The sequence below is a fragment of the Arvicanthis niloticus genome, chromosome 5, assembly GCF_011762505.2.
Source record: "Arvicanthis niloticus isolate mArvNil1 chromosome 5, mArvNil1.pat.X, whole genome shotgun sequence".
Taxonomy (NCBI): Eukaryota; Metazoa; Chordata; class Mammalia; order Rodentia; family Muridae; genus Arvicanthis; species Arvicanthis niloticus.
In genome coordinates, this window is record NC_047662.1 from 34,182,025 (window position 1) to 34,247,010 (window position 64,986).

The 64,986-nt window shown below is 46.5% G+C and overlaps 1 long non-coding RNA gene across 1 annotated transcript; it reads left to right on the top strand.

The window, feature by feature from the left end:
* Nucleotides 1–10,349: 10,349 nt before the first annotated feature.
* On the top strand, nucleotides 10,350–40,402 carry LOC143442367 (uncharacterized). The gene is made up of 5 exons (XR_013110487.1): nucleotides 10,350–10,448; nucleotides 17,528–17,802; nucleotides 34,016–34,442; nucleotides 37,796–37,926; nucleotides 38,339–40,402. It is a non-coding gene; the product is annotated as an uncharacterized LOC143442367 (long non-coding RNA).
* The last annotated feature ends 24,584 nt before the right edge of the window (nucleotides 40,403–64,986 follow it).

The window sequence follows — 64,986 nt, forward strand, 5'->3', positions numbered from 1 at the left end:
GTGGCTCACAACCATCTGTAATGGGCATCCAATGCCACCTTCTGGTGTGTCTGAAGACAGTGACAGTATACCTACATACATGAAATAAATCTTTAAAAAAAAAAAAAGTGCTCGCCCTGCAAGCATGAGGATCTGGGTTCAAATCCCCAGCACCCACAGGAAAGCCAGGGATTTTAGAACACAAATCCCAATACTGCTACTGCGAGATGGGAAGTAGAGAAAGAAGAATCCATGGAAATTTGTGGGCTAGCCTTGCACACACAGCTGTGAGCAACAAAGAGCCCCTGCCTCACATAAGGTAGAATGCAAAGGCACATGGGTTTGTCCTCTGACCACTAGACATTCAGGCAGGTGCTAGTACTCTTATACACAAGCATGCCCACATCACTCACACACACACACACACACACACACACACACACACACACAGTCAACATGAAATATTTAGGGATAAATCTGATAAAATATGCCTAAGACCTATATATCAAGCTGACAGGCATGCTGTGACAGTGTAGCATATTCACAAAAGAGAGAAACTGATAAGTTTGATTATCTAAAAATTAAAGCTTGTTGCTCTAAGGAACACATTGCTAAGACTGAGAAAAAGATAAATCACAAATAGAAAATAGAGTCACCTGGGAAAAGATTTGTTTCAAAATATAAAGAGTCATTACAAGTCAGTACTAAGAAAACAAACAATGTAATTAAAATATGGGCAACGATTTGAACATATACTTCGTGGAGAAACCAGTGGCTGCTGAGCCAGACTGGGAGAACTATGACCTCAGCATTTGGAAAGACTAAGAGTTCAAAGTTCAAAATTGTCCTTGACTTCATAGTTAGTTCAACACCCACCTGGCCTACAAAAGACAACATCTTTAAAAAATCAATTAATTAATTAATTAATTAATAATAAATAAGTCAATGCTGGAGGTGGCTCAGAGGATAAGAGCACTTGTTGCTCTTGCAGAGGACCTGGGTTTGATTCCTGATACCGGCATAAAAGCTTATACCATGTGTAACTCCAGTTCCAGCGGATCTTTCACCCTCTTCTAGTCTCCAAGAATATGTGTGGTGCCCAGATATACATACAAGCAGAATGTTTGTACACATGAAATAAAAGGGACTGGAAAGATGGCTCTCTGACTGCTCTTCCCAGAGGACCTAGGTTTGATTCCCAGCACCCACATGGTGGCTTACAACTCAGTGACTCCAGTTCCAGGAGATTGGATGCTCCTGGCCTCCACAGATATCAGAGACACACAAGGTATATAGCTTACATGGAAACAAAATACGTAACACATTAAACAAACAAACAAAAACAAAAAAAGCTAGGTTAATTGTGCACATTTCTAATCCCTGCACTCAGAGTCAGAGACTGATGAGTTTCTATGAGTTTGAAATCGGCCTGGTGTCTATATTGAGTTCTAGGCCAGCCAAGACTACATAGTGGGAATTAGTCGTAAAAAAATAAAAAACAGCTGGGTGGTGGTGATACACACTTTTAATCCCAGTACTCTGGAGACAAAGGTAGGAGGATCTTTGTGAGTTTGAAGTCACCCTGGTCTACAGAACAAGTTCCAGGACACCCAGAGCTGTTACACAAAGAAACTCTGTCTCAAAACAAAACAAACAAAAACCCAATAATTAACTAATTAATTAAAATAAAAAAGAAAGAAATGTTAATAAGATATAAAACGAAGCCCAATATTGCAGTCCTTAAGAAAACATAATTTAAAGTAAAATTTGGGCCTGGAAATGTCTCTTTGGGACACAGCATTTGCTATGGAAACATGATGGTCTAAGTTCGGATCGCTTCATCAATGGGAATACATATTGAATGTAATCCCAGCTCCGAGGGATGGGATTTCTGGAGCTTGCTGGCCAGCCAGCTTATCTGAAACAGCTCCAGGCTCAGCATTTCAGTGACTCAAAAAGTGTCAGTGTCTCGGTCTCAAAAAATGGAAGCAGGGTGATTGGGGATGGCAATGATGACAACCTCAGGATTCTATACATATGGGCACATGTACCTACATGCATGTACACATACAGCACACATATGCTTGCACACATATGGGCACACACACACACACACACATACACACACACTAGCATGTGATGGCATTGCAACTCTATTAAAATGTTCAAAACTAAAAGACTGATCATGTCAAATGCCAAAGAAGATGTGATGTGAAGTAACCAGAGTTTTCATGGATGCTGGTATTTACAATCTGACACATGTACTTTCAAAGTCTGACAGTTCCTTTAAAAATTAAATATACAGGGCTGGAGAGTTGGCTGTTTGCATTTCAGAGGACTGGGGTTTAATTACAACACCTACATAGTGGCCCACAACCATCTGTAACCCCAGTTCCAGGTGATCTGATACTTTCTTCTGGCTTTTGTGGGCATTAGGCAGGCATGTGGTGTACAGATAAACATATAGGCAAGATATTCTCTATTTATCTATCTATTTATCTGCGTATCTATCTATCTATCTATCTATCTACCTATCTATCTACCTATTTATTGAGTATATATACATGTATATATGTACACACACACACACACATATATATATATGAAACATACATCTATTACACGACGCAGCCATTCCACCTATAGTTGTTAATTCAAGAGAAGTTGAAGCATTACACAAGCTCCTGTATGAATATTTATAGTACCTTCATTTTTAATAGCTAAAAGCTGGAAGCAACTCAGATCCTAAGGCCATGGAAACAGGAGACTGGCTTGACTGTGGGAGTGTGCAACCCTGAAGTCAGAGGCTTCTGCAAACTGTGTAAATCAGGAGAATGGCGAGTTCTCATGGACAAGGACTTTGTAACAGAGCCAAGACCATTGCGAGGTGCGGTGGGCCAGGAAGAGGCAACGTCTCCCTGGATGTGTCCCCCACCATCATCATTACTTTCCACTGGTTATCGCCACCTTCAGCATCATCATCAGCATGACCGTTATCCTTGCTGTCCACTACCTCCATGCTTCTGCAAAGACGTACACAAAGCAGTAAATGGATGTGAGCTTGTGAAATGTTTGTAGGCAGCATGGCAGGTGCCGGGAGACTCACAGCAAAGTGTTGAATTTGGTTCAGTGGGAAGATGATGGGGAGAGAGGCTGCACAGAGGAAGCAGCGTTTAAGTTGGGCCTTGCCAGATGAGTAGAAGTTCTCTGTGTAGGGGAGGGAGAAGCTATAGAAGGATGAGCTTTTGCTTAGACTTGCTTAGCTTTGCTAAGACTTGAGTGTGCCTGAAGACATGGAGTCAGCTAACAAGGCCATGTGTCTGGGGTCAGCAGTAAGGCTACACAGGGGCCTGAAGCCAGATCACAGGAGCTAGGAATTCCTTATTGGGGGCTTGAGCTGGTGTGTGTGTGTTCTAGTAAGTGTAGAGTTCCCTCTTATCAATATGGCATAATCATTTGGGACTATATACATACAATGTATTGTGTGTATCTGCATGCACTAGAGTGTGCATGTGGAAGTCAGAGGATCTCTGGAAGTTGACACTTTTTCTACCATGTGGATCCCAGGGATTGAACTCAACATGAATTGACTGATTGGATTTTTGACGCAGGGTCTCACTGGCTGTCCTGGAACTCACTATGTAGTCCAGGCTGGCCTAGATAGAACTCACAGTGATCATTTGTCTCTGCCTCTCTAATGCTGTTATTAAATGTGTGTGCCACTGTGCCGGGCTGCTTATTTTTATGTGTATGAATGTTTTGCCTGCATGTATGTCTATTTACCACATGTATGCCTGGAGCCCACAGAGGCCAGAAGAGGACATTGGGTCCCCAGAAAATGGGGGTTATACATGGTTGAGGGCCATCATGTGGATGCTGAGAATAGAACCCGGCTCCTCTACAAAGAACAAGTGCTCTTAACCACCAAGCCATCTCTCCAGTCCCCATGTTTTTTTTAGTTTTAATCATGTATATGCATTTGAAATATTTTAAAACAATACCATTCCATGGTCCCACCAGTAATATTCTGAGCCAGTGTGTCTGAAACATTCCTATAGAAAGTAGTCTACTCTACAGAACCAGGAAGAGTTGATGGATTTCAGCCAATCAAAATTTTGGCCCTGAATCAAATTGGAGCCAGGGAAAAGGAAGAAGTTATAGCATTTGAGAGAAAGAGAAGTGGGCTCTTGTTTTCTGTGGCTGTTACTAGGGAGACCCCTGTGGAATGGTACGGACGAGGAAAGAAAGTCCTTGTCTGATGGGTGGCTGGAAGCCTGCGTATGACCCTACAAAGGTCAGAGCAAATCCAGGAGAGACCCACTTCCCCATTCCTGATAACATCTGCTGAGACACCAGAAGCCAAAAAACGGTCTTCTCTTGTTTAAGCCAGTTTTTATTCATTTCTTTATTTGACAGCATATCCTGATCACTTACCCATGAGTATCACACATAATCCAAGTAGTAGTTTGAGTTACATCTTTCATGGCCAGAATCCTAAGTCCTATTTTAGCCTTAGTCATGAACTAGAACTCTGACTGACAGTTTCTAGTAAAGAGAAGCTAGTTGGTAAGAAACAAGTGGCCAGTCATTCAGGCTGACTCAGTCAGAGGGGTATTAGTGTAAGCATATGCATGGGGCACCAACAGAAAGCCCAGAGGTATTATGGAGAACATAGTCACAATGGACCAGCCTCATGGATGAGGGGAGGCTAAGGTTGAGAAATTCATTCCCTCCCTAACCAGGAAGTTGGACATGTCTGGGACTTAATATGTCAGTTTCTAAATATCCGAAGTCCCAACTCACAGTGGTTTAATCCAGGACAAGACATGTGACCATGTTCACAGATGGTTGATAGGTAATTTTCAGCTGGATAGATGTGCTAACTTTATATGCTTCCTAGGGGTTTCATCAGGTGAGCACAGTAAACACTTTTAAATGTGTAATGGGACTTTAGAATCATTGCCGGGGCTGAGCATTCTTTCCACTTCCTGGTTGAACTCAAGGGCAGTCTTTGTTTTGTGGCCATTCCGACAGAGACGTGGTATGGTGGTATTTCTTTTTTTTTTTTTTTTTTTAATTAATTTATTTATTTTGTGTAAGTACACTGTAGCTGTCTTCAGACACCCATATGAGGGAATCAAATCTCATTACAGATGGTTATGAGCCACCATGTGGTTGCTGGGATTTGAACTCATGACCTCTGGAAGAGCAGTCAGTGCTCTTAACCACTGAGCCATCTCACCAGCCCCTATGGTGGTATTTCATTGTGGCTAAAGTCTACACTTTACTAATGATTAGTAATGTTATGAATCTTTTCTTTTTTTAAATTATTTTTTAGGGACTGGAGTGATGGCTCTGTAGTCAAGAACACTCATTGATCTTACAGAGGACCCTGGTTCAGTTCCCATCATCCACATGGAGTGTCCGGCATCCTCTTCTGACCTCTGTGACAATGCACACATGGCAGAGACACATACTCATACATATAAAATAAATATGCCTAACAAAAATAAAATTTCAAGAGATACATATTTTCTGTAAAATTTATTTATTTTTATTTTATATGTATGAGTGTTTTGCCTGCTTGGTCTACATAATAAGTTCCAGGATAGCCAGGGCTATGTAGAAGGAGACACTGTCTATATTTTATAGGATAATTATAAAATGTAATTTAAAAAAAGGGATTTGAACACAAGTGCCTGCATAGGTGGGCAGTGCCTCCCCTAGAAGACATGGTTCTTAAATTAAAATCTCAGTGTCAGGATTGGAATACTGTGGTGGTTTCAATATGTTTGGTCCAGGGAGTGGCACTAATTGGATGTGTGGTCTTGTTGGAGTGAGTGTGGCCTTGTTGCCAGTTTTCTCCTAGCTGCCCTCGGAACAAGAGGTAGAACTCTCAGCTCCTCCAGTGCCATGCCTGCCTGGATGCTGCCATGCTTCCTGCCATAATGATAATGGACCAAACCTCTGAACCTGTAAGCCAGCCCCAATTAAGTATTGTCCTTATAAGAGTTGTCTTAGTCATGGTGTCTGTTCACAGCAGTAAAACCCTAAGACAAATACATTGCTTGGGAGGGAGTTATTGGTCAGTGAGGATCCAGAGGACACCAAAACAACACAAGCTATTGTCATTGTTTTGGTTATATTGCTTAAGACAATATGGTAAGATCCATTGCTAAAGATACAGCACACTTTGCTTGCAGGATTGAAAAATCAAACTGGAAAGGACCTGAAAACACCATCCCTGCTGGGTAGCTATCATAGTGCTGGAAGGTGCTTTATGGATCCTGGGAGTAGAAAAGGCATCAGTAACATTACCCGATGGTGAAACCTTCATGCTACAGTCATGACCTGACCGGCAGGATGAGCCCCCACTGATGTAATAGCAGCATAAAAGTCATAGGGGCAACCAATTGCTTTTGCCTTGGATTTAAGACCTTACTCCATAGGAGGGATTTCATGCCTGGTACTTTAAACCCATAGCTAAGGAGGTCGTAGGTGTGGAATGGGGAGAAAGAAAACATGACTTACTTCTGCTGTCTTACTAAATGGTGCTGTCAAACTACCTTTTTTTTTTTTGTTGTTGTTTTTGTTTTTGGTTTTTGGAGACAGGGTTTCTCTGTGTAGTCCTGGCTGTCCTGGAACTCACTCTGTAGACCAAGCTGGCCTTGAACTCAGAAATCTGCCTGCCTCTGCCTCCCGAGTGCTGGGATTAAAGGCGTGCACCACCACCGCCCGGCTAATGTAGAGACTTATAACTAAGTCAAAGCACTGAGAATACGTGACTATTGAATGCCCTGGGACATCTATATCACCCTACTGCCCAAGGCTCATGGAACATTAGGGTGAGTTATGTGGAGAGAATGTAAGACCAAGAGAATGAGGAGGTGTGCGGTGAAATTGTGTCTTCTGAATATTGAGTGACTATTGCACCCATGACCTCATTGTAGCTATGGTTACTCGCACAAGGTCAAGCCAACAACATCAATCAACATTTCAACATTCCAATGAACAGTGCTAATTAGATTCAGGGAGAAAAAAAAAAAAGGAAAAAAGAAGCTGGTATTGTGGCACAGGCCTTTAATCCCAGCACTCAGGAGGCAGAGGCAGGTGGATTTCTGTGAGTTTGAGGCTAGCCTGGTCTACAAATGAGTTCCAGGACAGCCAGGGCTACACAGAGAAACCATGTCTCGAAAAACAACAGCAACAACAACAATAACAAAACAAAGAAAAAGAAGGAGGAGGAGAGGAAGAGAGAGAGAGAAAGAAGGAGGAGGAGGAAGAGGAAGAAAAGGAGAGAACCTGAGTGGAAGAGGGGGTCTTCATGGTCTTCATGCTTAGGGAGTGAATATGGCCAAAGTACACTGATTACATATATGAAGTTGACACAGACTAGATAAAAGATATTTTAGTAAACATTTTATATTTCGCCTATGACAACATATGTGTACATAATATTTTGATCATATGTACCCATTACCCTCTCTTATACCCCCAATTCCACAGGACCCCTTGTTTCCAACGAGTTTCCCCTTCCCCTCCTACTTTCTTTTCTTTTGTTTTCTTCTCTTTGAGAGGTTTCAAGGCAAGATTTCACTCTGAAGCTCTGGCTATCTTGGAACTCTATGTAGACTAGGTTGACCGTGAATTCACAGAGATCCACCTGCTTCTGTCTCTGAAGTGCTGGGACTAAGGTGTGCACCACCAGGCCTGACTTCGCATTTCTTTTTGTGTGTGTGAGACCTACTGAGTTTAATTAGGGCTGGCTCTATGGGCATACTTTTAACTTTATTTACTTACTGAAGCATGGGCAACTGACCAGTGGTTATATCGCCAGGGAAGATAGCTTCCCTACAGCACTACCATTACCTGACCATTACCTGAAATAGTGAGTCTCCCTAAGAGTTTTTCTGCATACTCATTGACCATCCAGACATCTTCCCTGATGTGGTATCTGTTCAAATATTTTAGTTGCTTCTTGTTATTAAATTGCAAGAGCTCTTTACATATGAAAGCCCTATATCTGATATGTCTTTACCACTATCATCATACCCCTGTTTTCTTCACTGAACTCATGGATGCTAACTCTTCCTTTGGCTTTTCTGTTCAGCTGTCCCCCACACAGGCCCAATCTCTGGACTCTTCCATGTCATGGCTTCTCTACCTCCATCTCCCTATCCTATTTCCCCAGTTCAAGCCCCCATCCAATTAAGCCCATCTCTCCTTTCCTTCTATCAATGACTGTTGAACAGTCCTTGGGTAGTCCTGTGGGTCCACAGAAGATACTTAAATAGAAGAACTATTTAACTAAATGGCTCATATACAACAGAAATTCCTTGTAGTTCTGGAGGCTGGGATGTTTGTGATGGAGCAGAGAATGTCCAGTTCAGGCTCCTTCATCAGTCATAGATAACATCATCTTGGCATTATCCTCACATGGTGGCCCAAGCTGACTAGAACCACAGAGTCTCTCAATGTTTGGATCCCAGTCATGTCTTTGTGACCCCATGGTCCTCAGCTAATGTCACCCCCTGGGGCCAGTGTTTCAATGTATGAATTTTAGACATAAACACTCAGACCAAAGCAAGGGTCCATGGATTAAATGAACGATGTGGGCAGTTGCAGTTGTGGACAGACCTCTCTCTCTTTTTAAAAATTAATTTACTTATCTTATGTATATGAATACTCTGTCTTCATGCATACCAAAAGAGGGCATCAGATCCTATTACGGATGGTTGTGAGCCATCATGTGGTTGCTGGGAATTGAACACAGGACCTCTGGAAGAGCAGCCAGTGCTCTTAACTGCTGAGTTGTCCCGTCTCTCTCTTGCTAGTACCCAACTATCTCTCCTAGTGACACTGGCTCCATGATGAACACTTCTAACTGCAGTCTCACCTGGAGCCCCCACTCTTCCCAAACTTTAAGGTTTGCTATTTCTTCATCCAGTCTGTGAAAGAGAGTCAAACCTGCTTTTAGGACTGAACTTTTTTTCTTTTTTTTTTCTTTTCTTTTCTTTTTTTTTTTTTTTACCATTTGGCACTAATTATATTCATTTTCTTTTCTAAATTCCCCCCTCTCCCTGTTCATTCACAGTTAGAAGTAAATCATGCTGGACAGTCTGGGCCTTTGGCAGTGGTGAAGACAAATCTCAAGAGGCTAAGTGGCTTGGCTGAGTTGATTAGCAGAACAAGTCAATGCAGAAGCAAAATTAAACCTGAGCCTCCTGGTTTCCTCATGAGTGGTTTTTTTCCCCACTAGCCAGGACTCGGTGCCAGTTGGCATGGCCTGCTCTTACCTCCCACTGGGGTCTGTGGGCCAGGGAAATTGCTGTTTCATTCCAGAGGAGGAAGGCAGGGCACAGAGCAGATGGCAACTCTGATCCTGAGTAAGTAGCCTGTGGGCAGAAAAGATGCCCCAAAGTCTGGCACTTTGACCTGATGAGAGATCTCAGAGTATAACTCAAGACATGGCTCTTTTCTCTCTCAGCTCAGGGAGAGGCTGTCTGTAAAATTCCCTTATCTAACTGGCCAGATCCACCCAAAGGGAAACACAGTTGCCTTCAGTCTTCTGAGTTTGACTAGCTAGAGCAGGGCCATAAACGCCTATCTGCCGGAAGAACGCCTATGGTCTTTCAACATTGTACGGTGGACTTTAGTCATATACCATTGTCCTCTATTTTTGGTCCCAAATAGAATAATTTACAATCCATCACCTGTTCTCTTGTCATGGGCTCTTAAGAACTCTATGTTCTTACTCCTGTGAGCCCTTCCCAAATTCACTCACTTACCGGTCCTCTGAAAAACTGTCTTTCTCGATCCCCAACACACTCCTGCGATTTCCCTGATCCTGGAATGGTTCCCTCCGTGCATGTTAATAAGCTTGTATACCTTGTCTCCCGTTTCCATCTGTCTTTGACAGTGTATTCCAGCCAAACTCTGGAGGGTAGAGGAGAACACTCCCTTTACCCTAATGCTGACACCCCATCCCATCAGGATCTGCCTTCAGAGCTTAGCTGCTGGCTGAGTGCCCGCAGAGGTCCAGGTTTGGCTAGGCAGGGGCAGGAAACTACTGGCTGAATGCTGCTGGGTTCTCTAAACCTAGCTTAGTGTCCCTTGGCTGCTGGAACCAGTTGCCTCTCTGGGTGCCTGGCAATCGAAGGAATGTGCTTTCCACACAGAGGAGGAAGTCTCAAAGCAAGTGGCAGCAGGCTTCCCCGCCCTTCCACGCCTCTGTGGGAGAAACTGGTCTTTGTCTCTTCCAGCTTCTGGTGGCCACAGATGTTCCGTGGCCTGTGGGCACATCGCTCCAATCTCAGCCTGTCTTCACATCACCCACCTCTGCATGTATTTGTTTTCTTCTCCTTCTTTCTTTCAAAGATGCTTGCGATGGCCTTTGGGGCTTGCTCAGACAAATGAGGAAAAGATAACTTTGTCCTGGAAGGTGGTGATGTTCAGAGGATTCAGATTTGGTATGAGCACTTTCAGCTTACTCTCCTTCCCATGGTATTTCACAACAGCCGATGGACTGTGGGAGAAGAACAGCGGACTACAGTTCTGGTTTTATTTTTTGGTAGTTTTTTTTTTTTTTTTTTTTTTTTTGTTGTTGTTTCTTTGTTTGTTTTTTTAAATTTTTGCTCTGTATTGATTTTTAGGTAGGGTCTTACCATGTAGCCCTGGCTGTCCTGGAGCTTGTTGTGTAGACCAGGCTGGCCTCGGGACTCAGAGAGATCTACCTGTCTCTGCTTCTTCCCGAATGCTGGGATTAAAGAAGACCTGTGTCTCTAACCCTAGCCCACAATTCTTTCTTTCATTTTGGAAGTACAGGGGAAATGGGGTGAGCATGGGGATGAAGGAGGGCAGGGAGGGAGAAGAGAGGAAAGGAAGGACAGATGGAGGTTAAGAAGACACATCTTTGCCCCCCCTGCTCTGGATTCAGACACTTGCTGCTGTTCTCATTGTATCAGCTTGATTGGTCTGTTGAGGAGGAATTAGTATTCCCATACTACAGGTAAGGAAACTGAGGCTCACAGAGAGGCAGTTTGCCTAAGCAACTCATCTGACTAGTCAGATGTCTGGCTTTGAAGGCTATGCTCCCTGGGCTCTGCTAGGAAGTTCACAGCCACAGGCCAGTGTGGGCCTGCACGTGCTGATGCCACATCTCTGCCTTCCAAAGCTTATTCCCAGCGCCTGTACTGCAGCACCTGACTCCAGCCCTCAGTAACCTCTGTGTACTCTAGGCTCTCAGGTCCCCGCTGGAGGGGGGAGGAGGCGGAGGGACAAAGAGGGCATCCAAGTGCTGGTCTTCCGATGCTTTGCAAGGGCTGGAGCCATAGGAGGAAAAGGTAGGCAAGACTGATGGGAATGTCAGGTTGATGGTGGGGATGTGTGTGCTTGGCCTGGGTTATAGTGAGACCACACACACACACACACACACACACACACACACACACACACCTACCTCAATAAACAAACAAAACAAGAATGTCCTCAAGGAAGGTTATGGGAGGTATTAAGAGAAATCAGCAGGAGTCTCATCTGGGCATCTCTGTCACATGTTGGACCTCACTTCCCTGTCTGCCAAACAAGCAATTTACTGAGTTTGTGAGGTGACAGACAAGTCCTGAACCTCTGTGATAGAAAATAGGTTTTTTTTTTTTTGGGGGGGGGGTGATAAAATAAAATCTGGAGTGTAAAAAAAAAAAGAAAGAAAGAAAAGAAAATGTCCTAATGAAAAATAGCCTTCAGATTTGTCCTCTGGTTAAGAAAATATTTCGCTCGTCACTTAGCATTCAGTGAATACTGCCTTCTATCACTGACTCTGAGTTAGATAATCCTGGGTGACCATGGTCACAGGGACCAAGGAAAAGCAACCCCTGTGGTCTGGGACCTGTTGGTGCAAGTACACAGGCTTAGAAACAGGGAAGGAGGGAAGAGGATGCAGAAGGAGCTGAGGGGGAGGGGGCGAGGTGCTGCACACGACCCCAGTCTTCCTCTGAAGCAACCTAGATGTATTTGTATGTCTTTTAAAGATAACACAACTAAAGCTCAGAGAGACAGAAATGGCGTCCAAGGTAGCCAGGCTTGCCTTCAAGCAGGCTTTTGTCATATGGCTCCAGTTGCCATCCACCGGTAGGATGGAGAGGGGCCTGAGTCTAGGGAAACCCTGTAGTAACTGTGCTGAGCACTGACTGCTCAAGAAGCACACAGCATGGCTATCTGCGTGTGTCCTGGCTTGGGCCAGGAGCTGAACTCTGGGGCTTCCTGATTCTAGGGAAGATGCTACCTGACCACCCCAGGGTCAGAACAGTGACATTCTGCTGCAAGCCACAGCTTTCTCTGCAGATGCCTTCCTGGGCTGACACATTTATTCATTCATCTACACTTGTATTTTCTTTACTGTGTGGTGGAGCTTCCCTCTTTTTTTTTTTTTTTAATTTTTTAAATTTTTAAATTTTATTTATTTATTTATTTATTTATTTATTTTGGTTTTTTGAAACAGGGTTTCTCTGTGTCTTGGCTGTCCTGGAACTCACTCTGTAGACCAGGCTGGCCTCAAACTCAGAAATCCGCCTGCCTCTGCCTCCCAAGTGCTGGGATTAAAGGCGTGTGCCACCACTGCCCTGCTGAGCTTCTTAAATCCTGGTCTTGAGCCCGGAGCATCAGAGTCTGTGGTCCCAGTCTTCATCTGTGCAGAGGCTGCAGCATTCCTGGGACCTGAGTGTGGTCTAGTGCCTCTCCAGAACACCCAGAGACAACTTCTCCAGGCTGTGGGGTACCTCAGAACTTCTCTCCTGCTCTCTGTGCTCCCCTCTTAAGAATCAAGCCAGGTTACTAGAATCAGGGCACCTGGGCACCTCTCCCCAGGGGACTGAAAGGAGCCCCCTCACATCACAGCCACAGGAGTCACCCACTGTACTGATGAGGAAAACTGAGGCGGGCACAATCTCCTGGGACTCTCCTATCTAGTAGGGACTCAGTCTGAGGGGGATAAGCTTCCTTTTCTCTTATGCCCTCAACCCCTATCCTGGGTGGTCCTCTGACCTACATTTCATTGGCTTTGGTGGGGGATGGGAGGTCACTCTACAATGAGTTGAGCTGTGAGGCCCTAGGAGAGGGCAGCTGCTTGGAAGCAAAAGACTTCCTTCCCAAATTACCTTTGTTCCCCTCCATCAGCCCTGGGTTGCCCACCCCCTTTCCAAACAACAAAAAGCTAGAAGTTGGGCAGGAAGGGGGAGGGATATGACCCCTAAAAGGTCATTCTGAGTTCATCCTCCAGCTCTGCTTGTGTGGGTCACCTGCTTGTGTGTGTTATCAGGTGTGGACAAAGCCTGAAAATCTAATCATGTCCTGTGTGAGCACCTATAATTGAGGCATCCTAAGGAGCCGGAGACCTGCGGTGGTGATGTAGGTAGTTTGAGATGGCTCGAGTCTCCTCTTAAACTCATCAGCTCCATCCCTCCCCCATCCTGTTTGGGGCGAGGTTTCAGAATCTTGTGCTACTTAAAACCCGTTCATCCAGGTAGACGAATGGCCTCTCCGATAAGGCATTCCACAGCCAGCACCAGAATGTACACATTAGTCCAATCCCACCCAGGGGCCTGAGGCGGTCCCTGTAATCGCACCAAAGTAGGAGTGTTGACAAGACCACCACGAGTTCGCCTCTTCCCTAGCTGGCCTAACCTAGGGCTGTGCGTTGTGGGGCTGGGCTCCCCTAGAGACCCGAGCCCAGTCCATTTCTGCACCTGGGCCTGAGCCATCCCGCCAGAATGCAAAGATCGTGGCGCCTTCCTCAGGTGGAGGACAGATTCCCTCCTGGGCCCCTGCTCTCTACCCCCACCCCCTGCCTCCTCCTCCAGGCCCAGCCCTGGCGCCCGCCCCACACTAGCGGCTTTGTTACCTGCCCCGGCGCGCGCGGAGCCTACGAGCGCTACGTGCGGTCCGAGCCAGGGCGGAGACACAGCACAGAGGACAAGGGGGGGCGCGGGCCTCGGTTGGTTCCTCCGCTTCCCTGCCCCCTCCTCACACAGCCCAGCCCCAGCCTGCCGCCACCCCTAGTAGGATCTTAGTGACATTGGGTTCTGACATGCTTTGCCTAGCTTCAAGTTTGGAGGTTCAGGCCTTGGGGCTCCTCGTTTCTTTCCCTGTGCGCCACCCTCCTGAACAGCCCCTCAGGTTCAAAGCGCCCATACTTAATTTTCCACTCTGAGTTTAGGCAACATATGTGATGCTCCCCCACCCCCACCCCCGTCAGTCTGTCTAAGTCTGCGCCCCAGGCCCAGCTGCTTCTGGGACGCGCCCTTGGGTTATCAGCTTCGGTCAGTCTCTGAGCGCCCTTTGCTTAGATCTCTCTGGTTCACAAGTGTCTCCCCAAGATCTAGGCTACTCAGTAGCACTGGCGCAGGCTGACCTGCCAAACGGATGACTTCAATAGGCGACCGAGTGGAATGGAGCCCCAAAATCCTGTCCACTGCATGGATAGTGGGGCATTTCCCGTCTCCCCCAAGTCACGCTCAGCTGTGCTGTCCACCAGGACCTCTGGCCTTCTAGCCTCACCCGGACTGTTCTTCCTGCCTCTTCTCGAAACAAGTGAAAACCTCCGTTTCCAGGACCCACCTCCCTTGGAGAAGTCAGGTCTGACCTGACCTAGGAGGTTTGTGGTAGTGAGCGGTGCACCTTTTGCGCCAGATCATCTACTGGAAACGTTGCCTTTCTGTCTCCTAACAACCCAGTAAGGTGATCCGAGAGCCTGTACCAGGAGGATTTGGGTTGTGAGTTCTATTCTAGAAAGATTTCAAAGGTGGAAAGACAGTGGGAACGTTCTTTTCTCTACACACTCTCTCGTTCCTCTTTCTCCCAGGTTATTCCCCGGGGACCACGCTGCTCCTTTGAACCTCTCCCCACTTTTCTTCTTTCTCTTTTCAGCCCGGAACGGGGTGGGGTGGGATTCCCGCTCTAGATTAATTCGGGTCCCCTGTGGCTTACAGCCTCCGAGAAGAATTTCGAGGGAGGATGTGCAGGGCGTGGAGAGAGGTGGGGAGGGCTGTAAGAATGTGGGGTTCCGGAGGCAAAGGAGAAAAAGGTGGCGAGGACGGTGAGAGATGACTTTCCCAGGGCCCTGGGAAGCAGTGGCCAGTTTGAATGACAAAGGTTCCCTGGAGAGCAAAGGAAAGCTCTGGAGGATGGGAAAGGAGGAGGAGGAGGGTCAGAAGGGCGGGGAGGAAGCTGCAGTGGGCGCCCATCTGCAGCTGCCCTTTCAAGTCCGCTAAATCCTTAACAATGAGAGGAACTGACCAGTGGACAAAAACGGGTAGAGGATGATTAACGTAGCTCACTGAAGAAATACAAAAACCTTGTAAAAACATTAGAAGTCCAAAGTGCAAATGAAAAGGGGATTCTGGGGTTTCCTCTCTATACAACTGGTCAAAACAATGGCAGGCAAAACAGCAGATGTTGGGGAGGTGTGGGGAAGTGAGCCCCTGTCTGGCTGCAGGAGGAGGTAAACTGCAGTCTCTCAGCGGGGTCACTGTAGCCGGTAGCGTAGCTTCACACCGGCTTCGCTTTGATTTGGACGCGCAGGTTTAACAACTCTATTTAGTAAACCCAAATCAATCAAAGATCTATTCTGGCCTTATGGGTAACTGGGCAAAGCTAGTGGTTTTTGTAAATGTTTAATGGAAGGGCACTAGGTAAGTGGATTTATGCCAGGTTCACAGACGGAGGTCTATACAGGATTGAAAAAAAGCACGATGTGGAAGAATATTAGATATAGGAGGAAATACTCAAGATAAGCCAGGGGAAAGCGGAAGTTATCAAGCAGCATGGCTCATTTTATACAATGTCTACATAAATCTGTGTAGTATCCACTCAGCACAGGGTTGCATCGGGCCTGAGAACTGCGCCCAGGCTCTCTCATCCAAGTCTGGAGACAGCCCTTTGAGAAAGATTCTAGCAACTGTACAGGGGAAAGATAACAACCCACATCCAAACTGCAAGGAGATTCAAAATATTGACCATGACTGGAAGAGCACACACGCTTTTAGTCTCCTTTTTACTTTTTAATCGTTTCCCAGGTTCTTTGATAAAAATGTGATAAAACATATGGAAATTGAGATAACAAAATCCATTTATTCCCACGTATCTTCAGTACACAGTTTCTGGTTGGGTAGAGGACAGGTTTCTCATCATGCTGCTGGTCTACTGGGGACCAAGAACCACATACCTGGTGGTTTAAGCCACAGACAGTGCTTCTCAGGGCTGTGGAAGCTGGAGGCTAGCTAGCCCCATATGCTGGCAGGATTGTTCCTCTGGGCTGAAAGAGGATGTGCCCAGGCTTCTCCTAGCTGCTGGCAGCCCCCGGGCTTCTTTGTCTTGTGGCTTCTTGTGAGTCTTCACATCTTCCCTCTCTGCCTGTCTCTTTCTGCATATAAACTCTGGAAAACAGTTTTATCCTCTGTAGATGGGGGCTGCTACTCTTGGACCCTCCAGACTTGTACAGAGGGAGGGGATAGGTGGGAAGGGCTCAGCCAAGGGTCTTAGGAACCTTCTTGCTCCTTTGTATCTTAGCACCATCAGGGGTAGAACTGCTACAGGGACAGACACACAGACCTGGTTCTTTGTTGTGTGATCCCTGTGAGGCCCATGGTCCCTACACACAGCAGATGAATGAAGATTGGCTAGAAGGTTGAGACAGAAGATTGGGAAAGCTGTGGCCAGTAAGATGCTCAGAAGGCAGGAGGGAGGGAACTGGGGATGTCAACCTGATGGGTCTGAGGTTTTCTCACAGTTCAGATTAGCCTCTCCCATCCTAGGTTTCTCCTCTACCAACTTCTACTGTGGCATTTACACCCCAGACAGAACAAGGGTCACATACTTCCTAAGAGCAGGAAAGACTCCCTGCAGGAAGACTAACTCTCTGCATGACTTCTTTTTTTGTTTTTGTTTTTGTTTTTCGAGACAGGGTTTCTCTGTGTAGCCCTAGCTGTCTTGGAACTTACTCTGTAGACCAGGCTGGCCTCGAACTCAGAAATCTGCCTGCCTCTGCCTCCCAAGTGCTGGGATTAAAGGCATATGCCACCACCGCCCGGCTCTGCATGACTTCTAAAGCAGACTCCATGAACAAAAGTGATAAAGCTGGCAGGGCTGCACTGGACCATGCACACCAGTGGTACTGCTTAGAAGTAGTATGACTTAAACATATGATTTATACAATATATGATTTAAACAAACAAACAAACAAACAAACAAAACCCACACATAGTTAACTGGGCATGATGGTTCAAGCCTGTAATCCCAGCAGTTCACCTCTGTTCACCAGAGGCTGAGATAGGAAGAGTGCTGTAAGTTTGAGGCCCGCCTGGTGTACATTGAATGCCAGGACTACCAGGACTATATGAAACAAAACAAAACAAAAAATCCAAACAAACAAACAAACAAAAAACCCAAAAAGACAACAAAAATAGTCACATATTTTGGTCACATATAGACTGTATTTTGAAAGTGTATCCCAAGCAAATTAAAGAGTGGTAACCCAAAATCTTATTTGTTTAAGATGTCTGAGGTGACTATGTGTCCCGAAGAAGAGCGAAAAGCATAGAGAGATGGAAAAGTAGAGCCCAAGCTGTGGCAGACCAACAGACCTCCTGAGACCTGAGCACATGCAGCTCAAGCAGAGGCCGAAGCTCAGTGTGCTCCAGTCACACCAACAGGTACCACTGGGGGAACAGTGACAGAGGAGAGGGAAGCGTCCACGAAGACCAACTCCAGAGGAAGATCTCCAGAGAAAGTCTTACTGGAGCAGAGACCGTGCTGGCTCCACGATGACAGGTGGGTAAGGGAGGGTGCTGTGTAGAGACAGAGGTGAGATTTGCCTGGGAAATGGTAAGATTTAAGTGTGGCCACAGGGTGGGAGGCATGTGGGTCGGTCTAAAGCCAGAGACTAGGAGGCCAGCTCAGCAAAGACCTGGAATGCTGATGCTGCTTTACCCAGCACAGACAGAGAAGAGATACAAGAGAGGTGAACAAAGCCATTTTTGTGACTTAAGACCAGAATTGGGCTGAGGGAATGTTCAGGGGCTGAAAGTGCTTGTCACCAAGCTTGACTTGAGTTTAGTCTCCAGGCCCAGTATGGTGAAAAGAGAGAACTGACTGTTTTTGAAGGTTGTCTTTGGACATTTCCACATGGGCCATTGCACGTGTGTGCATGCACACAAAGAAATAAGTCAATGAAGAGGAGGAGGAAGAGAAAGAGGAGGAGGAGGAAGAAGAGGAAGAGAAGGAAGAAGAGGAGGAAGAGGAGGAGGAGGAGAAGGAGGAAGAGGAAATGAGAACCAGTTGCATTGCAAAAGATAGTCACCAGCAAGACCTGGTGGGATCCTGTTTTCAGGGGTTTTAGTAAGATATGCCTACAAAGGTTGGGACAGATGGATGGAGGCAGAGGATCATGAGGGACTGATAACTCTTGGCAATTGGTGGACACTTGTGAGGAGACATAGACAGATTTTGTGTTACCAGTCTCCCATCAGGGAGCCTTGGAGGAAGACCAGTGTGGGAAGGACTGAGGTAAAGCCAGTCTTGGATCTGCTGGGGTCTAATTGCATGGAATGGACAGAAGAACAATGTAGTAGCTGGTGACATGTGGATCCAGAGCTCAGGAGAGATACTTGGGCAGGCCAGGTTTGGAAGTCTCCGCAGGTTGGAGGAATGGACTGGAGGCTGGGGCTGCTGGTCCCCACACTGCAAGAGAGTTCACTGTGGAAAGGGTCTGGAGAAAGCTCCACAGATGGCGTATCAGGCAGGGCTCATGTCACAGAAGCCCAGGAGGAGAGTACAAACTAGAAGAGTATAAGATGTGCTCATTTCTGGGGCACCCTTGGTGACTCGGTGAGCTAACTCCCTACTAACTTGTGTGAGGCCTGTGAGAAACACTCCAGCTTCTGGTATGTCCTTCTGTAATCCTAAAGAATTCCTGGGTCTCATCTTGGTATTCTACCTATTCTCCAGCAATCTTCGATGCTTCAAGAAATGAAGGAGAAGGAGAGAGAGAGAGAGAGGGAGAGAGAGAGAGAGAGAGAGAGAGAGAGAGAGAGAGAGAGAGAGCCAGATCTTGTCAGTAGGAGCCATTAATCCCAGCACACAGAGAGGCAGGCAGATCTCTGAGTTCCAGGACAGCCAGGGATACACAGAGAAATCCTGTCTAGAAAAACCAAAAGCCAGAAAAAAGAAAAGAAAAAGAAAGAGAAGGAAAAAGATGGAAGAGAGCTTTGCTCACACCTCTGTGAATATAATCTCTCTGATTTGGTCTTTTAAATGTCAGGTGTTTTCATCAGAGACTCTGGTGTCTATGCTTTCTCTTGCCTTTGGTGGTTCTTTGGCTCACACACCCTTTCTGTCTATCTTCCATCCATGTCTCTGTTCTGACTTGTTCTGTGGCCTGCTGTTGATCTGTGGCTGGCCTAGCCTGGGGTTTGTTGAATCATCTGCTCAGCTCAGATTTATTGATGGTGATTGTTCTGAAGCCAACTCTTCAATTCAGTTTTTATAACCCTATCCCTACCCTCTTTGGAGACCAAGTTTCCTTATGTAGTCCAGGCTGACCTGGAATTTGCAGTGATCCTCCTGTCTCAGCCACCCAAGTGCTGGGATTACAGCTTTATGCCCCCACATCTGTACTTTATTAAGCTCTTGAAGGTTTTCCTTTAAGGTCTTTAAGGACTCTACTACCTCGTTTTCCCTCAGGAGACCCAAACTCTCCCATCATTGTTTTGTTTTTGTGTGAGGGGCAGAGATGTTCTCTACCTGTGGAGGTCTTCCTATGTAACTTGCTAGAGTCAGCTCTCTCCTTTACTGTGTGAGATCTAGAGATGGAACTCAGGCCATTGAGCTCCATCCATGCCAAGCATCTCCACACGCTGAGCCATTTTGCTATCTCCCCTTCTTACTGGTGTGTGTGTGTGTGTGTGTGTGTGTGTATGGGTTGAACTCAGGACCTTGAGCATGGTTTAAAAATCTCTCTACTACTAGACTGTATCTTAACAATCTTTTTGCTTTTTATTTTGTGCCAGGGTCTCACTAATTTATCCTGGCAAACCTTGAACTTGAGATCCTCCTGCTTCAGCCTCTTTTTTTTTTTTTTGGTGGGGGGAGACTTATTTTATTTTATGTGTATGAATGTTTTTCTTGCATACATGTATGTGTATCATATGTATGCCTGTTAGATCCTCGGGACTGGGGCTATAGATGGCAGTGAGCCACTATGTGAGTGCTGGGAATCGAACCCAGGTCCTCTGTCAGAGTAGCATGTGCTCTTAACCTCTGAGCCATCTCTTTTACTCAAGAAGCTGAGCCCATGCTTCAGCTTCCTGAGTAAATGGGATTATAGCTCTGGCTCCTAGGCCTGGATCTACCTTCTTTTTATGTTTTTTTTTTTGACAGGGTCTCTCTACATAACTGTGGCTGTCCTAGTATTCCCCATGTAGATCAGGATGGTCTTGAACAAACAAAGATTCTCCTGCCTCTGCCTCCTGGGTGCTAAGATTAAAGGTGTGCACCACCATACCTGGTGTTCTACCATCTTTTTTATCTTTTTGATTTTATTTTCTGGATTTATTTATTTTCTCTATATGAGTATTTTACCTTCATGTAAGTATGTACACCACTTAACCATCTCAGTTGTGAGCCGCTGTGTAGGCGCTGGGAACTGAACCCAGGTTCTCTGCAAAAGCAACAACTACTTTTAACGAATGAATTTTCTCTCTAGTCCCCTACCACCTTATAAACAGGGGCTAGTGAGATGGTTCAGTGGTTAAGGTGCTTGCTGGCAAGCCTGGCAATCTGAGTTCGATCCCTGAGAAGGGAGAGAACGGACTCCTACAGGTTGTCCTTGGACTTCAACATGCTCACCATTGTATGTTCACACACACACACACACACACACACACACACACACACACACACGAAATAGAAAACAAAAATTCATCTTCTGAGCCTCATTTCAGCTCCATTTCCATCTGTGTGTTTTTTTCTTTCCCTTTGGAACTATTTGTCTTGTGTAGCCCAGGTTAGCCTCCTACTCTAAGTAGCTGAGAATGAACTTGAGCTTCTCATCCTCCTGCCTGTGCCTCCTGAGGGTGTGGATTGCAAGTGTGTGTGAGGCAATCACTCCTCCCACCAAGTTACATCCCCAGGCCCCATCTGTATCCTTCTCAACCAGGTATTTTTCAAGTGATTATGTACATCTCTTCTTGGTCTCTCCACCTCAGTAATCTGGTATCTGTTCCTACATAAATTCTTTGTAATAAAAATGTCTCCCCTGCCACACACAAATGATGTGTTCAAGTCTTAACTTGTAGAACCTGAAAGGCTCTTTACAGATGTGACTAAGTTATAGCTCTCAAGAGGGGATTATCTTGGGCTTATGGTGGACCCTAAATATAGCGACTGGACTCCTTATAAGAGCAAAGAAGAGACTGAAGGCTAGACATAGAGGGCAAGGTCACATGTACAGAAAGACAGAGTTGACCTTATCAGGTACAGTCTACCACAAGAGTGTCAGAATTGCTGGCGGTCCCCAGGAGCTAAGAGATAGGCATGGAATAGCTTGTCACTCAAGCGTTGGAATGAGACAACCCTGTTAACAGCGTGAGTTTAGACTCTGGCCTTCAGACCTCTGCAGAAACTCATTCTGTTGTCCACTTCCTGGTTTGTGGAGATTTGTGAAGACAGCTGACAGAGGGACGCAAAGAATCTGAGCGCATGCTCCAGGGCCAGGTGGGATTCTACATGCCTTCTAGAAATTACTTCATTTACTCCCCCACCATCCAACCAAGCAGATAGTCAGAAAAACTAAATTCACTTAACAGTTACTGAGGGGACTGTGTCTTTGACATTTAAAGATTGAACATTAGGTGGGCATGGTGGTACACGCCCTTAGTCCAGCACTTGGGAGGCAGAGGCTAGAAGATCTTTGTGAGTTTGAGACAAGCCTGGTCTACATAGTGAGTTCCAGAATAGCCAGAGTTATATATAGAGACCCTATCTCAAAACAAAACAAAACAAAACAAATAAACAAAAACACCCGTGAAAAAGAATAAAATAAAAAAATCAATCTGAGCAGTGTCCTTTACTGTTTTCTTTCCTACTGAAACCTACAGGCCCAGAACTTACAACATTTGCCCAGGGCCATAGAGTGAACAGTGGTGGAGCCAGGTTCCAACCCTAACTTCTGTGAATATCTTTGACGGCTTTGCACTTCCTCTGAGGTCACTGGCAGAGGCTGGGGTAATCTGAACAAGGGCTGGGTTTTATATAGTGTGAAGGCTGGAGTCGGGAAAGGGATTGGCAAATTTGCAGGAAATTTCCAGTATAGAGGAAATAAAGTAGAACTGGCCTGATGAACTGGGAGATGGGAAGCAGGAGATGAGCCTTTGATGACCCCATGAGTAGATGTCCCTGGAGTTGAGAGTCAGGGAGAGGTGTCTATGGCTATCCAGGACCATGCATGTTCTAGAACCCAGAGCAGGAGCAGTTCTGGGTAATTATAAGGTTAATTGTAGCCTTAGGGTAATCAGTTGACCAAAAGTGGGTCTGTAGATGTGATCAATAGACTCCACTAGGTCAAGGGATGAGACAGGCAGAGGTCATACTGAGGGCTGGGGATACAGCTCAGTAGTTAGAACGCTGGGTGAGCATGCCTGAAATCTTGGCTTTGACCCTCAGGACCTGAAAGGTGAAGGCAGGGGCATAAGAGATTCAAGGTTATCATTGGCTGAGTTCTAGACTAGCCTGAGATACTGCCTGAAAAACAAAACAACAAAGATGAGGAGCAGGAGCAGGAGGAGGAAGAGGAGGAGGAGAAAGAGGAGAAGAAGAAAACCACTCTGGAAGTTCAAAGCATCAGACAACCTTTCCTATGCTTACTGAAAACTATAGAAGCAGACAGACAGACAGACAGACAGACAGACAAGATGTAGGAGGACATTTGAGATGAAAGGACATAAATAACCATAAATAACAAAAGACAGGTAGTCTGGTGTGGTGGCTCACACCCTTAATCCCAACACTTGGGAGGCAGAGGCAGGAAGATCAGTGAGTTCAAGGCCAGTCTGGTCTACAGAGCGAGTTCCAGGACAGCCAGGGCTACAGAGAGATAATCTGTCTCAAAACAAACAAAAACAATAAAGATAGGAAGATTGATTGTTATGAGGATTTGGGTATGTCTTAACTGATACCTTGCAAAGTAGATGCAGGGATTTAGCTACACACACTTTGAAGTGTGTTCAAGTTTTTTTCTTAAAAACTTCACAACTGTGTTTGCCTCACACTTGAAAGCCTTGGTCTGTCCATCCTCCAGGGATACCTTGAGTATGTTTGGCATGCACAACAGAGGATGTCCCTGGAAAACACAGGAGTGGTGTTGTGACACACTCTTCCTACTATATGAGTCCTATCTATGTGAGTCCCCAGTCACCAGGCACTGCCTATTCAGAAGCCTCTCCAAGTCAGGGATAGCTTCTTAGCATTTGGGAATTTTTAGAAGGACATGTATGCTTTGTTCATGTAGCTGCATGAGATCTGCTCAGTGTGATGGGTCTAGGCGAGCATGCTCCCAGGAAGTGAAGTGAAGGAGTTCTACTCCTTGAGAGAAGTGGTTTCAGAGACTGCAGAACACAATGGAGAATTGCCCCATAGAGTGGCAGGAAGTTGGAGTTCTTGTCCACTGACTTTCTGAGTCATCCACTCAGTGATGGCTGAGGACACTCCCAGGGCCATTCACTCTCTGACTGTAGAATGCTGCCCAGGAAAAGGAGTCTGGCTCAGGCCAGAGAAAATCCTCATGCAGAGAGCTGTGAGCTCTTGAGGTGGGGAACTAAATCTCTTGTAAGGTGTCAGGAAGGGAAGGCTTTTGGGTAGAATGCTAATAGCACTTTGTAGCCAAGAAAGCCCAGTCATGGGGGTCTAACAGTCCTTTACTAGATGTTTGTCAGCAATGGAATCTCTCACTAGCTTCAGAAAGCCCTATAAGGGAAAGTCAGTGAGATGAAACATTTGGTATGTAGGGTGGAGGAGTTGAGGAAAGCCTAAGCCTGCTGTAGCGTTCGACTGGATATGTACAGAGAGATGGGGGAGAAAGTGTGGGCACCAAGGGGAGGGAAGGTGAATGGTGTGAATCTATCGGGTATAGTTAACATCTCCAAGTCACATGTGTGTGTATGTGTGTGTGTGTGTGTGGTATGTGCCTGTGCACACATATGCATGTGTGTGTATGAAAGCATGTGCACATAGAGGCCAGAGATCAAACCTTGAGTCTTCCCCAGGAGCCATTCACTTTGTTTTCTAGAGAGCGTATCTCAATGGAATCCAGAGCTCTCATATTCAGTTAGGCTGGCTGGCCAGTGAGCGCCAGGGCTCCTCCTGGCTTTGCCTCTTACAAGCCCGTGCCGCCATGGCTGGCTTTTTAAAACGGCACATTTTGAGAACATGATGCACAGACCAGGAACCTTTAAATAAATTTTTTTTTATTACACCAATTTAGTGGGGGAGGGGGCACCCTTGGAGGTCAGAGTACTACCTGCAGGAGTCGGTTCTCTTTTGTTCAGATTGTGGAACCCAGAGGCAGCCAGCTACCTTTATCTCCTGAGACATCAGCTTCTGAGCGCAAGTCAACCAGGCTCTCTTTACCTTTGACCTACTTAAGAGTAATAATAACATTCATTTAAATTACTTTTAATATCTATCATCTACTTTTCAATGTATCTATCACCATTATCGTATCTTTCTATCATTTATCTATCTCCCCTCTGTCTATCTATCTATCTATCTATCTATCTATCTATCTATCTATCTATCATCTGAATCAGCCCAGGATGACTTTAAATGAACATATCCTCCTGCCTCTGCTTCCTGAGAGCTGAGATTCCCACCATACATAGATGTAAAGACCATCTTTAAGGTACCTACTTATCGAGTTTACTGCATGTCTTAACATTTTTCACAGTCACTCTGGCTGGTAGATGCTATTATAACCCCCAGTTTATAAGTGAGGAATGAGGACTCGAAAGGCTGAACAGTGGAGAGAGGGTCACACAGCTGCTGTGTGGTAGGAGGGGATCATTTTGACATTTCTCTGTGCTGTCTATCTGCATTTGCCCCATGGCCTCAGGAAAGATGGGGTACCAGCAACAGGCCTGAGCAGAGGCCTAGCATTTTAAGTTGTTAAATCAAGTCTGCTCATGGCTACACTGAGTCTCTGAAAGAGATTTGAAGGTCAGAGACAGACAGTGCCCTCGTTTCACAAAGGGTAGATGACATTGAGGCCCAGAGTCATGGAATAGCTTTTCCAAAAGTCCCATGGCTTGTCCCTGACTCTTATTTTTGGGCAGGGTTTAATGTAATCCATGCTGGCCTCCAATGCGCTACATTGCCAAGGATAGCCTTAAACTTCTGCCCCTCCGACCTCCATCTCCCAAAAGCTGGGATTACAGGCACGAGTCACCATGCCCAGTTGTTGTTCCTGAGTCTTTTTGTTTTATTTTGTTTCATTCTTTGAGACTGCTTTGAAAGGGCCAGGCTAGCCTCCAACTCCTGGTCCTGCCCCGGCCTCAACATCATGAATGTTGGGATTATACTGTCATCACGGTCTGTTTCATCACTGCTTCTTTACCTTAAATTGTGTTTCAAGATGTTATCTGGCCGGGCGGTGGTGGCGCACGCCTTTAATCCCAGCCTGGTCTACAGAGTGAGTTCCAGGACAGCCAGGGCTACAGAGAGAAACCCTGTCTTGAAAAAAACAAACAAACAAAAAAAGATGTTATCTGGATGCATATTATCAGGAGGGAGCTCAGAGAGGAGGAAGAGGAGGACTGACAAGGCCAGTGGTTGGGACAAAGAGGAGGATGGTCAGAACACCCTCTGCACTCATGTCCTTGGTTAGTCTTGCTCTGCTGCCCTGATGGGTTTCCCCTAGTTCCCTTCATAGACTGGGAACTTCTTGAGGGCAGAGATTTCAGCTACTCTGTCTGCATATCCTCAGTACATACAGAAGACTCACTCACTGAATACTTGGCGATGAGATTAATGATGACAGCATCCTTTAACTGGGTGGCTGATCTGCATCAGACATGGCACCGAGTCCTTTTTATATATGACGCCATCACATGAGTATATTAAAATGTCTTTGGTTACAGGTGACAAATTCAACTGAAAAAAGAAATGTTCCCCCTTGAGTCAGTTTAATATATATATATATAGTTAAACTGAGCTTTCCTCCAGGATTATCTGGATCCTGGCACTCAAACATTGTCCCTTTTCAATTTTTGGCTCTGTATCTTCTGTATTGACATTGGTTTGGGAAGGCCCTCTAGGTGTGACTCAGTTGGTGGGGTACTTGTCTTAGCAGTCATGAGGTACTGGGTTTGATACCCATTACTGCATAAACCAGGCATAGTGGCACGCTCTTTAATTCCATCACTTTGGAGATGTAGGCAGGATGATTCAAGTTCAAGACTGTCCTTGGCTAAAAAAATGAGTTGGAGGCTATCCTGAGCAGTATGAAACCCTGTCAGAAATTGGGGGCAGTGGGGAAGGGGGGTTTGATACTCCTAACCTCCGATGTCCCAGTAAAAAGGGGCATCTCTTCCCAGTACATCTAAAAGACTGTGGAAGGAACCCCTCCACCCTGACTCATGAGTCAGCCTAGAGGCACCTAATTCTTAGCTAGTCAAGGTACTTTAACCCATTAATGGGCCATGCTTAGATAAATATCTAGCAATCAAGCCAAAGGAAGGGTTGGTCTAGTCAAATGTAAAAGAAAGCCTCAGGTTTGTCCAGACAACTAATTGATATATTTTAGGACAGGTAACCCCATTTTCCAGATTAAAAAAAGAAAAAGAAAATCTGGGTTTGCATGAATTGTAAATAATTTGGGACACATGTCTCTGTTAGGGTCTAGAATGAAGGCACGGGCCGTGCATTGTGACGAACACCACACTGACTCTGTGGACCTTACAGTAAGCCCAGGTAGACAGAATATCCACCCCACCAGGCAACTGGCCAGCCAAGAAGTCTTCTTAGGAGCCTCCACCCTTGCACAGGTTGCTGGTGCCTGGCTTCCTGATCTCTCCTGACTCCAAGACAGGCAGCAGGCAGGCAGCTCAGGTCTGAGCAACTCCAGTGCCTAAGGGCTGTTGGTGTGGATCCAGGTGGATACTGACCAGTTCTGCCCACAGCCTGTGAGCACCTGGTACTCTCCACCCCCACTTCCACCTGTGCCCTAGGGGGGAAGATAATAGCTAACCTAGACTGTCCTTGAAAAGTCACCCCCAAAGCCAGGACGTTTACATTTTTCTTCTTTTCTTTTTCTTCTTTTAAAGACAGGTTTCTCTATATACTCTAGCTATCCTGGAACTGGTTCTGTAGATTTAGGCTGGTCTCAAACTCAGAGTTCTACTTGCCTCTGCCTCCTAAGTTCTGGGACTCAAGGTGTGTGCCATCATGACTGGTTCCAGAAAGGTGGGGCTTTTGTTGCTGTTGTTTGAGATAGGGTTTCAGTGTAGCCCTGGCTGTCCTGGAACTCGCTCTGTAGACTAGGCTAGACTTGATCTCAGAGATACACCCACTTTTGCCTCCTGAGTTCTGGAATTAAAGGCATGCGCCACCACCACCCAGACAGCCAGTTTATTTTTAAGCTGAGGTAGATCTTAGGTTTCTTGAGTTGGTCCCAGGGATAGTTCATGGCAGGGCTTCCGCCTTTGTTCTCCTTTTGGTGCAGACACTTCCTGGTGGGTCATGGGTCAACAGAGCAGTTCTAGGCACGAGCATTTCTCATAGTCAAGATGACTCAGGGTGGCAAGTGTAAACCAGAGTGGATGCCCCAGAGCCAGTTCGGTTCTTTATTGGGAGGTTAAGAGTTCCCTGGCATCCTGACTATGCTTTCTCTGGCCTGTTCTATCACGCTTGGTACTGTGGAGAGTCTGATGTCCTGGGTGAGAGACGCAGTTCTGTTCTTTTGCTGAATAACTGGAGACGGTTCATACCACTCGGCTTCTCAATGGCTGTAGGTGTACTGAGGAAAGCCTAGACTGTCCATCTCACAGGCTGGCTCTGAGGGGGCCTTCGAAGGTGCTGGGAAGAGCCTCTTCTGCTCCCTTAAGTCTGTGGAGTCTGTAGGGGGTAAATGTGAAGACACTTCCTCCCGCTCCAGGCAGCTGCAGAAGCTGACATTGGAGAACAGAGCTGGAGAATTCTGGCTTGGTTCTTACACAGGCGCCATGCCTTGCAGCTGTGTGGCCAAGGGTCGGTATCTTTGCTTCTCTGAAGTTAAATCATCTCTTCTAGCAAGAGTAAAATTGGCGATGGGGGATGAACACGATGGATACTTACCAATTCATGCTTTCTTTTTTCCTTCTTCTTTGGTTTTGGAGACAAGAGAAGCTCAGGTGGGTCTGGAACTCAATTGGATGCTCTAATCTTTCTCTTGCTTCCAAGTCCTGTGTGCTGCGATCATGGGCATGTACCACTTTGTCCAATTTCATAGTGTGCTGGGGATCAAATCCAGGCCTCTACATATATTAGATAAGTACTCTATCAACTTGGCTCATCTCCAGCCTCAGTTCACATAATTATAACTAATGTTATGTTAAGTCCATCTGACCAGGCATTAAAGACACTATGGTGAGCAGAGACAGCCTCTTTCCAAGAGATTCAGGGGGGAAATAGGCACATAGGTCGTTAAACCACAATTACGGCAGATACTGGAAAACAAGATACAGATTCCTGTGTGAAAATGGGACAGGATAAATCGGAGAGGGCTTCCTGGAGGAGATACTAATTGACCCAGCATATGAAGCATGAACAGGAAGTGTTGGGTGTATTTTTTTTTTTTTTTGGTCTACTTTATTGGGTTCTTACATCTACCACTCTTCTAACCCTTATTCCACCCTAGTCCTTCGAACCCCCACTCTAGGTAGGAAAGAGAGAAGGTTAGAGGGGAAAGGGTTGTAGACCTCTTTAGACTACTTCCTGATGATGGGGGTGTTGGGTTCCTTGGAGAAAGTCCAATCTCCATCTTCAGGATATCTCTAATCAGCAATGCAGCAATCCAGCAATGCAGCAATCCAGCAATGCAGCAATCCAGCAATGCAGCAATCCAGCAATGCAGCAATCCAGCAAAAGTGGCAACAGGAGCAACAGGGGGAGCAGTGGCCACCACAAACCCTCTTGGGGCTCTTGGATTTATACCCTCTTCAGAGTCCCCAGAATTACAATAAACTATCTGCAGGTGGCAAGAACCCCACCCCACCTAGAGCACTAGACAATCATAGTGACTGGATAACCTAAAGCAGGCCCATATCCCACACTCGGGATTAAAACAAAAACATATTCACTTAACATAATTAGGTTTTTAAAGAAACCAAAATTCTCACTACAAGGAAGGGCTTAACCCAGGTACAAAGTCCTGAGACAGAAAACCCCCCAAAAGGCCAGCGGAGTGAGCGCCTTGGAACAAGGGTCCTGGGAAAGGGAAGTCCAGAGCTGAGAGGGGAAGGCTTTGTTGACCTTGTTGGCCATGCCATGCAGTTCAGGTGTTGCCATATTTCAACAAGATTCCTCTGGGTGTAGCTTGGAAGCGATGTCTGAGCACTGATGATGCAATCCGCTGCTGAGAGGCTGTTACTATGACACAAGTGAGTGATGGGCATTCAGGAGTTTGGGGTTTGGGGATGGAGAAGAGCGAAAATTGAGGGGTGACATGGTGGTACTCTGTGGCATAGTAGAAATTGTTGAGAACAGTTCTAGGGCCCCAAAAGAGGCTTCTGTAGGAGGGACAGATGGATAGCACACAGCCCCTAATTAAAGTATCCTTGACCAGTTCCCCTAACCCAAGCAACTGTGGCCACAGTTAAGACCACCAGTGTTTCTATCACCCACAGGTGCACACATACATAGAGATGTACATGTGTAAGACACGTGAACCAGTGCCCTTGATGGGCTTCTTTTTCCAGCACACAGTGAAAACATTTTTGAAAGCACAGTGAGCTACATGTTGCCAAATCCTATGAGAAGAGGTGACTGCCTCAAATCCAAAGCTAGGCGTCGTGGTGCATGCCTTCAATCCCAGCACTCAGGAGGTAGAGGCAAGGGGATCTTTAGGAGTTTGAGGCTAGCCTGGTCTTTTTTGTTTGTTTGTTTTTGTTTTTCGAGACAGGGTTTCTCTGTGTAGTCCTGGCTGTCCTGGAACTCACTCTGTAGACCAGGCTGGCCTGGAACTCAGAAATCCGCCTGCCTCTGCCTCCCAAGTGCTGGGATTAAAGGCGTGCGCCACCACTGCCTGGCTAGCCTGGTCTTCATGAGGCTAGCCTGGTCTTCATGATGAATTCCAGGCCAGCCAAAGGCTACATGGTGTGAGACCCTGACTTGAAACAAACAACAAAAGAAACAAAGAGAAAGAAAAGCTCTGAGCACTGTGCTGTGTGGCAGAGGCTGAATTCAGTCTGAAAGATGAGTGGCAGAACTGAGAACTCAGAGACAGGTCTCCTGTGAGGGAGCGCAACAGTGGACATGAGCAGCAAGTAGACAGTTGGAGGGAGGCGAGGTGGAGGCGCTTGGCTTTTGTTTTTGATTTCTGAGGTAATTTGACCACATATATTGGCCAACAGAAAGAATCTGAGCAAGCAGTAGAAATTCAAGAGAAAGAAGAAAACACAAAGTTGGCTGTGGGGGTTTATTCCTGCAACCCCAACACTTGGAGGCTGAGGCAGGACGAATGGTTTTTGAGTTCAAGGCCAGGCTGAACTACGTAGTGAGTTCCATGCTAACCTGGGCCTCAATAAGAAACCCTGTCTCAGAAAAGCCCTAAACAAAGAAGCACATAGTTCCTGTATGTTTGCATGTGGACTTCTGTAGGCAGGTGTGTGTGTTCATCCATATGCATGTGTGCTTCTGTGTGCATGTTTGCACATGCATTCGTGAGAGGAACAGATAAAGGATGGCGTCTCCGTTCCCTGCCAAGTAGGAGGCGGAGGTGCCACTGAGATCAAGAACAGAGACCTGCAGTGTGGGGAGAGTGGTGAAGGTTGGAAGAAGCAGCTGCTGGGTGACTGGTTGCTGGGCAACGTTCAAGGCCCATCTGAGGAGAAGATTGTGGAGTAGTGAGCAAAGTCCTCTTGCTTGTGATGTGACAGATTCTAATGTTTGGCTTGCTAGGCACAGGTATGGAGGAAGCAGATAGCAGGACTTTGCCTGGCCAATGAGATAAGAGACCTAGGGCAAGGTTGCTCGTATCATGGGAATGCTGGACCTCAACCCTGAGATGTATCAAGGAAGGGCACGAGGAAGAAGAGGGGTGACGGATGGTGGTAGGCCTGGGCTGCAGGTACCAATGGCATCAAGAAGCAGTTGGAGTGGGACTTGTGCGATGCTTGTGTGGGGAAGAGTAGAGTTTGGGGTCAGGTAATGCAATGTCCGAGGTACAGGCTGAGAACTGGAGTGGCTGTTGCCATTCCTGTGACATCAACAGTACCCGAGGCCAGGGTGCATGTGCGGCCTGAGAAACACAGAATGGGAGTGTGAGTAGACTGTTCCATTTCTGAGATCATGTGACCCATTTCCTCCTGTCGTTAACCTGTCAGCCTGTCACTCTTCCTTCTCTGGCTCACTATACCTTTACTCCAACACTTAACTTTTCCCTTTATGCTTCTGCTTACAATGTCTGGTTTTCTAAGCAGCTTTCCCCAGATGTCACGCCAAGAGGGCTTCGTTGGGGCAGGGGCGTCAGAGGCAAGGACGCCCCTGCCCCAACCTTCTTTTTGTCCTTCCTTACGCCAACAGTCCTTGGCTGTACTGATTAGTGGGATTCAGAGTATAATTCTCATCTAATGGATTAGTATCCTTACAGGAATGGATGCTAGAGTCTGCTTCTGTCCCTCCACACTCATATGCTGGTACAGCCACTCCTAAAGTTACTATGAGGATAAAGTGGGGACATGGGCATAGGACCTGAGCCCCAGAGCTCTGTACCATCAGACTCTCTTCCTCAGAAGTTAAGATGACAAGAGTCTAAGTGGCCTGTCCAAAATTGTAGAACCAGGGTGTAGTCTTGCTCACCTCTGCATTTGAAGTCTAGAGTGGAAAGGAGCCAGAGGTGAGCTGTCCAGGAGCGCTGGCTCCTTCCCAAGTCTTCACTCACCTCCAGTTCAGTTGTCTTAGTCACCCCAGGTCTTAGCAGCAGGGAGCACATAGCCCTTGGCTTCCATAGAAGCATAGACCTGAGAGCTTGCAAGCTTTAACACACTGGCTCCTCTGTTTCTGCTTGAGGTTTGTATCACGATTAAACAGTTGTCTTTCCAAAGTTCATTTGAAGCCTCATCCCCAGTGTTATGGTGTTTGGAGATGGGGTTTGGGGAGATAATTCAATCTGATGTTGTGATCGGGTTGGGGCCTCGTAATGATGGATTAGTATCCTTAGAGGAATGAATGCTAGAGTCTGCTTCTGTCCCTCCACACGCATATGCTGAGGCAGGCTGCATGGCAGCAATTCCAGGGTGGCTGTTTGCAAGCCTGAAAGAGGACCCTTATCAGGATAGAAACAGCCAGTCTCTTGATGTTGTTTAGGCTCTGGTAGTGTAGCTCAGTGGGTAGACCTGCTTAGTAAATGAGAGGGAAGCTCTGGATTTGGGCCCCTGTACCATGAAAAGAAAGAAATGAGAATTTGGTTGTTAAGGCCATCAGCCCTGCCCCTTCTGCCCCAATTTAGTAAAAGCCTCATCTGTTTCCTCTGTCTCTTCTTTCTCTTCTTCTTCTCTTGTTTTTAAGACAAAGTCCCACTATGTAGCCTTAGCTGGCCAGGAACTCTACATAGCTGAGGCTAACCTCGAACTCTGAGAGATCCTCTTGCCTCTACCTCCGGAGGGAGCTGGGATCAAAAGAGAAAGTTATAACACCTGGCCCATTTCCTCCTCCTCCTCTTCCCCTCACCCCATATCTTTAAGAGCCCACTCATTGCTTTTTCCTCATGACAGGGAGCTTGCTACCCGAGACAACCCATCTGTCTTGGGAAAGCTGCCTGTCATAAGTGCTTCATCCTTCAGGGAAGGAATTTACCCACTGAGTGGTCTTCCTGACATCTCACCCTTATGTTCCTGACTCACAAAACCAGCTTCTCTCTTCCCCAGGGTTGTCCTTAGGGAATTTGGGAAGAGATGGTCACCATCCACCCATTTTAGACTGCAGGAACAGAAGTCACGTCAGTGGTCTGGTCTATATCCTTACTATTTGTATACCCCCTCACACACACACACACACACACACACACACACACACACACACACACGAAGGCTTCTATGTATTTGTTGGTTGAATGATTAAAACTATGTTTCTCCAGGTTAAATATTTCCACCTCTACCTTCAAGGTCTTGTTCCAAGCCACCCGCCCTCCACCACCACCACCACCACCATCATCATCATCATCACCTAGCAGCGACTGCTTTTTCAGAAATGATTGACTGGCATAGAAGAATGATGTATGGATGCTTACAACTTGATAAACACTCCTCTTACAGCATCCTTTCCCCTGGCCTCCTCTGCCTTGTCTTTCAGGACTACACAGCCAACATCTTGATAGAAGACAAGAAAGGCTGTAAAAAGCACAAAAAGGGTGGTCCAGCATGATGCCAGCACTTGGGAAGCAGAGGGAGGCTGATCTCTAGGAGTCTGAGGCAAGCCTGGTCTATGTGGTAAATTCCAGACCAGCTAAGGGCTACATAGTGAAACTTTGTATCAAAACAAGAAAGCAAATAACAAAGCAGAAACAAAGAGGGAAGAAAAGCTCCGAGAAACGAGCAACTGTATTGTGTCGATAAGGCTGAGCGAGGACCAGAAGCCAGGCAGGGTGGTGCAGGTGTGTGGGTTCCTACTTCTGGAACCAGTTAGGGCAGGTTGCAAGTCCCAGCACCTCTACTTCAGGGCGGTGTGACTGGGGCAGGCTGTGATCTCCCTGAGCCTCTCTCTCCTATCAATAAATAACACCTACCTCATACCTCCACAGGGCAACTGAATTTCAAGACACGACCTGGGATGCTGCCATTAACAGATTACCCAGCACAGAGGCAAGGCAAGAGTGGAGGTGATGGAGGGAGTTAGGAGCCCTACCTAGATGACTGGGGCCACTCCATAGGGAGCAGGAGCCCAGATCAAGTCTCAGCTCTTCTGACAGGGGGTCACCTTGCAAAAGTGGCTTTCCTTTCCTGGACCTCCTTTCTCTTATATGCCACAATGGAGGGGGGAGGGTATGCTCTTCCTGAGGTGGCTGGAGGAATTTGTTGAGTGGGCAGGAACAAAGTTCCCAGAGAGGTGACTGGTCACCTCAGCAGATGTTTGTTTTCTGTCTCTTCACAGGTAGCATTCACTTGTGTCTCACGTGAATGGGGCAAGCTGACTCCTGTAGACGGACACCCAGATGCATCACCTAGGAGGTGAAAAGGGGACACATTTATCTGTGGAGCAAGGACTGTGTGCTTTAAAGCAGAAGCAAGTGCCCTAGGCCTTCCGCCCTCCTCCCCCTCCCCCACTTCTTCACAGTGTGGTTACTTTAGATTTGGAACCAAAGAGTACTCAGAACATGAGCAAAAGCATGTTGATCTCTATGAATTTGAGGCCAGCCTGATCTACATAAAGAGTTCTGGGCCAGCCAGAGCTACATAGTGAGACCTTGTCTCAAACAAATAATTTAAAAAAAAAAAAAATCGAGCCTAGAAAATGAATTAGAAAATATAGCTGACTGAAAAGAGCAAAACTGGCTCCAAGAGACTGAAACAGCAACCAAAGAGCATACCAGAGCTGACGCTAACTCCCATCCCCCACCCCCCACATATGTAGCAGATGTACAACTTGGTCTTCATGCGGGTCCCCTAACAACTGGAGCTGGGGTGGTCTCTGACTCTGTTGCCTGCTTGCAGATGCTGTACCGGAAATATCAGATATGTACATTACAATTCATATCTGTAACAAAATTACAGTTGTGAAGTAGCAACAAAATGATTTTTTGATTGGGGGATGTCAGGATATGAAGCACTGCATTATAGGGTCACAGCATTAGAAGGGTTGAGAACCACTGAGCTCATGGGCTAGGCCATGGACCTCAGTGGAATCCAGGCAGAGGAGGATCCTGAGTCTATGGCCCACTTCTCCAAGCTAGTGTTCTTCAGTGCTCAGAAGAGCATCCCGCACCTGCATCTTGCGCTCACCTTAGTTGGACCTTTACTGTGAGGACCTAGAGCAGAATAACAGGGTCACAGAGCATGTACAGTGGACAGGTCCTCTCTCTATCCTTCCCTCCCTCCTTCCCTCCCTTCCTTCCTTCCCTCCTTCCTTCCTGCTTTTTTTCAGTTTTTCGAGTTAGGGTTGTTCTGTGTTGCCCTGGCTGTCATGGAACTCACTCTGTAGACCAGGCTGTCCTCAAAATCAGAGATCTGAGAGATCCACCTGCCTCTGCCTTTCCCTCTGCCTGTGCCTCTGTCTCTGTGCTGGGACTAAAGGTGTGTGTCGCCACCATCCACCACCGCTGCAGTTGCCACCACACCACCACTGCCCTGTGAGAGTTTGACAGGTTTCATGCATCTGTTCAGAGTTGTTTCTGGGTTGTTTTGTTTTGTTTTTGATTCTGTCACTGGGTCTCACTCCATATCACTGGCTGGCTTATAACTCATTATATAGTCCAGACTGGCCTCAGATCCACACTCTTGAGTGCTGGGATCAAAGGTGTGTGCTACCCTGCCTGGCTATTTCATGTACATGTGTGTGATATGTTTGTGGTGTGTGTATATATGTATATATGTGCGTGGTGCATGTATATATGTGTGTGTACTTGTATGTGTGTGGTATGTGTGTATTTGTGTATGTATGTGGGTGTGTGTACATGTGCTATGTGTATATGTATGTGTGTATATGTGTGCTGTATGTATGTGTGTGTGGTGTGTGGATGTGTATGTAATTTATATATTTATGTATATGTGCATGTGTATGTATATGTGTGTACATATGTGTTGCATATATGTGATATGTATGTATGTGTACTTGTGAGTATGCTGTATGTGTGTGAGGTATGTGTATTTGTGTATATGTGTATGTGTGTATAAGTACATGTGTGGTGCATATGTGTAGAGTATTTGTGTGTGTACTTGTGTGTGTGGTGTGTGTGTGGTATCTGTGAATGTTGTGTGTATGCATATGTATGTGTGCATGTGTGTATATATATGTGTGTGTGTGCTATGTGTGTGTATATATATATGTGTGTGTTGTGAGTGCATGTTTGCATGCATGTGTGTGTTTGTGTGTGCATGTGTGTGTTGTGAGGTTTGAGGTGAGGTGAGAAGCAGGGGTTTGATACCAGCTATCTGTGGCTGTGTGTTTAGCTCTGTCAAGTTACTCTGACTTTGGGTTCCTCCATCAGCAAGTAGTAGCAGTCAGGTCGAGAAACATCAGATGTTAGCTTTACAATGGTAAGAAGCTCTTTTAAGGGCCAGGCAGTGGTGGCGCACACCTTTAATCCTAGCACTTGGGAGGCAGAGGCAGGCGAATTTCTGAGTTCGAGGCCAGCCTGGTCTACAGAGTGAATTCCAGAACAGCAAGGGCTATACAGAGAAATCCTGTCTTGAAAAACAAAACAACAACAAAAAACCCCACAAAAACACAAAAAAACAAAATAAACAAACAAAAAAACCAACCAACAACAACAACAACAACAACAACAACAAAGCTCTCTTAAGCCCCAAATGGATAGACTAAGAATCACACCAGAAAGAGTTACAGTGACTCCCTCCTGACAAACTCCAGCAGGTTCCTAACTCTGATGCCCAAGGGAACTATTCATTAAAATATCACTTACTATATGTTGTACTTTTTTAAAAAAAGATTTCCATTTCTTTCTGTTTCTCTATTTGTATGAGTACAGGTGATTTCCTGCATGCATGCCTGTGCACTGTGTGTATCCAGTGCCAAGAACAGGGTGTCAGATCCCTGGGACTGGAGTTGCAGACAGTTGTGAGCTGCCATGGGGTGCTGAGAATCAAAACCTGTGTCCTCTGGAAGAGCAGCCTGCACTCTTAACTGCTGAGCCATCTCTCCAGCCCCTGTTCTTTCTTTTTTTCCTCAGAGTTTTTTTTTTTTTTTCTTAAATTATATATGTATATGTGCATATGTGTCTGTACTTGTATGTGCCAGTGTCTGAGGAGGCCAGAAGTATTGGATCCCCTGGAACTGAAGTTACAGGCAGTTGTTAGCTGCCATGTGGGTGTTGAGAACTGGACTCCAGTTCCCTGGAAGATCAGTAAGCACTTTTTTTTTTTTTGTTTTTCTGAGACAGGGTTTCTCTGTTAGCCTTGGCTGTCCTGGAACTCACTCTGTAGACCAGACTGGCCTCGAACTCAGAAATCCTCCTGCCTCTGCCTCCCAAGTGCTAGGATTAAAGGCGTGCACCACTACTGCCTGGCCAGTAAGCACTTTTGTTGCACAGCCATCTTTTCTGGCCCCACATTCTGTACATTTTGGATAATGGCATCTTTAGTCTCATTTAGGAACTGCTGTATAGCTTATATGATAGCCTAAATGATAACACTATATGTTAACACTAAATTGTCCTTGTTGAGCGGAAGGAAAATTGAGATCCATAGGGGTAAGACACTTGCTCCTATGTGACAGTTGGGCATGTCGGTGTCAGGGTTGGGGCTAGCCACAGTGTCTTGGCTATCTCTCACATAAGACAAAGAAGTTCAGTGGCTTGTTTAAGGTGGCCCAAGTTTCTTCTCTGTCATATTACTTTCTTATGCAGGCTGATGGAATTTTCCAGGATCTTGGGGCTGGATGTGACGTCTGTGGTCTTTAGATGTTTGGCGGAGATTACCAAGACAGCAACACCCTGACTGTCAGAAGATCACGCTAGTGCCCCAGCAGGCCCAGTAGGTAAGAAGGTAGGAAGAGAATCCCAGGAATCTGAGGCCAGAGATCAGAACACTCCACCCTCAAGTGCCTCCCTTCCTGCCCCTTCTTTCTCCAGTAAACCCTACAGGAAGAAGGCCTTGCTATCTGCTTCGGGGAAGCAGCTCCCACTGAGACAGTTCCTTACCTTAGACTGGCCCCGCCTCTCCTCTCCCGGGACAGTGAAAGTGGAGCCATCACAATGACCACGACCATGCATGTGGTTTATTCTCAGGACTTTCCCTGCGTTGTCTCCCAAGTTCATCTTCCCGAGAGCCCCAAAATGGGTCCCTAGCATTCCTATTTGACAGAAGAGGAAACTGAGGCTTAGAATGGGCGAGTACTTTGGTGGTGGGGACCTTGCTTTTAATCACACACAGTCTTCTTCGGAATACAGATTCACATCTGGGCAAAGGGATCTCCTGTGTCACATGATCAGACGTGTGATTGAGGGGAGGACCCGACAGAATGAGCTCCTGAGATGAGGCTCTCCGTTCTGATCTAACCTCAGATTCTGGATGATTTGAACAGATTGTTTGCCCTCTCTCTGTGCCTTGAGGGACTTCTGCAGTGCTACAGGAGTGAGACTTAAATCCCCACCCCACCTGCTCATGCTATGTATGTGTGACTGGCAGAGGGGAAGGGCAGATAACGGTAGCTTTTGAGTGCTATCTGGGCTACCCACGATCTATCTGGGCACCGCTGCCAGTGCTGTGGCCTTAGTTTGTGGTTGGGCAGATTTTTATTTAAATACCTTTACTAATGTTAACTTGCGATAGAATCCACAGTGGACAAGAAAGTCAATGGGAAGTATTTCTTCAACAAATAAAAAGAGCAATGGAGCCTGTCAGTTCACAGCTTGAACTGGGCTCTGAGCCCAATTCTTCTCTAGCCTCCATGATCTGTAAAGTGAAAACACACACACACACACACACACACACACACACTCCCCTGTGATCTCTGATTTGGGGACAGGGTCTTGCCATGTAGCTCAGGCTAACTTCAAACTCATGATTCTCCTGCCTCAGCATCCCAAGTACTGGAATCACAGTTATATGCCACTGAGCCCAAATTTGTTTTCAGTCTCTGACTCTTATGGTCACTAAAATCCTGCTGCTACTTCAACTGTTGTCCTGGTGCCTCCTGAGGCCTGCCTTGTCCAGATCACCAGGTAGAAGAGCCTGGGTCTCAAACAACTCAATGATGGGAACTCAGGTGGGCAGAGGATGAGGAAGGACCACATTGCCCCAAGGACAGGCTGCTCCCTCTTTGGCCCAAAGAGTCCACCCTCCCCCAAGTGGCTGAGGGCCTGGCCTGAGATCAGAGGTCCACCAGCGTCAACCCGACCCTGCCCAGCGCGTCAAGAGGCGCCTTCTCAGCACAGAACAATGCCGGTTCTTTGAAGGGCTGGGCAGCAGGGGATGGGTGTTTCTCCAAACACAGGGCCTCCTTTGCAAAACAGGCTTTGATTCCCAGGCCCAGAGGCCCCAGGTGCCTGTTGGGCGGCAGTCGGGTGGCTGGGGGCTTTGTTTGGCAGGAAGAGGGGCCTTGGAGACTCAGGAACAAAGGCGGGGACAGAGCTGGATGGAGTTGTGGTGGCCTGGGTAGGCAATCAGGCTTACAAAAGTGGGGGTGGGGTCTGTACATCTCTGGCAGTCCCTCTTCAGCCTGGCCCACTCAGGGCAGTCCCTGTTCCCTGTAACTCTGTCATGAATACAGCATGTGCAGTTGAACTTCCAGGTTGGCCTGGTTGGCCCCTGGGTTCCAAAAAAACTCTAATTTGGGAATGAAGTCGATAAGACTGGAGACCTGAATCCAGGAAGCAGGAGCCAGAGAGCCTAGAACGGAAAGTCCCTGGCTAGTGCACCAAGTCTTAGGGTACGGTGTTAAAACTGAGGGGTCTGATTTGTGTCAAATATCATGCTGAGTGCTGGAGGCACCTGGCTCTCTCACTTAACCCCCATCTCCCCTATTGATAGTATCTGAATCCCCTATGCGGCCTTTGCCTCTCTGCTCAGGGTTGTTCTTTCTGCTCTGCAAGATTGGCCTCACAGATCCAGAACTGAGGACTCCATGCCCGCATGCGGGGCAGGGCTGGCTCTCAACCTCTTTCAAGCCATGGCTTAGAATCTTGCATTCTTCAAGGCAGCTCACTGTCCTCCCTGAACCCTGAATCTGGATACAACACAAGAGCCACTGGTCTGGGTACCTCAGCCAGTTTTATTTACACATGTAGCTCCATCTAGATTCTGCTAGACAGTACACGTGATTAGCATTTTCCATCAATTAACTGTATAAACAGATTACCGTCTGCAAGGTGGAGGTGGGTCTCCCACAGGGCCTGTGTATAATTAAGGGGGAGGGGGAAAGAGATGTTTTATAGAATTGAATTATATAAAATCACTGTTTCTGTGTCATATGTGATTGGGTATTGGTATTTCCATATTGTTCAGCCTAATATTTGTGGAATGAATAAATGAATAGTTCTCAAAAACTATCACGAACTACACATTATCTTTCACTGAAAAGAATAGTAGGTGGAGGTGGGATCGCTTGAGAGATGATGACTCAGTGGTTAAGAGTACTTGATGTCCTTCCAGAGGATCTAGGTTCGATTCCCAGCACGCACATGGAGTCTCATGACCATCTGTAACTCCAGTCCCAGAGGACACAATGTCTTCTTCTGGTCTCTGCAGACACTACATGCATGTGATACACAGTCATACATGTAGATAAAACACTCATATACACAAAATAAAAATAAGTAAACTCTCAAAAAAGAAAGGAAGAAAGAAGGCTTGGACTCAGGGGATTAGCCAGGCTAGGTGGCATATACCTGCAAGTCTGGCACAGGCCTGCCCTGGGGAGTGGGGGCAGTGGGGTCAGGAATTGGAGGACATTTTATGCTATATAGGAAGTTTGAGGCCAACCTAGGCTACATGAGATTCTGTCTTTAAGCAAAACAAGGATTCAGAGAAGTCAAATGAGAGAGCTGAGAGTCAATCTACAGACCCACTCCAATGCTAACTGATGCCTAACAAATATTCCTATATGTCAGTTTCTCTAACTAACCCACTATGAGCATACCTAAGTCAAGCCTGCTACCTCTTTCGGGGGCCTTACTTTGTCAGGTCAGTGAAAGAGTAACAGGAAATTCAGGGGAGCTGAAATGCCTTTCAACCACAAGCTCAGTGCCCTTCAGCAGCCTCAGGCTGCTGGTAGACTTCCTTGAGCCCAGAGATTCCGTCTGAGGGGCTGCTGACACATCCGTCTCAGCCCTAGGGGAGTCCTTAAGGAAGCTGGACAGAGAGGCCCTACTCCCAGGCTCACCCAAGACTGCACGTGCCTGGTAGGCAGCAGGTCACAGGAGTCTGAGGCAGAGGTGATGCTGGAATAGCCCACTTGAGTGCTGAGCAGGGTTTGGCCACTTAGTGAGCCAGTGGCTTTGGTATCCAGACGCTAGACTCCCTATAGGTAAAAACTGAGAGCATAATATGTTTTGTTTCTTTTTTCTTTCTTTTTTAAAGATGTATTTATTTTACTCCCATGTACATGACCGTCTCACCTGCCTGCATATATGTGCACCAGGTATGTATCTATTGGATCTCCTGGAACTGGAGTTACGGATGGTTGTGAGCTGCCATGTGGATGCTAAGAATCAAACCTGGGTCCTCTACGAGAGCAGCAAGTACTTTTCACTGCCGTGTCATCTCTCCAGCCCTGAATAATATGCTTGCTAAAGCCAAATGAGATAATCTGAACCGGGGCTTTGAGTTCTGAGTGCTGACTAGACGGCAGTGGTCAGTACTAATCCATTCCGTGGTTCACATTGCCACAGGTCTGGAGATTTGCCAGAGGCGGGAAGAGCTCTCCATATTTATTTCAGGGCCCTGATTATCCTCATCCCTCCAGGAGTCTCACTTCTGGCGCTGTCCTCCTTGAAGAGAATCCAACTGTGGTAAATCCTGTGGCTTTGTTTCAGTGAATGTACACCTGTCAGGTGCGGCTCTGCGGGGGGGGGGGGGGGGGGGGGGGGGGTGTGTTCCCTGCTAAGAGCTGAGATCTCATGCTGGTCGTTAAAAACACAGAACAAAAGAGACCAGCATTTCAGACTCTTGGAAATGACTGACCCTCGTGGCAGATAATTATAATATTTGGAATTGTTTGCATAAATTGGTGTTTATCCTAAAACTGTAGGTGACAGGTACTCTAATCCAATCATAAATAGGTGAAGAAAATCAGGCCCAGAGAGGAGACACAGCCATCAGTAGTCAGTAGTAGCCTCTGTAAACACTGCTTTCTCCATAGCTGGGAAGATGACTCCCTAGGGACTGTTTGCTTTCCAGTGTAGAAATCCAAGACTATTTTCTGGGTTGGGGAAATTTTGTTTCTCTTTATATGTTTGTTTATTGCCTGAATTCTCATGAAGCAAGCTATGTAGTCCAGACTAGCCTTGAACTCATGATCCTCCTGCCTTTGCTTCCTTCAGCAAATCCTACCATTGTGTGCCACCACAACCGGTTGAATGCTTGTTATAAGACAGGAGCTGAGATATATGTGTGTGTGTGTGTGTGTGTGTGTGTGTGTGTATGTGTGTATTTAAATTACATTTTACTTATTTACTGAACTTGACAGCCTTGGTTCCTTTACAAGCTAGACCATTTTATGGGCCCTATGTTGCATTAAAAAAAAAATAACAGAAAATAATTATGCTTCATTAATATTTAGAGAAATAACTAAATAGAAATAAATAAATAAGTAGAAAATTTAGAAAATATTTCTATACTGAAGCTGCTTGCTCAGATTATTTTTAACCAATAATGGTACAAGATCAAAGAGACCATAGCCCCAGGAACCATCCTGAGCTTCAGCGTTCAGAATGGCTTCCTTCCTGCAGTGGGGTTCAGCTTTGCCTGGGTCCCTGCTGGGGACCAACAGCGACCTTCAGTATCATCTCTCAGACACTGGTGCTCCTGAGCCTCTTAGGAGCCAACCATTCTACCCAGCCCCAAAACTGTCTGGCTCACACTGGCTCACACTAGTCCAAGAGGTTATGAGTACTGGCACCTTCAGCTGCCTTTCTTGTTATCTGTGCCTGAGTGTCCACCTAGGAACTTCAACCTCCTGTCCCTTCTCAGCCTGCTGGGTTACAGTGTGTCCTTAGAGAGAGAGTAAACAGAGGAGGTGACAGTGTCAATAAATGTCACCGTGTGGCCTTGGCTAGCACACATGCCTTTCTACTAAGAGACAGGTAAATCTGTACTTGTGGCCTTCCCTACAATACACACAAAAATAAATATTAAGAAGACAGGAAGCAGTAATAAAAATAAGGAAAAGAACAAAAAGGAAAGGAATGTCCCTTATGGTCTCTGAAAGAGATCTTAAAGAGCCAGCTCTATACAATACAATGACCTAGACCCTTGTTATGAGAAGGACATCTGAGACAGAGCCAAGACAAGCTAGTGACATGGACTTCCCATTCACAGACAAATATATTATGGGAGTGTGCCATTTAATACATTAGTGAATGAAAAATTTGTAAGATGTTACAGAGAGTTCAGCGTAGAATTAAGAGACCCACAACACTTAGGGGCTGGAAGGGTAGCTCAGCAGTTAGGACACACACATACTGCTCTTCTGGATTTCATCCACATCAGAGGCTCACAATAGCCTGTCACTGGGCTTCAGAAGGCTCTGACGCCTTCTGGCCTTTCTGGGCACTGTGCAACACACACAGACACACACACAGACACACACAGACACACACAGACACACACACAGACACACACACCCATAACCCATATACACTCATACACTCACACAAGCTCTCTCTCTCTTTCTCTCTCTCTCTCTCTCTCTCTCTCTCTCTCTCTCTCTCTCTCTCTCTCACACACACACACACACACACACACACACACAGATACACATTCTCTTTCTCATCCACATAATCTCTCTCGCACTCACTTTCTGACATACACATACATTAAAAGAGAAAAAGTTTTGAAAGTACAGTGAAAAACGCTCATTAGCATGAATTCTGGGAGAATCTACATGGTAAGTAAGTGGTTTAGTCACGCCATGGCTTTGCTCCTATAGGTGATTCAGGGGAGAGCAACACACTACTCAGCCTGGAAACCTGGCTCAGGTTCAGCCTTACCACTCTGTAGCAGGGTAGCCTTGGTCCAATCACTCCTTTGTATGCTTGTGACCTATGGCTTACAAAATGGGGCCAGAGATGATCAATGAGATTATGGGAGGAACTGGCCCATACCAGGGCTGGCACAGGGATATACCGTTCTCTTCCTCCATTTGAACGCTATCCTCCAGACTCACTAAGACATGTTACTTTCTCTAGTAGCAAAGCCTTCATATTTCAGCTACCTGGCACTGAAGACACCAGCTCACAGTTCAGGAAGCCAGAGTGTGAAATAAAGGTGTCAGAGGTTAAGCTGCTGTTTCTGGAGATGCTAAAGAAGAATGTGTCCCTCCCTTCCCCAGCTATGGCATCCCCAGGCTAATAGGTAGAGCTATAAGCCTGTGCTTTTAAGATGTACCATCCCCATCCTCCTTCAAATGGAGCTCTTCTTGTACCTCTGTCTGTATGTGACCATTTTCTTGGGTGGATACCAGGTCCACAGGATAAAGAGCTGACACTCCTTTTGACTTTCTCTTAGCTAATTACATCTGTAACACTATTTCTAAATAAGGTCACATTCAGAGGCACAGAGAGTTAGGATTTCAACATGTATTTTTGTAGGGCACAACTCCTTGTCACACCAAATGACAAAGAATAAGGTAGGGAACTTGTAGTCACAGCACCTTGGGGTGACCAGTCTTCCCCAGTGGCTCTTGGCCAGTGTCTGGGTACAATGGAAGTAATAAGGCTTGGTCATTTCTGCCCAAGATAGATTCTTCCAATAATCCATGTTCATTCTGCAGGCTGGTAGACCTTGGTTTGATCTCTGTCAAGGTCTCAAGGTTCTCCCTACTTTATCTTGTTTACATTATTTGCTGTTTATTTATGTATATAAAAAAGGCTCGCCAAGCAGCCTGGAATGGCCTCCAGTTTGCTATGTAGCTGAGGATGACCTTGAACTTCTGATTTTCCTGCCTCTGGCTCCCAAGTGTTAGAATTATAAGTCTGTGGTACCACACATGGCTTTTGTAGAGTTGCGGCTAAACAAACACTCTACATGTTAAACTGTGTTCCCAACCTCTTCTTTCATTTTTTTTTCCCCACAGACATCATATCTCAATAAGTAACTTGCATTCTTAACTCTGCCTCCTTGTCTGTTTCTGAAGAATCCCAATTGGTCCAAGATATAAGACTATTGTTTTATTAGATCACTTGCTGCTAGCTACCAATGAAGATTCTGTCATATATACGTATATATACATAAAGGGTGATATACGGGTAACATACAGACTTGGCAGATGTTTACATCTGTGTTGCTAAAACTCTCAATGAATGCAATAGGGGGAACACTGTTGCTATGTAATAGATGATGGATATACCAACAAGAGAATTAGCTTTCTGTCTTATATAACATTGACTCTACAGAGATAGTGAAAGTCATGAACAGTTAAAATACAAATCCTAGAAAGGGAGTTCTTAAATGGCTTACCAATCAGTAGATAAAGCTTAAATTCCAAAATTAGGTCTTAGCCGAATGAAGTTTCAGCACTGACAGCATTCCTGAGTGATACAGGTCAGTTATTCGAAGCTCAGGGTACTGGTTGGGAAAACATGGGGCTTGGGAGTGTAGCATAGTGGCAGAGTAACTTGCCTAAAGCTGTTTAAAGCTTTGGGTTCTACTCCTTCACTCCAACCCAGGACCTGACATGTAAGATGGAGATACACAACATGGGGATATCTATGTGTTTTGGCGCTACAGAATTTTCTGTATTATCAAAAAAGTGCAGCAGTGTCCCACCTTCTCCTGAGATAGCAACCATCACTTCCATACAAGAGATACTGAAGAACATTCTCTCCCACTGGCTTACAGGGGCCCAACAGGCGCTCCATTTAAGAGTCCACCCTCACCTCCTTCCCTGGCTGCTAGACTGATAACTGGAGTCTAGCTGCATCATGACTCAACCGGGACCTTATCTGGGAGGAAAGAGACAGCACCTCAGAAAAACAGCAAGAATTAAATATGTTTGTAGTGGACTGTATTTTTATGGTACTACATGAGGGGATCTAGAATTTAAGACTGAAATTTTATTTTCTGTCATGGATCCAGGGAATGGTACGCATGATAGTTATGAAGCTATGGAGAAAATAACAGTCCATTCCAAGCAAGGCTGAAACAATTGACTTGCTTTGGTAGCTAGTGGAGAAGGGGATGAAAAGTTTCCAGGAAGTGGATGTGCTAGAAGACTAGATGTACCATTTGAGGCCATAAGACATGTTAGAGGATTACAATCCATTGGAAGCACAGGAAAGACATCATTCATGAGTTTACTAGGGCTGTGAGAGGGGCACCAGTGAGATTAAGTTCAGTGACAACTTCCTCTTCTGTAAGCCTAAAATGGTAACGGAAGAGATGGTCCCCAGCATGGCTTGGTGGTAGAACTAGAGGCCATAGAACCGGAGCAGAGCTTGGAGTCTGGGACATGGTGGTACGTGCTTGTAGTCTCAGCCCTTAGGGAATGAGGCAGGAGGTGGAGAGCTCAAGATCAGCATGGACTATGGAAGAGTTCTCCTTCCAAGCAACCAGCCCCAACAAGGAAACAAACAAACAAGCAGCTAGGAAGTCACAGTTGTAGCAACCAGGGATATTAGAAAGGTAGCCAAGCAAGCATGACCTGAGGAGTTGCGGACGTGGTTACAGAAGACATCACTACAGGCCAAATAGACATCCCAGTGAGCAGAGCATCAGAAGAAAGCAGGGTTGTTTACGCAGGACCTTTGGGGTGATGGCGTCTACCATTATAAACTCTTCTTTGTTTCTGGTCCTGACAGTATTTATGTCTTTGCGTTAGTGGAAGGGAAAACCTGCTGACTAAAGAGATGGCTGGAGATCTCCAAGGGAAGGGGCTTCGATGGTTAGAATGACCTGCAAAGACCTCTCTAATTCTAAGACTATTGAGATTAGGGTCTGAAGCTGTCCTTGATACTCAGAGATCCAGAGTGTCACTATGGTCCCCTCATTAAATTGGGGTCATTTGAGGGATGATTACCAAGAAGTGGAGTTCAGAGTCCAATTCACAGTGGGCCACTGAGAATAGGAGGCCACTTTATAATCACTTCTCTGGTTTCTTGTTATATATTTATTATTTATTTTCTGTGCAGGGATTGGCGGGGGTGGGGGATGGCATACATAAGCCATAGCACCCCTGTGGAAGTCAGAGGACAGCTGTGGGAACTGGTCCTCTTTTCTCACCATACAGGATTGAATTCAGATCACTAAGTTTGGAAGCAAGTACCTTTACTTACTGAGCCATCTCTCTGGCTCCTTCTCTAGTTCCCTAATGTACACGAAGGTTGAAATATTAGGAGGATGGTTAATCCCCATATACCTCATATGTCACTGGACTATGGAAATATTAATGCTATTCTTAAAGAACTCAGGATTCAGGAGTAGAAATCTGTTTCCCAGGGGCCAGAAGGCCAAATTAAGACAATTGGGCCAGGTGGTGGTGGCGCACGCCTTTAATCCCAGCACTTGGGAGGCAGAGGCAGGCAGATTTCTGAGCTCGAGGCCAGCTTGGTCTACAGAGTGAGTTCCAGGAAAGCCAGGGCTACACAGAGAAACCCTGTCTTGAAAAACAAAAAACAAAAAAACAAAACAAAAAAAAGACAATTGGACCCCAGAGTATGGCTAAAGACAAATTCTATCAGATAAGAGTTCTAAACCTAGTCCCTGCTGGTCTTCTCTCTTCACCAGAACACATTAACATGGGCTCAGGTACGTATAGCATGCAATTACCAATTTGGAGTTTAGGTACATAGTAGGCAATTAGCAATTTGGCCATTTTTTTTCTCTCGAGAAAGTTCATAATAAATCATATTTATTCAGAGCAAACAATACCCCAGAGTTATGCTAATTCCCTTGCTCCTTGTCACAGTAGAGTCTGAAGAACGCGGCTCACCTAGACATTCCACAGAACATTGCGCATGAATTCATTACATCAGTGACGTCACGCTGTCCAGAAATGTGAAGAAGTGGCCAGTGTGCTGCAGGTCTTGCTAAGATTCGTTCCAGGGAATGAGGTGATAAGTCTTACAGAGATTCACAAGACTGCAGGCAGCATCAGTGACAAAGTTATGGGGCTAGGAGTTAAGGACATGCTGGAATGTTGAGTCTAACACGAGGGATGATGGGCTGCTGCTACCATTTCCTTCCTGGCACCATAAAGAGGGAGGCAGTGTTCCAGGTAGGGCTCTGGGTTAGTTAGGCAGCACACATCCTGTATCTGGGGACATTTCTACAGTCTACATATTGGGAGACAAGCAGGATCAGCTTGAATGGGACCTGGAGCAGGAAAGGGATTTCAGGAGGTTGCAGTGCACTTTGGTACTAGAGATGTCAGGATGGAAACAGATGACTGTAGTCTGTGCTACTTGGGGGAATAAAAATCTCAGTTCAGGTCCTAGGGTCCCAGGACAAGGCGATGGCATCCATAAAGAGAACAGAATTCCTTTTGGGAAACAGTTCCTGTGTGCTGTGGGACACATCTGTGATGACCACGGCACAAGGATGATCATATATATTAAGTTACTTTCTTTGTTGCTTTGAATATAATACCTGACAAAAGCAACTTAATGAAGGAATGACTTATTCTAGCTCACAGTTTGAGGGTATTGTATGGTCTATCATGGTGTGGAAGGCATGGTGGCAGGAACTGGTCAGGACAGGCTGGTCATATTATATCCACAGTCAGGAGGCAGGGGGATGGTGTCCAGCTCCTTTTCGTTTTTCTATTCTTGGGACCCTCCAGCCCATGGTGAGGGAGGAACCGTCCACATTTAGGGTACATCTCCTCTCCTCAGTTGACTCAGCCTAGAAACACCCACAGGGGCAGCCCAGAGGCTCGTTTCCTGCATGATTCTAGATCCTGTCAAATTGGCAATCAATGTTAATTACCACACCACAGATCTGGAGTTGCCCATATATCCTGTGATTGGTAGGGCCCACTGAGTCATAAAGTTAGGTCAGTTCAGCTGTGTTGACATGATCCATGTGTGACTTACCCTGAGCGGGCCCTCAAGGCACAAGTAAGCTGCATGGCCAAGTGGGTCCTGCTTCCAGAGTCTCCACCAGGGTTGCACCAGTGACCCTCTATGTCTCAATGGGTGCTTGGTATGACTACTCAAGAGAATGGGGCCAAACCCAAGATAGATTTGTAGTAAGACTTCATAAGGATGGACTCTGGCTTTCAGACCTGTCGTTTCCAGCAACCCACTGGAGACTGTGTTTACCACCCCTGTAATGCTTGGCTCTGCAAGCTTAGAGGTCCTGCTCCTAGAGAAGAGATGACCTTGCTGAAAACACACAACGAGTCCAGGTGTGATGGCACACACCTTTAATCCCAGCACTAGGAGGAAGACAAGATGATCTTTGGGAGTTCAAGGCCAGCTTGGTCTAAATAATAAATAATAATAATAATAATAATAATAATAATAATAATAATAATAATCAAAGGATTCAATATTTTAGCAGGCATGGAGCTTGCAGTAGTAATTTTTTATTTTCATTTTTTTCACAGTGAGGAAATGAGGGGACTGGGGTTAGGGAGCTGGTTCAGTGGGTAAAGCTCTTACCATGCAAGTACAAGGATAATTCGGATCTCCAGGACATATGCAAAGGCCAGGCGGATGTGGCTGCTTGCTTGTAATTCCAAAACTGGAAGCAGAGATGGGGGATCCCTGGGTCAAGCTGGCTAGCAAACCATCTCTGAGCGCTGAGTTCTATGGATAGACCTTGCCCCAATACCTTAATAAATAAGATAGAGAATGATCCAGCCTTGGGCCCCTACATGCATGTGTACATGTACATAACACACCCAGAAATATGCATGTACCTACACATATGTGAACATACATGCACACACACACACACACATGAAAGAAAAAGAGAATGTGGGTGGAGCTAAGCGGGTCCTTCTGGGACCTCTGGTACTTCCTGAGTGGGTAAGGCTGTGACTACCAGGAAAGGGGGACATCTTACCTGACTGGTCAAGGTGTTAGTCAAAGTAATGGGAATTCAGAATTGATGGTGACAAGGGAAATGATGAGCATCTACTGACGTCCCAAGGTGACACTCCTGCAGAGCAAGGGTCTGTCCTTCTCTCCCTCCTCACCCTCTTCCATGTCTTCCCCTTAGGAGGCTTGGCAAGGTGCAACCCTGCAGTGTGTGGGTGACTCAGAAGCCTCTCTTCACTAAAGAACTGGCCACTCAGGTGTGAGGGGAGGTTGACGGCTTCCAGGTACGGTGTCTACAGGCCACTGTCAAGCTCTCTGGGCAAGGTCCAGGAAAATGAGAAAGACCTGGGGTCCAGTGCAGGGACTTTTTTTTTTTTTTACCAGACCATCTTTGCTTGGGCAGTTTCTCGTCTCAGTTTGAAGGCTTCATCCTGCCTGGTCCCATCACCTTCTTGGTTGTCTTCACCTTGCTACCCACAGCCACTTTCCCACATGACTCAAAGCAAAGGGTCTCAGTGGTTATACCGTTACTTTCTAGTTGTTTAGACCCGAGAAAGTCTTTTCCTCTCTCTGAGCCTCTTTCCCTGTTGTAAAACAGAAGGGATGATGTTGTCTCTCAGAGGAGTTGTGGTTAGATTCCACGCTGCGTTCACTTGGCCCAGACACTTTTGGTCACTCTATAAATGGAGCTGACAACTATGAGAGGCTTACACAAGAAGATAGCTCAATTGGGCTGCTGTGTAGATGCCTCTGCCCAACATAGGTTCCCCTCCACGCAGCACAGGCTCCCCTCTGCCCAGCTAGGGTGTTTCCTGCAGAACAAAGAGCTCCTGGGTCCTCTCTAGACTGACAGGGACTTAGAACTGAATCTTTGTTTTACTGTTGCTTGTCTACATGGCCTTGAATTAGTGCTTGTGCCTCTGTGCCTTGGGTGTTTTTGTTTGTTTGTTTGTTTGTTTGTTATCTGTAAGATGAGTGTTATTAGATTTTTTTTTTCTGGGACAGTTTACGGCAAATTGCTCACAGCAGTGCTTGAGAACCAGGAAGCTGGAGTTCATTTGCTTACTTTATGTATTTCTTGAGCAGTTTCTTTGTATATGTCTCTCTGTGTTGTGAACTTGGGCCACAAAGAGAGAAATCAAACTCTTTTATAAAATTAGAAACAATGGCCCGTCCTTCATAATGAAGAACCCGAGATTCAGAGGATGAAGTGACTGTCCGAAGTCACAGAACAATTCAAGGGCTGGAAATGAGTCTTGAACCGCATACCCACCTACTTCTGAAAGCTTGTCACAGGGCAGCTTTCTGGAGCCGTCACTGGTCAGCAAGTGGTTGAGAAGGACTTGGTAGATCCTAACATCTTGCTTTTCGTGACTTTGTATTTCCTCACAGGGCCATAGGACAGAGAACCATGCTTTAGGGATGGGGTCATCTCAGATAAGCCAGGCTTTCAGAGTTCTCTTTGGTGGGTGTGGGAAGTGAAAGGTCATCACAGGCCACTTTGGAAGCCAGCATCTCCCTGCTGGACAGACTCCAGGAGTCAGATTAAATCTAGGGCCCAATTTCTCTGTACCTCCGATGAAGCCAAAGCCTCATCCCCATCATCCCTGAGTCCTCTCTCCCTTCTCCTCTGTTGTGCCATATGCCAGTCAGAATCCTAGAAGGGCAGATCCTTTGTCAGGAGCTGCCAAGGAACTCTCGAGAAAAAGCTAATTTCTGAGGTGGTACACCCTCTCCTTGATCTCTCATCTTACACTCTTGGGCGCCCAAGGTGAAATTTTGTAAACTTTCCAGAGTTCTTACTTTATGCCAGGTCCTCAAGCTGGGCACCCTGTGGGATCCCTTCCATGATGCCCTGTTGTCACAGCCTTGCGACAAGTGAGCAAACAGAAGTAGGGCAGAAGCCAAGAGGAAGACGGGGACCGTGAGGCTGGACTCCTGTCTGAGGTCTGGGAACTGTGGGGGCATGACTCCTGTCTGAGGTCCTCTCACCTCAGGCTTCCCTCTCTGTGCAAACATGGCTGGGTGCGAGGCTTCTCTAGGTTGCTGGCCTAGGAGATCCAAGAGGCCGGGTTCACAGGCAGATAGAGTTGTGGGTTAGCAGCTGTCCACCAGCTGCAGCTGCTGGTGTCTGTGTTACATTAGGAGTCTGGTGTGTGTGGCACAGGGTGTCAAAGCACTCAGCACTCAGGTGTGTCTCTGGCAGCTCCCTGGGGCGTTTGGGATAACCAGAACTCTCTGGGAAGCAGCAGAAGTCAAGATAAACACATTCTTAAATCCTCCCGAAGTGCCAGATCTTGTTTAATCAGAGGGAAGAATTGCTAGAATTCCCAACCAGGAGTCTGTTTGACTTCAAAGCTCATTCAGGTCTCTGTCTCTCTCAGATTTTATCTCCGTGCCTGTTTTTCTTTCTGCCCTCTTCTCAGTGGCTCTCACCTCCCCCTCTGCTTTTATTTATTTATTTATTTATTTATTTATTATCATATTTTTTTTTTTTTTGGTTTTTCGAGACAGGGTTTCTCTCTGTAGTCCTGGCTGTCCTGGAACTCACTCTGTAGACCAGGCTGGCCTTGAATTTAGAAATCTGCCTGCCTCTGCCTCCCAAGTGCTGGGATTAAAGCCACTGCCCGGCTTATTTATTATTTTTATGGGACAGAATTTTTCTACATAGACCTGGCTGACCTGACTCTTGCTTTGTAGATTAGTCCAGCTTTAAACTCACAGCAATCCCGCTGCCTCAGCGTCTTATCCATGCCTCTCTTGATGGAGATATAAACACCTACCTATGAATGACTAATGGCTGACCAGGGCGCCTTGGCTCCAGCAGGCCATGCCTTAACTAGGCTGCCTGGCTCTGCTCAGTTCCCCTGCCTTGTCCTGGCTCCTCAGATTCCTGCTCTGAGTTTGGGGCTTGGAGTATTGGAATTTGAAGCTGCTGTTGGTGCAGCTGCTTCTGCCTAACTGAAAGACTAAGGAAGATGATGGGAAGGACTTTCTGAATTGGTTTAGAGGGAGTGTGATCAGGAGAATGTGTTTGCCAAGGTGTGTGATAGCAAGTACAAGATTGAGTGATGCAGAGTAAGCTGGAGGCATAATGTTTATGGGTAGCAGAAGATACCGCAGAGCATCCTGACTTTTCAGAATAATTAGGTGAGAGCAGAGATGTAGTTCAGTTCTGCTATAGGACACTGAGGCAGGGTCCAATTATCTTTGCACCATTTAAAGTAACTTTAAGGAAAGGTGGGAGTTGAGAGTTCTCAGAAGACAGACTCCCAAAACACACTGCCTCGATTTAAGCATGGGAAAAATATGGTACAGTGAGTTTATGACAATCCCAGGCAAAGGTCCAGAAATTCCTTTTCTAAGCAGGGATTATCGGGAGCCAACATGGGTTGACTTGGGTCAAGGCATGACTGACTGCCAATAGTTTCTTGCAGGAGGGGTAAGCAGAGCATGCTGTGGGAAAGGGACCACAGGTTCTGAATTGTAAAACTGGACTGTGGCATTCATTAATAACCACATGGATGGAGGATGGGGAGAGCCGACTAGTGAAGGCCTGGACCTGCCACACCCTGGCTCCTTACATATGAAAATTATAGGCTGCTTTTTATAACAGGGCAGACACAGATGCTGCCAAATTTACCTCATGGTCAGCAGGAAAGAGGCACCCTGGAGGCTCTAGTGAGGGAGATGAGGTACCCTGTGGTGATGGATACAGACCACGAGCATCTGAGAGGAGCGAGCATCTGAGAGGAGCGGTGACGTTAGTCTAGTAAAGGAGCTACCATGTGGGGAAGGCTCTGAGTTTGACCAGGAAAAAGATTACTAAGGTTGTTTTAGAGGTGAATCATAAAGACACTTGAAGGCTGAGGCAGGAGGATCAGGAGTTCAATGAAAGCCTGGGCTACATAGTGAGACCCTGTCCCCACATGAATGTCTGTAGGATAAGTTCCTTGTCAGACACTGACTTTACAGTCAGTGTGGCTGTAAAGCTTTGCCTTCCCTCATCCCCCTCCTCTCCCTCCTCTTCCCACTCATCCCCTTTCCCCTCTTCATCTTCTTCTTTTTGGTTTTTCAAGACAGGTTTCCCTGTGTGTATCCCTGGCTGTCCTGGAACTAGCTAGCTTTTTAGACCAGGTTGGCCTTAAACTCAGAGATTTGCCCCACCGCCAACATTCCAGTGTGGGCAGGGCCACCATGCCCAGTTTGCAAAGCTCTTTGTTGTCTCTCACACTTAACTTTGAGAGAACCTAGGGAAATGATGGGTAAATCATAGGGTGGTTCAGGCTCTGTGTTGCTGGTTACAGTCCCCCGCCCAGAATAGAAGGCACAGCTTGATTGCGCCTTGATTTCGGGGTAGGGCTCTGTTGCCTCTGTGGCCCCCAGCACTAAGCTACCCGATCGGCTGAGTGCTGCATGGGCAAGCATTCTTCTCCACCTGCAAACATTTAACCTAAGAAGTAGTTTCTGAGCTAATATGTTTATTGTCATGCGCACAAAAGCAGAATATGCAAAACTAACCAAAAACAACAACAAAACCAAATGAATGAAAATAATAAGTATGAGAAATCACGGGCGTACCATGTACTGGTAAGGAGTTAGATGCTCATGGAAAAGTTCCTCAAAAGGCCTAGGGGACTACTTCCATCGAAGTGACACTTGGTTGAGTCTGGGAGTTGTTTTCATTGAGGCGCTGCTGACTTGGGCAGAGCCTCCAGGGGTTGATGCTATTCCAGAGCCACTACTAGCAAAGGGTGGAGTTGCAGCCAGATGTGTCTCACGTGGGAACTGATATTTGCAGTGCCTGAAGATGTGTTATCTCAGCTTCCCAACATGGAGGGGAAGGTCCCAGATACCAACTATCTCGTTTTTGCATTAGCGCAGCTTGTCCAGGTGGCTATCAGCCAGCTGCTTGGCTCAGTTACAGCTGTATTACAAGAAAGAGCTCAAAGCAGAGTGAGTACTGTCAAAACAGTCACATTAATCATCATTAAAATACCAGCTTACTTAGAATCATGAGAATCACAGCAAGGCAAAGCGCACACCACAGTGTGCTTCCAGTGACCCTGACTGAGTCTGTTCCGGGTGTGCCCTGCACTGAGTGCTGAGTGCAACCCAGGGAATGTATCTAAGCTGTGAGAGAAAAATCCCGCCAGCTGCCTCCACGACCCCTCTGCTCCTGCACTGCCCTGCCCTCTACTTCTCTACTGATAGGGCCGTTTCCACAGAAGCCTCGGACTGGGCGGTTCAAGGTTCTGATTCTGGAGTCTGACCTTTGACTGTTGACTGCTTCCTTGTTCTGTCACTTTCTGTGGGTGACCTTGAACAGGTCAATGTACCTGTGTGTTTCTTTTTCTTTTCTTTTTTTTTTTTTCTTTTTGGTTTTTCAAGACAGGGTTTCTCTGTGTAGTCCTGGCTGTCCTGGAACTCACTCTGTAGACCAGGCTGGCCTCGAACTCAGAAATCCACCTGCCTCTGCCTCCCAAGTGCTGGGATTAAAGGCATGCGCCACCACCGCCCGGCTCTACCTGTGTGTTTCTTAAGGTGAAGGCCGGGATAATTAATAGCAGTTCAGAGAGTTAGTGTGGGTTTTTGGTTTCTGAGCTGTGATTTATGGTGAAAAATATTTTATGTCAAGAACTGGCATGTGCGTTTATACATACATCTGTGTACATATGTATAATTAGAAAAATCAAATTTTCCAAATGAGTCCCAATCTTAGTGATGAACTAGATCCATTCCATTGCATTATTTTATTCATTTATTAAGTAAAATGTTGACCGAGAGCCATGAGGTTGATGTGGTTGGCCTGTTGACATTGATTCGTTGTCTACATTTGGAAAGCATGGAGCTTCAGGTGGAATACCATGTTTACTTTCAAATATAGCAACGTTCTCACACTCTGCCATGTTTACAGAGATCTGCTTTCCAACCTGGGTGGGGGCGCATGCCTGTAATCCCAGCACTCAGAAAGATGAGGCAGGAGGATTGCTTGGGCTTTCCAGGGAGTTCTAGGAGGCTCTCATCCCTGGTTCCCCAAGAGAACTGTTTTAAGCTTGAAAGTGTCCAAAAGACATGACCAGGGTCTCCCTTCCTTCAGTTCATTGCTTTCCTCAGCCTCCTCAGCTTGTTCATTTAATCGCCTCACTAATTTCATTAATTTGTTTATCTGTTCCTTCTCTCTCTCTCTCTCTCTCTCTCTCTCTGTGTGTGTGTGTGTGTGTGTGTGTGAGAGAGAGAGAGTGATTCATGTGACAGTCTAAAGACAGCTTAGTGGAGTCAGCTCTCAAGAGCCTTTGCTCTCTGAGCCATCTTGCCTGCCCACCATTATTCATAGATTTCAGCTCTGAAGAGACGTTCTAGAATCTTCTATGTTCTGAAAGTCATGGGAAAGAGGAAATAGGCCCGTTTCTTGCAGTTCTTAAGACAGAAATGGCAACTTTAAGTGTAACTGACAGATGAGTTGCTGGCGTTTTCCAATCCCGTGTGTGCCTGGGCAGTGGGTCTGGCAGCCCTTCAAGGCCTCTGCTTTGGAAACTTATCAGAGGTCAGAGAAAGGAAGGCATGAGGAAGTTTTGGGTCTTTGTAGATGGGCGGCTGAAGCCAGTCCTTCATCTCCTGCTCCACTAAGCATGGCAAGCTGTTAAGTTACCACCTGGGCTGCTAAGAGCGCCTAGAGGAGGCCCTGTGTTTTGGGTTTTGTGACTGTACTTTACAGCCCAAGCAACTCCAGTATTTTAAACCATGGGCCCCTCCTAGGGCTTATTTTGAAAGAAGAATCCTCCCGCCCTTCCCCCTTCCCTAAGAAGTACAAAAGAACAAATTCCATTGTTGATGACAGTTTTCTTAATCCCTAAACTAACTCATTAAAGCCTAGTGAACCTCAGGAGCAATCTAGGACTCAGGGGTCAGTTTGTCCCTTTAAAAACAAACCCATTAAAATGTCAACCTAAGCTTTTGTTTTGCTCTTAAATCCAGATGTAACTGAGAAAAGAGTTAAAGAATGGCCAGTATGTGGAGATAAGGGGTTGGGATGTTAATTAGTGCAGGTGACTGGCCCATCTTTCCAAGCTGAGTGGTGCCTCTGGGCTCTCTGCCTTGAGTAGTGGTAGAGAGTTGCTGACCAAGTCTCTTGTAGACAACTAGTTTTTCAGGTTTGTGTAGATTTGGCTTTTTTGAGGGGATTGCACTGGGAGAAACCGAAGTAAAGAATGAGTTAGTTTGGGTGTGTAGGTCTTGAGAAGAAAAGATCTCAGAGAGCAGAACCTCTGGCCCTTTCAAGGAGATGGGCTAATTCCAGGCCCCCAGAGCAGGGTCTTTTGATCCTCTCTTGGGTGTCAGGGGTGGTGTTAGCTTTGGAAGGAGGTGGCGTCTGGAGTTTAAAGTCTACAGTGTTTCTTCAACATTAACATGTTCACCAGTTACCTGGGAATCCTGGTTCAGTGGCCCCCGGTGAGACCCCAAATCTACATTTCTAGAAAGATCCCAAGGACTTGAGGCTTTCCATTCTAAAACCACACTTCGAGTAATTAGCAAATAGCCACAGGGCTTGCAGATTCTCACACCCCTAGAGCAGGGAATCCCAGCAATGACAGACCTGGCATTTTTCATCAGCAGAGGGTGAGGCGGCACACCATCAGGTTTTATTTTCTTTGAAAAACAAATTTACACATTTGAATTTTTGATTCTGAGCTCAGAACCGCTGCCAGGCCAAGTCACATCTTTATTCAAGGGTTGCAGGTTCCCCACCTTGGTTTAGGCCTCAATTCACCATGTGAAGTCTCTTACCTTCATAAGGGGAGAAATGCCACAGGCAATGTCCATTGTTTAGGATTCTCCCAGAAAATTCTGGGGCTGAGAGTTAGAGGCCTGGTCTCCTGGTTCAAATTCCTTTAGTTGTTTATCTTGATTTCTTTGTTTGGAATTTCATCTGTTCTTATCTCGTCCTTGCTTTGGGGCACAGAATCCCCCGTTAGGCATTCCTCCGTAAACCCATCAAGTCAAGCTGAGAGATAAACAAAGGAACTAGGAAAAACACGTGAGGCAGCTCCTTCCTTTGCAAACCAACCCTTGCCTGCCTCCCCCCCACCCCCCACTCCCCCTTCTGGAAGCAAGAGTTTGAATCTGCTGAACTGGAGGAACTGCCAACTCCCTTAATGTTCTCCATGGAAGTTTAAATTATTTTGTAAAGAGTGGGCAAAACCCCAAACCCAAAACAAGACAACATACAGACAGACAAATAAGACCCCCACAAAAACCAGCCTGCCAAACAAACAAAAAACCCAAATCTGCCAGGCAGTGGTGGCGCACGTTTAATCCCAGCACTTGGGAGGCAGAGGCAGGCGGATTTCTGAGTTCGAGGCCAGCCTGGTCTAGAGTGAGTATCAGGACAGCCAGGCTTACACAAAGAAACCCTGTCTCGAAAAACAAAACAAAACAAAACAAAACAAAACAAAAACCGAAAACCAAAAACAAACAAACAAACAAACAAAAAACAAAAAAACAAAACAAAACAACAACAAAAAAAACAAATCTAACCTTCTGGTCTACCCCTCCCCGAAGTTACAGCTAACCTCAGAAAACATTGTTATTATCATTATTGTTGTTGTTGTTGTTTTTTATGCATGGGATTGAATCCAAGGCCTTGACCCATGCTATGCAAGGGCCCTACTCCTGAGCTTCAAGAAAATAATTACTAAAATAATAAAAAGAGAAGAGTTTTGTTTTCTACTATATCTGTGTGCCTGTGTCTTACAGGCAGGTTGAAGCCTCTGAAGCTGAAATTATGGGTGATTCTGAGCCCTCTGAAGTGGGTACTGGGAAGCAAACTTGGGTCCTCTGCAAGAGCCGGAAGTACTCTTAACTTATGGCTGATGAATGGCCACATGACTGCTGGGAACTGAACCTGGGTTCTCCGAAGGAGCGAACCGTGAAACCCACCTCTCCAGCCCCCAAGAAAACAATTCTTTTTTTTTGTTTGTTTGTTTTATTGTTTTTTTTTTTTTGTTGTTGTTGTTTTGTTTTGTTTTTTTGTTTTTCAAGACAGGGTTTCTCTGTAGTCCTGGAACTCACTTTGTAGACCAGGCTGGCCTCGAACTCAGAAATCCGCCTGCCTCTGCCTCCCAAGTGCTGGGATTAAAGGCATGAGCCACCACTGCCCGGCTAAGAAAACAATTCTTAAACTGGACTTTACCTCCACCCCACAGATTGAAGGACATTTGTTAAGGGCACAATGTTCACATAGTCCTTGTCTAGAAAGTGGCAGTATCCCATCTAATGAGCATTTTATGCCCAGGAACCCAGCATTAGTCAGGCACCTGTTTGTGCTAGGGGCATTGATTCATTTAATCCTCCCAGTAACTGCCACGGAGGAGGTGGTGTCCTATCTGTTGGTTTACAGGGCAATTCCTCCAGGCTCCTCCCAGGGGCCTAGCAATGGCTTAAGTCACCACTTGCTGCTATTACCAGGCGTGGCATATAAAAGACCTGCTACCCCAGTTCTCTCTCTTTTTCTCTCTCTCTGTTCCCATGTGTTCCCCGCATCTCTCTCTCCTTTTCTACCCTTCTGTGTCCCCCATTCACTACCTTCAAGTCTCTGCTCTGCTCTGTCTGCCTCTACCCCTTATCCAGGCCCTCATTTGTTACATGACATAATTTCTCAGGGGGCACCTTGGCATGGATCCACCAAGTACCACCCTACTGTATTATATTTCATAACACTATCAATTATCTATCTATCCATTAATATTTAAGTAAATGACCCATCTGCTTTAAAAAATCTATAGAAACAAAAATAGACATATTGACAGCTCTTTCTTTCTTTCTTTCTTTCTTTCTTTCTTTCTTTCTTTCTTTCTTTATATTTTTGAGACAGAGTTTCTCTGAGTAACAGAGTCCTGGCTGTCCTGGACTCGCTTTGTAGATCAGGCTGGCCTTGAACTCACAGAAATCTGCCTGCTCTCTGCCTCCCAGAGCTGGGATTAAAGGTGTGCGCCACCACGCCCGGCTTGGCAGCTTTTTTAAAGGTGTGCGCCACCACGCCCGGCTTGGCAGCTTTTTTAAAGGTGTGCGCCACCACGCCCGGCTTGGCAGCTTTTTAAAGTTTATTTTTGTTCTGATTTTCTTGCACACTATTACTTGCCTCCTCACTTTTTACATTTACACAGAACTGTTTAAAAGGAAGAAAGCCGAGCTGTATGTCCTTGGGTTATTCCAGATGGTCCTGAGAGTTACCGCATGTTCGTCCACTCCCCAGTATCTGTGAATTGAGGCTAAGGGATGTGCAGTAGGGGAGTGTTGGGGTGAGCCAGTCATGGGAGCCTGGATGTGCGAGTGTTGTATGTGAAGAGGTTCAGAGCAGGCTGTGATTTGGCTGAAAACCAGGTGATGGGGCTTGTTCAGAAGTGCTGCCGCCAGGACTCTCGTAGTTAACTCTGCTTGTCTCTGTCAGTACTAACCAGGCCTGGGCCCCTGCCCAGAACCTTCTAGGCTCTAAGCCTCAGTTTCCCATTTTGGATGCTCAAATCTGAGACTGTCCTAATCTGAGTGTGGAAGAAAGGGTTTTCTTTCCTTAGAGATTGTGCCCTGTTTGCCCTACACGGTATGAAGTGGACACACACACCATACCTCTCTCTCTCTCTCTCTCTCTCTCTCTCTCATACACACACACACACACACACACTCATATAGACACTACGCCCCACCCACCCCATACACCACACACAGCACACACACACCACATACACACACACATTACACATACACATTACACACCACACATACACATAACACACACACACACACCACACACATCATACATACCACACCATACACACATACACACACACACATACCACACCATACACGTACACACACATTACAGATACGCTACACCACACACACATACACACACACACTCATATAGACACTACGCCCCACCCCATACACCACACACAGCACACACACACACACATCACATACACACACACATTACACACCACACATACACATACCACACACACATACACCACACACATCATACACACCACACCATACACACACACACACATACCACACCATACACGTACACACACATTACAGATACGCTACACCACACACACATACACACACCACACACACAATATACACCATACCACACACACACATACACACACACACACACCATACATCCAGATGCTGGGAATCTAGTAGTGAGTGACAGACACAGTTCTTCCATTTATTCTTGTGGATCTGGCAGAAGGTCAGGAAAGAAGAGACTGAACAAGTAACCAAATTGTTTACTGCTTCAGTGAGGTTAGAACAGAGCCCCGAGTGACGACGAGGAGCCCACATGCAAAGGGCCGAGGAGAATTCCAGCACGTAGGAGGTCACAGGCAGACATGACTGGTATGTGTGACAGACAGACAGCAGGAGACACAGAGGTGAGAGATGATGGCGGTGATATCTTTCACATCTTGGCCTATGTATGGAGTTCTTTTTGGAGGCAAGAGACTGAACTAGGTAACCCTCGTTCTCCTTATACACACACACACACACACACACACACACACACACACACACACACACACAGAGACCCCAACGCTTGGGGAGCTTTGGTTTCAGCCATGTAGTAGCCTCTGCTCTTTGTGGCAGACCACTCAAGCTAAGGAAAGCTCTGTTCTCCCTCCACCCCCACTGGTGGGGGACATAAGGGTCTCGCCCAAGAAAGGAAGCCCTGCTTCCTGGTTTATGTTGAGATGGGAAAGACTTAGCCAAGAACAATGGCATTTTTGCAAAACACCACTTTGTTCTGGTGAGACCAGGAGGGGGTTTCCTTCGGGACCTAGCCTGGTCCCACTGCCCCTGACCTGCCAACCACAACAGCCACATGGCGTTCTCTGGAGCAAGCTTTCATCTGAGTTAGTTGCTCACAAGCCCTGACTGGCTTAACCCTTCGGACTCCACTGTGCCTGGAGGACAGCAGCGATGAGGTCATACAGCTCTTCCTGACAGATGATGACTTCAAGAGACAAAGCTCACAGAATGGGAGCCAAGCACACTCGACACTTCTTGGTCTTCTACTCCAAAGAACCTTCTGGAAGCAAGGGCTCAGACCTGTCAGGAAGTGTCTCAGATCCAAAATAATCTGTATAGCACCCGAGTTAGGCGCTGTCCCTGTGGCCTGTGCTGGGGTGAGAAGCGTTTCTCAAGGCCACGCAGAGATTAGTGTGGAGGCGAAGCTGGGATCCAGGGCTTTGGCTCTCGGATGACGTTCTTTTCATGAATGGTTCTGCTCTGTAGGAACTTAAGATCTGAGGAGCAAAGGCAGGTATACACTGGAGGGTCAGATAAATCTGGAATGGCCCAACATGTATGAAGACGGAAGGGACCGACACTCTGCCAGTGGAGCTTCTCCATGTCTCAAGCAGGGGGAGAGAGCTTCCAAAATCACTCCTGTGGTTCTCAAGCTGCATGGCTGTTCCCCAGTTAATCGCTTAGTGGGCCAATTTAGAGGAACGATCATGCCTATTCTGAGGGAGCTGTTAATGGGAAGCCAGAGGCCATGCCATCATGGAGCCAGTATCGACTCTAGCTGGTGGCAGTGGCTTGTGATGAGGATGGTGGCTAGTGTCACAGCCATGGCGATGAGAGCAGTGGGCACAATGATGTCGGTGCTGGGCACAGTGTAAGGACAATGGTGGGCTGGTGGATAATGGTCACACTGGGTGCGGAGACGGCAGTGTTGGGATGGTGGGTTTGGGGGAAGGAGAGTGATGACGTTGACTCAGATGGTCTTAGGGACACTCTGCCTTCACAGACACGATGGTGGCAGAGCTGGTGGCACTGTTTTGGATGGTGTTGGAGACCCTTGCTTGTCTTAGTTTGTGACTTCCATGGCTGGGGTATGTGCACCCAAAGGTTTGTATGTTGAGGTCTAAATTGTGAATAATTGTGAAAATATCAGTGGGATTTGGAGCTGGGGCATTTGGGAGGTGAATAGGAGTGAATGGTGTCAGGAGAGCAGAGCTCCATGGTGACACTGGAGGGTGACAAGAAGAGGAAGGGATCTGCAGGCGATGGAGACGCAGGCTAGGCTGTGGAGGATGCAGGCGATGGAGACGCAGGCTAGGCTGTGGAGGATGCAGGAGGGCCATGAATTCATGTCTCACTTTGGCTACATGGTAGGTCTGAGAGCAGCCTGAGTTGCATGATGATGACCTCTGCCCCAGCCCATGCTAACACAAGTCTTGCTGTGCCATGACACAGTAAGAAGGCTCCCCCCAGATGCCCCGTGGACAGCAGTGCCTTGGACTTGGACCCCTTAGCGTCCAGAACCAGACTCTAATAAACTTGTATTCTCTAAATTACCCCATCCCAGATGTTTTATTACAGCAACAGAAAATGATGTCAGTGAACGTGTAGTGGTGGGAGTGTCTGTGCCAGTGGTGAGCTCGCTGTTGTGGGGACGGCTATTGCACTAGTGGCAGTGACAGGGAGGTTGGAGACAGAGATGGAGGCTAGCATGGCGGCAAATACTCTGAGATTGGTAGTGACCATGAGCTGACCACAACTCCCCCATTGAGCTTGTGGTGCACAGAATATGGGGACATCTTATCTCCTTCCCGGCTTCTCACTTGACCATCCTGGGCAACATTCCATTTCTGTGCATTAGAGATGTCTGCTTTCTGGGGGGCTGGGGGTGGGCATGGTGATGAGAAACAGAGCTGGTCCTGGGAACGCGAACAGAGAAGGCTACTCACATGGGAGAGTACTGCAGGAAGGAGAACAGCAACGACGTGGCATGTGAGGCATGTCAGTGGTGGGGCCCTGCACTGGGGTGGCAGAGAGCCTGGTGGCTGCTGGTGTGCAGGGGCTCACGTAGCTGGTGGAGCAAGTGCTGTACTTCCTGCTGACTCAGCAAAGCAGGCTGGGACCAATTCTCCCAGACTAATGTGTCTTCTCTCTGGGATTAACTCACACAACTCTGGCTGGGAAAGGGGGAGGCACCAGCCTCTCCCATCACCCCAGGCTTAATGATTTTTTTTTTCAGAAGGTCTGCACCATGGAGCCCAGAAGAGCCAGCCAGTGGATGGGTCTGCATGTCTTGAGTGTTCTCAACTTTATTCTCAGTGAAGCACCTCCATTTGGCTGGCAGGTAGCCAGGCTTCCCAAGCATCAGTGGATAGAGCTGCCCCATCCCATGTGGCAGGTTTTCCTGGTGTTCATACCCTGTAGCCTTGGGGCAATGCAAGTAAATGCAAGTCAGCCCATGGAACCTCTATTTCTGGGTGTGCCCTGCTTACTATACAGCTGCATCTCGGGTCATCTGTAAGTGGCTATGTTGCCCTTGGGCTGCCATGAGGGATGGATGAGTCAAGGCACAGAATGACTAAAGAGGGGCTAGCACAGGGCACGCATTCAGAAAGCGGATGGTTATTGCCACTCAGGCTTAAGGTAACTTTGAGAAGATCCTTAAATGTCTTGAGCCTCAGCTCTCTTACCAGCAAAGCAGTGATGCTCTCAGTAAGTTCTCCTGACACCAGAGTTACCTTACAGGGATAAAGTACCCTGTACAAAATATCGCGTCAGGGTGCACTGTTCTTCTTGTTGCTGTTGACACAAAGGTCAAACCAGAGCCTTTCCTGGAGCAGTCATGTGTCACTTTGTAGGGACTCCGGTCCTTAAGCTTTTGCTATCTTGAGAATTCAAGATCTCATGACAGTCTGCTGCCTCCAGATAAGAGACAGCCCTCCTCAGCAGCTGCAGGGGGATGACTTCAGCGGGACGGATACCCTTGCCTTTGCCCCAGCCTGGGATTTGTGATGATAGGGGCCGAGAAAATTCAAGAATGTTCTCTGGAGCCCCTCCTATGTTGAAACTTCTGTGGAATCTTCTTT